Source organism: Rattus rattus, chromosome 2, assembly GCF_011064425.1.
Source record: "Rattus rattus isolate New Zealand chromosome 2, Rrattus_CSIRO_v1, whole genome shotgun sequence".
In the NCBI taxonomy this organism is placed as follows: domain Eukaryota; kingdom Metazoa; phylum Chordata; class Mammalia; order Rodentia; family Muridae; genus Rattus; species Rattus rattus.
In genome coordinates, this window is record NC_046155.1 from 96,607,365 (window position 1) to 96,678,696 (window position 71,332).

General features: G+C 48.1%; 1 protein-coding gene and 1 pseudogene across 6 annotated transcripts; one reads left to right on the forward strand and one right to left on the reverse strand.

Annotated features, from left to right (window-relative positions):
- The first annotated feature begins 18,480 nt into the window (after positions 1-18,480).
- LOC116893950 lies at positions 18,481-18,724 on the forward strand (annotated as a pseudogene).
- Positions 18,725-27,971: 9,247 nt separating this feature from the next.
- Tsku (tsukushi, small leucine rich proteoglycan) lies at positions 27,972-39,139 on the reverse strand. 6 transcript variants are annotated; one of them, XM_032892990.1, is made up of 3 exons: positions 38,999-39,139; positions 37,775-38,053; positions 27,977-30,408 (listed from the first exon to the last, which is right to left on the reverse strand). In XM_032892990.1, the coding sequence occupies exon 3, from the start codon at positions 30,398-30,400 to the stop codon at positions 29,339-29,341; it is 1,062 nt and encodes a 353-aa protein (XP_032748881.1). In that variant the 5' UTR covers positions 30,401-30,408; positions 37,775-38,053; positions 38,999-39,139; the 3' UTR covers positions 27,977-29,338. The 6 variants fall into 6 exon arrangements, with proteins under 6 accessions (XP_032748877.1, XP_032748881.1, XP_032748880.1 ...); XM_032892989.1 differs by having other exon boundaries at positions 38,916-39,139; XM_032892991.1 differs by lacking the exon at positions 38,999-39,139 and adding an exon at positions 38,817-38,834.
- Between the last annotated feature and the right edge of the window lie 32,193 nt (positions 39,140-71,332).

Here is a 71,332-nt window from a genome sequence, read left to right on the forward strand (position 1 = left end):
TAGACATCCCTGGGAACCTTAGGCCCAGGTCCCTGAAGACAGCTCCTGGGCAAGGCCTGGATGGCAGAACAGGTTGCTTTACATCTCCTGACAGCTGCTCTTGAAGCCTGATTCTGGAATCGGTTGTGAAAATCCCTCTCTGACACTTCAGAGGGTACTGGGGGCCACAATATTTGGAGAGACTGAGAAATTCAAGACGACAATAGCTGAGCATTGTGACACATTCTTATAATCCCAGCACTTGGGAGGCTGAGGCAGAAGGGTCAAGAGTTCAAGGCCAGCCTTGGCTACTTATCTAGTTCCATGCTGACCTGGGCTACAGGAGACCCTGTTCCAGAAAAATAAACCTAATATACGGCAATGGAATATAGTAAATTTCTTTTGTTTTTAATTTCTCTTTTTATTAAGTAAGTCATGTGTACTCCTGATTAAAGTAAACATAGATTAGGACAAAGAAAAATATTTTGACCTCTTATTTTAGTCTGTGAGTTAGACATACATGTATACCTATAAATACATATGAATGTCTACCATCCTTCTGTCTACTTGTTGGATCCCTAGCACAACACACAGACACACACACACACACACACACACACACACACACACACACACCACCACCCACCACCACCACCACTCTATACTACACACTCCCCAACCTCAGACACCATGAAGAAACTGAGTGAAATCTTTGCTAGAATGTGCAAGCTAAGTTATTCTTTTATTTGAGGGAGAACCAAGGGGCAGAAGTTCCTGACCCTAGCCCCAACTCACAGGCTCTGGGAGCCCAGGTAAAACTCAGGTTTGCAGTCTTGACCCCAGTAGGATTCTGAGTCGGTAGGTCTGGGTAAGACTCAGGCTTTGCAGCAAGCACCCAGGTGACACTAACATAGGTGTCAGGGCGCCTCACCCAAGGAGACAGCGTAGAGAAGAGTGGTAGAGCACTATTGATCCTCTGGAGTCGCAGGGAGCAGACCACAAGCAAATCCACTCAGAGGGCTGGGGGCTTGTCAGACATCTGCCCCGCGGCTGAAATAGAAACCATTTCTCCTGCGTGTGTTTGGACTGTGCTGACAAATTATGTTTATTCAGAAAGTTCTTTGGAAGATAAATGAGTATCAGAGAGGAAATCCTTCCTTTTCCCTTTTGCTTCACACATGGGGCTGTGTGAAGCCCCGATTTCTGTGGCCATTTCTTCTGGGCTGTTCCTGAGGAAACGGTCATTGATAAATAACAGCTGAGTTGGGGTTGGCACTTCCAGCCGTGTGGTTCCTCTGCACTGTCATTTGAATGTTTGTAACCCCTGGAGACTTCATGTTGAAAAATTCCCATATATCAGGGTCTCCTAGTGGCCTTGATGAGTGGATTAGGCCAAACGCGTCTCTTCAGATGCCACTTGGGAGGCCGAGGGGGGCCACCTGTGTGCCTCTGAGCCTGGAACCGGGCTTGGTGTAGACTCTCAGATGGAGATGAACACCTACAGGAGCCCAGGCGCGACGCTTTCCCACAGTGCTTCAGGCTCTGACTGGGACTCATGCACTAAAAGTTGTGGGTCTTGTTTTGGTGCGTGTGCGTGTGTGTGTGTGTGTGTGTGCATGTGTGTGTGTGTGTGTGTGTGCATTTGGTGTGTTGGGGGGCTGGGGGGGTGTGGGTCAAAGGACAGTGATAATTGGCTTCCTCAATCACTCTTCATGTTACTTTTCTGAGGCAGGGTTTCACATGGAACCTGGCTGGAAGTCACTGAGATTAAAGGCACACAGGGCCAAGCCTGGCTTTTAGACATGGGTTCAGGGGATATAATTCAAGTCCTCATACTTTTAGGCCGTTTACTGACTGAACTGTCTCCCCAGTCCCAGTGATTCAGTTTTTTAGCTCTCAGCCAGTGCTAGGAACCGAAGCCAGAGCAGTGTGAAACAGAAACAGGTAGGAGGGAGGGTAATTACTAGGAGAGGCAGTGAGGCATCTGCAGTGATGTCAGAATGACTAAACTTGTTAAGAAACAGTGAAGCACAAGTACATTAAATCCACAGAAGCAGTTCCCAGGGCCTGCAGCTGAAGAGGCCATCACGTTACCTCAGACCATATACCATGGAGTTCGCAGGCTTCCAGGAAAGGAAGCGTATCAGCAGTGCTTCTGCTGGGAAAAAGGACGGCACTTCGCCAATTTTAATTAAGGGTCCAAGGTCGGATCAGTGTGTAGACCTTCCCTAGTTAGGTGTAAGAGTGTGCTCTAGGTTCACAGACTGGAGAAGGAAGCCTTCCTCAGATGCACGGCTTGGCTGACTCTCAAGGTGCTGATGGGCACCTTGCCCACTGGACCCTGTTAGAGAGCATCACTGATCTGGGTGATATCATGACGAGGTATGGAACTTGGTAATTAGTGACATCAAGTAATGACATCTCTAGTAATATCACTAGTAATTAGTAATTAGTGATATCATGACTGGGTATAGGACTTAGTAACTTCTTTACAATTCTGTCTTCGTTCTTCTCCTGTTTGAAAAGAAAAATCCCAGTATATTCAAAAGATTCTCAAAGTTGTTTCCCACTGTCTTTAGCAAACTGAGTCACTCAGCAGGCTGTTCTGTCTGTTGGTGATGGTGGTGTGTTTGGAGACAGGGTCTCAGGTGGCCCAGGCAGGCCTTGAAGTCCTGGTCCTCCATACCTACCTCTTGAGTTCCAGGGTTACAGGCGTGCACTCCTATTCCTGGCTTCAGTAGGCTTTCATTGAGTAACTACTGTGTGTTCCTGCGCCAGCGCAACATAGCCTTAATCTTACCTTTCCTCTTCTGGACTTTTGGCCTTTTCAGATCATCTATATCCCGCCTGAGATAAATTCCCTAAGCCCTTTCTTCTAGGCCAGATCTCCTAATGCAATTTATTTCTGGCTTCTGTCCCATCTGGGCCAGGGCACAAGAATCAAGAGAAATTGTGCAACTAGAACCCAGAGAAGCAGCGTATGCCTGGGCCCACAGGCCTATATCCCTGTGCAGCCATATGCCTAGAGTGCCCTCTCACTCTTCAATTCCTATCCCAAGACCACCTCCTCCATAAGGCAGTCCTGTGGGCTGGACTGACTCCATTTCTCCCTACCACTTTGCCCCGACTGTTAAGAGCTGCACCCCCTAACCCCCAAGACCTATGCCCAGGCTGACTTAACTCTTTGAACCTTAGCCAAGAAAGGGGGAAGGAAAGGAGAAGAATGGAGGATTGAGGGAAGGGAAGGCTATATAACAATACCCTCTCTGTCTGTCTCTGTCTCTCTGTATCTTGGTCTCTGTCTGTCTCTGTCTCTGTCTCTGTATGTCTCTCTCTCTCTCTCTCTCTCTCTCTCTCTCTCTCTCTCTCTCTCTCTCTCTCTTTCTCTCTCTGCTTTCTGACATGGGTCTCCTTTTTTCCTGAGTCCTTTCCTACCCCCGCCCCTGCTCTGAAGGGCGGAGCCTCCGCACCCTGCACTTGAGGAACTTGAAGTCTCAGGAGGACAAGTGACTTGCACAATGTTGCCTTTGGAGTCCCACCAGGACCGGTTTCCTTCCTTCTACCTTCTCTTCCTCAGCTCCTCCCCACTAGCTTATCTCCACAATGGCCATGAGAGCAGAGTTGGGGTCCCCAGGAGTAGGAGCATGATGAGTGTGTGGGTGGCTGTGTACAGTCTCCTCTGGTCGGCAGGTGAGGAGTTAGGTGATTGTGGTTCCAGAGGACTCCACAGCAAGGCTCTGCTGAGATCAGTGGTCTCCTTTCTGCCCCCTGTTCACAAAAGACTTCGTGTCTCACAAGTAGCACAGTGCTAGGCCAGAGCAACCTCACCATAATCATCCTCTGAAATAGAATCTGAGCCTGCTGGATGACCAGGAGTAAGCCAGCAGGGTGTTCTAACCCTCAAGTCTAGATCTGGGAAACAAGAGGCTTGGAGTTCCCCTGTAGGAACTAGGGCCTGAGACGGGAATGCTATCTCCCAGTGCTCAGGTGGGGAGAGGGTCTCATTGGTCAGTAAATAGACCAACAAACACAATAAGAATGGGTGAAGAGAGCTGGAAGCAGGAGCTGGGGTTGTCAGTAGAACGGCTGAGTAATTTACCAGGAGCGAGGACAGCTCCAAGAAGAACTGCCTTAATAGGAAGTGAGTTTCCTGTTCCCCTCGATATACAAGAAGGGACCCGAAGGACACTGTGGGGGATAGCAGAGATGATGGTAGGACCAGACTGAGTGTCCTGGAAGGTCCAGCTCTGGAAGTGTTAAGTTCACTCTATGCCCAGCATAGTATTTTGCTTACAATAGCAGAGTAGCGATGAGGGAATCTCAGGAAAGTTCCAGAGGACCCGAGCACATTCTTTACAGAGGGTGAGACTCCCCATCTCTGTTCTACAGTTTCCTGATGGTAAGATGGGATGATGACTCTACCTACCCAGATGTCCGAGAACAAGGTTACAAAGTGCTCACAAAACAGAAAACTCATAGAGACGGCACAGATTAGCTTTTAAGACAACCTCTTTTGGTGTCCTCACCAACCCAGTGCATATCTATCATGACAAATATGGAAGGTCAGTGGGGACAGTTTTAGCTTGACATGCTGCTCAGAGCTAGCCACTGTTAACATTTTGGCACATCTTCCTTTAGTCATTTCTTAATGCAGATTTTATCAACTAATGTGCTGCTGTGTGCCCTGTGCTCTCTCTCTCTCTCTCTCTCTCTCTCTCTCTCTCTCTCTCTCTCTCTCTCTTTCTCTCTCTCTCTCTCTCTCTCCCCTCCCCCTGTCCCTCCGTCTCCCTGTGTCATCCCCCCCCAGTGTTTTGTCACAGAAACAGAAACAAGGTCTGGGTGTGTGGTCCAGACTAGTTTGGAATTTGCAATCATCCCACATCTACCTCTGAGTGTTGGGGTTATAGACATGAGCTACCATGCCTGTCTTGTATCCTGCTTTTGTTTCCACTGAAAATACAAACATTTTTACATTATTCTTACATGTTCTTCTGCGGGTTTAAGCTTTTAGAACACCTGTTGGGGCTAATGAGATGGCTCAGTGGGTGAAGATGCTTGCTACCCGTGTCCTAAGTTCAATCCACGGGACCCACGTGGTGGATGGAGAGAATGGAATCTCGCTAATTGTCCTCTCACCTCCATGTGTGTGTCATAGCATACACAACTGCATGCACACCACACACACACACACACACACACACACACACACACACACACACACAAATGTAACTTTAAAAAAATTCAAAGTCATTGTCAGTTACATTCTGACTTCAAGCCCAGCCTGGGGTGTACAGACCTTGTGTCAAAAACAGCAACAGCAAAACAAAAACCAATGGGCTAGAGAGATGGTTCAGTCGTGAAAAGCCAGGCTCACTAACAAACTGACAAAAACTGAAACAAACAAAGCCCAGCCCATGTATCCTAAGTGTCCAGCTCATAGCACTTCCATAAATAGTGTAACCAGCCCCTAGATCATCCTCATTGCCATCTTGGCTCACAGTCTCTGAGACTCCAGCCCCTCCTTACATGGCTGTGCCCGTGGTAAGGCAGAATATCATGATAGCCATCCAAAGTGAAAGAAAGTTGCTCACCTCTCAGCAGTAAGGAAGCAAACAGAAATTAAGAAAGGGACAATGGTCCTAGTATACTACTGTGTGCCCTTTAAGGGCACACCCTCCTCTTGGTGACCTAATTTCTTTTGAAGAATCTACACCTCTTCCGAACACCACAGGATGGTGAATGAACCTTCAACACAGAACATTTTGAGGAGAATAATTCAGGTCCAAATTTAAATAGTTTCGAAAGGTCTAGGTACAAATTTTAAAAATAGGCCATTTGGTGGTTAGCTTTAATTCTTAATTTGGCACAACTTATTACCTGGGTGGAGAGTTTTAATGAACATTATGTTGGTCTGTGAGTATGTCTATGGGGATGGTCTTAATTAGGTAACGGAAGTGGCAGGCTAGAGAGATGGCTCAGAGCTTAAGAGCACTGACTGTTCTTCCAGAGGTCCTGAGTTCAATTCCCAGCAACCACATGGTGGCTCACAGCCATGTGTAATGAAATCTGATGCCCTCTTCTGGTGTGTCTGAAGAGAGCTACAGTGTACTCACATACATATAATAAATAAATAAATCTTTAAAAGAAAAAGGGGACTGAGGTGGGAAGACCGAGCCCACTGTGAGTGGCACCATTCCCTAGGCAAGGAGTCCTGAATAGATTGTATAGACAACTGAATAGAGAAAGTAAGCTGAGCATGAGCAAACAAAGGAAGCACATTTCTTCCTTTGTGCTTTAGACTGTGGGTGTGCTGTGACTAGATGTCTGAAGTTTCTACTTTGACTTTCCCACAGTGATGGACTAGAACATGGAATTATGAGCTGGAATAAATACCTCTCCCCACTAAGTTGCTATTTGTTGGGGTGTTTTTATCATGACAACAGGAATAAAACCAGAGCAGGCTGTTCATTTGATATGAAGTTTAAAATGCTGTTTTTGCCTAACCCTTAATCTTTATCTTAATCTTAAAGTTTTATTCCATATTTTTTCTAAATGCTGTGTTATTGTATAAGGTGTGAGATTTGTATCCAGGGGAGTTGTTCATGTCTGGTTTTGCCTGTAGGAGGCTTTATTGTTATGAATAGGCAGTGTCCTATCTGTATTGCTCTTCACATTACTTTTTCCCCCATCTTTATTAAATTGGGTATTTCTTATTTACATTTCAAATGTTATTTCCTTTTCCGGTTTCCATGGCAGCATACCCTAGCCCCTCCTACTCCCTTCTATATGGGTGTTCCCCTTCCAATCATCCCCCCATTAAGAATCTCCCCCCAAGAATTCTGTTCACTGGAGGTCCAGCCTTGGCAGGACCAAGGACTTCCCCTTCCACTGGTGCTCTTACCAGGCTATTCATTGCTACCTATGAGGTTGGAGCCCAGGGTCAGTCCCTGTATAGTCTTTGGGTAGTGGCTTAGTCCTGGAAGCTCTGGTTGGTTGGCATTGTTGTTCATATGGGGTCTCGAGCCCCTTCAAGCTCTTTCAGTCCCTTCTCTGATTCCTTCAACAGGGGTCCCGTTCTCAGTGTTTTGCTGCTGGCATTCGCCTATGTATTTGCCATATTCTGGCAGTGTCTCTCAGGAGAGATCTACATCCGGTTCCTGTTGGCCTGCACTTCTTTGCTTCATCCATCTTATCTAGTTTGGTGGCTGTATATGTATGGGCCACATGTGGGGCAGGCTCTGAACGGGCATTCCTTCAGCTTCTGTTCTAAACTTTGCCTCCCTATCCCTCCCAAGGGTATTCTTGTTCCCCTTTTAAAGAAGGAGTGAAGCGTCTGCATTTTGGTCATCCTTCTTGAGTTTCATGTGTTCTGTGCATCTAGAGTAATTCAAGCTTTTGGGCTAATAAACACTTATCAATGAGTGCATAGCATGTGTGTTTTTCTGTGATTGGGTTACCTCACTCAGGATGATATTTTCCAGTTCCATCCATTTGCCTATGAATTTCATAGAGTCATTATTTTTGATAGCAGAGTAGTATTCCATTGTGTAGATGCACCACATTTTCTGTATCCATTCCTCTGTTGAAGGGCATCTGCGTTCTTTCCAGCTTCTGGCTATTATAAATAAGGCTGCTATGAACATAGTGGAGCATGTGTCTTTGTCATATGTTTGGGCATCTTTTGGGTATATGCCCAGGAGAGATATAACTCAGTCCTCAGGCAGTTCAATGTCCAATTTTCTGAGGAACCTCCAGACTGGTTTCCAGAATGGTTGTACCAGTCTGCAACCCCCCCAACAATGGAGGAGTGTTCCTCTTTCTCCACATCCTCACCAGCATCTGCTGTCACCTGAGTTTTTTATCTTAGCCATTCTGACTGGTGTGAGGTGGAATCTCAGGGTTGTTTTGATTTGCATTTCCCTTATGACTAAAGATGTTGAACATTTCTTTAGGTGCTTCACAGCCATTCGGCATTCCTCAGCTGAGAATTCTTTGTTTTGCTCTGAACCCCATTTTTTTTTCTTTTTTTCGGAGCTGGGGACCGAACCCAGGGCCTTGTGCTTGCTAGGCAAGCGCTCTACCACTGAGCTAAATCCCCAACCCCTGAACCCCATTTTTAATAAGGTTATTTGTCTCCCTGCAGTCTAACTTCATGAGTTGTTTGTATATTTTGGATATGAGCCCTCTATCAGTTGTAGGATTGGTAAAGGTCTTTTCCAGTCTGTTGGTTGCCGTTTTGTCCTAACAACAGTGACCTTTGCCTTACAGAAGCTTTGTAGTTTTATGATATCCCATTTGTCAATTCTTGATCGTAGAGCATAAGCCATTGGTGTTTCAGTCAGGAAATTTTCTCCACTGTTCATGTGTTCGAGATTCTTTCCCACTTTTTCTTCTATTAGTTTGAGTGTATCTGGTTTGATGTGGAGGTCCTTGATCCCCTTGGACGTAAGCTTTGTACAGGGTGATAAGAATGGATCGATCTGCATTCTTCTACATGTTGACCTCCAGTTGAACCAGCACCATTTGCTGAAAATGCTATCTTTTTTCCCTTGCATGGTTTTGGCTCCTTTGTCAAAAATCAAGTGGCCATAGGTGTGTGGGTTCATTTCTGGGTCTTCAATTCTATTCCACTGGTCTATCTGCCATACAGTTTTTATCACTATTGCTCTGTAATACTGCTTGAGTTCAGGAATAGTGACTCCCCTGGAAGTCCTTTTATTATTGAGGGTAGTTTTAGCTATCCTGGGTTTTTCATTATTCCAGATGAATTTGCAAATTGTTCTGTCTAACTCTATGAAGAATTGGATTGGAATTTTGATGGGGATTGCATTGAATCTGTAGATCGCTTTTGGTAAAATAGCCATTTTTACTGTATTAATCCTGCCAATCCATGAGCATGGGAGATCTTTCCATCTTCTGAGATCATCTTCAATTTCTTTCTTCAGAGGCTTGAAGTTCTTACCATACAGGTCTTTCACTTGCTTGGTTAAAGTCACACTGAGGTATTTTATATTATTTGGGTCTATTATGAAGGGTGTCGTTTCCCTAATTTCTTTCTCGGCTTGTTTCTTTTTGTGTAGAGGAAGGCTACTGATTTATTTGAGTTAATCTTATACCCAGCCACTTTGCTGAAGTTGTTTATCAGCTTTAGTAGTTCTCTGGTGGAACTTTTGGGATCACTTAAATATACTATCATATCATCTGCAAATAGTGGTATTTTGACGTCTTCCCTTTCGATCTGTATCCCCTTGATCTCCTTTTGTTGTCTGATTGCTCTGGCTAGAACTTCAAGAACTATATTGAATAAGTAGGGAGAGAGTGGGCAACCTTGTCTAGTCCCTGATTTTAGTGGGATTGCTTCAAGTTTCTCTACATTTAGTTTAATGTTAGCAACTGGTTTGCTGTATATGGCTTTTACTATGTTTAGGTATGGGCCTTGAATTCCTATTCTTTCCAGAACTTTTATCATGAAGGGGTGTTGAATTTTGTCAAATGCTTTCTCAGCATCTAATGAAATGATCATGTGGACTCTCAACTCCCAGCCTCCCCCTGCCAGCTCAGGGAATTCTAAGTAAGACTGAATCTGGACCATATTTACAGGATTTGGCATTTCTAGTTAACATTTAATGCTTAGTTAAATAAAGCTTGTGAAGAGCTAGAGAGATGGCTCAGAGATTAAGAGCATTAATTGCTCTTCCAGATGTCCTGAGTTCCATTCCCCAGCAACCACATAGCGGCTCACAACCATCTGCAAAGGGATCCCATGCACTCTTCTGCTGTGTGTCTGAAGACAGCGGGAGTACTCATATAAATAGAACAAATAAATCTTTGAAAAATAAAAAAAGAAACGATCATGTGGTTTTTATCTTTCAGTTTGTTTATATAGTGGATTACATTGATAGTTTTCCGTATATTAAACCATCCCTGCATACCTGGGATGAAGCCTACTTGATCATAATGGATGATTGTTTTGATGTGCTCGGTTTGCAAGAATTTTATTGAGTATTTTTGCGTCGATATTCATAAGGGAAATTGGCCTGAAGTTCTCTTTCTTTGTTGGGTCTTTGTGTGGTTTAGGTATAAAAGTAATTGTGGCTTCATAGAAGGAATTCGGTAGCGCTCCATCTGTTTCAATTTTGTGGAATAGTTTGGATAGTATTGGTATGAGGTCTTCTATGAAGGGCTGATAGAATTCTGCACTGAACCCATCTGGACCTGAGCTTTTTTTGGTTGGGAGACTTTTAATGACTGCTTCTATTTCTTTAGGAGTTATGGGGTTGTTTAAATGGTTTATCTGTTCCTGATTTAACTTCAGTACCTGGTATCTGTCTAGGTAATTGTCCATTTCCTGCAAATTTTCAAGTTTTGTTGAATATAATCTTTTGTAGTAGGATCTGATGATTTTTTTAATTTCCTCTGATTCTGTAGTTATGTCTCCCTTTTCATTTCTGATTTTGTTAATTTGGACAGTCTCTGTATCCTCTGGTTTAGTCTGGTTAAGGGTTTATCTATCTTGTTGATTTTCTCAGAGAACCAGCTTTTGGTTCTGTTGATTCTTTCTATGGTCCTTTTTGCTTCTACTTGGTTGATTTCAGCTCTGAGTTTGATTATTTCCTGCCCTACTCCTCCTGGGTGTATTTGCTTCTTTTTGTTCTAGAGCTTTTAGGTGTGCTGTCAAGCTGCTGATATACGCTCTCTCCTGTTTCTTTCTGCAGGCACTGCGAGCTATGAGTTTTCATCTTAGCACAGCTTTCATTGTGTCTCATAAGTTTGGGTATGTTGTACCTTCATTTTCATTGAATTCTAAGAAATCTTTAATTTCTTTCTTTATTTCTTCCTTGACCAGGTTATCATTGAGTAGAGCATTGTTCAAATTCCATGTATATGTAGGCATTCTTCCCTTATTGTTGTTGAAGACAAGATTTAGCCTGTTGTGGTCTGATAGGACGCATGGGATTATTTCTATCTTTCTGTATCTGTTGAGGCCTGTTTTATGACCAATTATATGGTCAATTTTCGAGAAAGTATCATGATGTGGTGAGAAGAATGTATATCCTTTTGTTTTAGGATAGAATGTTCTATAAATATCTGTTAAATCCATTTGGTTCATGACTTCTGTTAGTCTGTCAATGTCTCTGTTTAATTTCTGTTTCCATGATCTGTCCATTGATAAGAGTGGGTTGTTGAAATCTCCTACTATTATTGTGTGAGGTGCAATGTGTGCTTTGAGCTTTAGTAAGGTTTCTTTTATGTATGTAGGTGCCCTTGCATTTGGAGCATAGATATTTAGGATTGAGAGTTCACCTTGGTGGATTTTTCCTTTGATGAATATGAAGTGTCCTTCCTTATTTTTTTTGATGACTTTTGGTTGAAAATCGATTTTATTTGATATTAGAATGGCTACTCCAGCTTGCTTCTTCAGACCATTTGCTTGGAAAGTTGTTTTCCAGCCTTTTACTCTGAGGTAGTGTCTGTCTTTGTCTCTGAGGTGTGTTTCCTGTAGGCAACAAAATGCTGGGTCCTCATTACGTATCCAGTTTGTTAATCTGTGTCTTTTTATTGGGGAATTGATCCAATGATGTTGAGAGATATTAAGGAATAGTGATTGTTGCTTCCTGTTATCTTCGTATTTGGAGGTGAGATTATGTTTGTGTGCTTTTCTTCTCCTTGTTTTGTTGCCAAGACATTTAGTTTCTTGTTTTGTCTAGGGTGTAGCTTGCCTCCTTATGTTGGGCTTTAACATTTCTTATCCTTTGTAGGGCTGGATTTGTGGAAAGATATTGTGTAAATCTGGTTTTGTCATGGAATATCTTGGTTTCTCCATCTGTGATAATTGAGAGTTTTCCTGAATACAGTAACCTGGGCTGGCATTTTTGTTCTCTTAGGTTCTGTATGACATCTGTCCAGGATCTTCTGGCTTTCATAGTCTCTGGTAAGAAGTCTGGTGTAATTCTGATAGGTCTGCCTTTATATGTCACTTGACCTTTTTCTTTACTGTTTTGAATATTCTTTCTTTGTTTTGTGCATTTGGCGTTTTGACTATTATGTTACCGGAGAAGTTTCTTTTCTGGTCCAATCTATTTGGAGTTCTGTAGGCTTCTTGTATGTCTATGGGCATCTGTTTAGGTTAGTGAAGTTTTCTTCTATGATTTTGTTGAAGATATTTACTGGTCCTTTGAGTTGGGAGTCTTCACTCTCTTCTATACCTATTATCCTTAGGTTTGATCTTCTCATTGTGTCCTGTATTTCCTGGATATTTTGGGCCAGTATTTTTTTCCGTTTTACATTATCTTTGACAGTTGTGTTGACGATTTCTATGGATTCTTCTGCTCCTGAGATTCTCTCTTCTATCTCTTGTATTCGGTTGGTGATGCTTGTATCTAAGGCTCTTGGTCTCCTCCTTTGGTTTTCTATATCCAGGGTTGTCTCCCTTTGTACTTTCTATATTGTTTCTATTTCCATTTTTAATTCCTTCACCTATTCAATTGTGTTTTCCTGTAATTCTTTTACAGATTTTTGTGTTTCCTCTCTAAAGGCTTCTACTTGTTTACTCGTGTTTTCCTGCATTTCTCTAAGGGAGTTCTTTATGTCTTTCTTGAAGTCCTCCATCATCATGATCAAATGTGATTTTAAATCTAGATCTTGCTTTTCTGGTGTGTTCGGAAATGCAGTGTTTGCTTTGGTTGGAGAATTGGGCTCTGATGATACCATGTAATCTTGGTTTCTGTTGCTTGGGTTCCTGCGCTTGCCTCTTGCCATCAGGTTGTCTCTGGTGTTACTTTGTTCTGCTATTTCTGACAGTGGCTTGATCGTCCTATAGGCTTGTGTGTCAGGAGTGCTGTAGACCTGTTTTTCTGTTTTCTTTCAGCCAGTTATGGGAACAGAGTGTTCTGCTTTCAGGCGTGTAGTCGTTCCTGTCCACTGGCTCTCAGCTGTCCCTGTGGGCGGGAATCAGAAGGGCCTGCCCCTACTTCTCCTAGGTCCCTGTCCACAGGGGGACCAGATGGCTCTAGGTGTTTTCCTCTAGAGTCAGAAATGTGGGCAGAGAGTAGTTTCCTGTGGTTTCCCAGGCGTGTCTGCCCCTCTGAAGGTCTAACTCTCCCTCCCATGGGATTTGGGTTCAGGGAGCTGTGTGACCGGGTCTCTTCAGATCCGGGCGCAGTCTGGACCGCAGGGCTCCTGCATCTTGAGTGCCCCTATCTTCCTGTTCCCAGAGGCTCTATACAGTTTCCTCTTGGGCCAGGGATGTGGGCAAAGGTGGGCAGTACTGGCGGTCTCTCCTGCCCTACAGTCTCTGGAGTGCCCACACGTCTGGGCGATCAGCTCCCTCTCCCATGGGGTTTGGGAGCAGGGAGCTATGGGCCAGGATCATCGAGGTTTGGGCACCAGCTAGAAACCGGAAGTGTCTGGTCCCAGAGGAATTTTGCCTTTGTGTGTCCTGAGTCCACCAGGCAGGTCACTTGGAGCAGAAAAGTTGGTCTTACCTCTGGTCTCAGGCCTGAAGTCGCTCCTTGGGGCTGGGTTTCAGCTCTCCCTATGATGGCTTTTTAATTCTTAGAGGAAACATTGTGAGCAATCTCAGCTGAGGAAGATCTGTTGCACCACAGCGACACTTCCAGCTCCTCGACAGTCTCTTCCCGTTACTTTAATGTACTGATGAGTCTTTGGATCATGGCTAATGCTTTTGTAAATAATGAAAACAAATACTCTTGAGAGTAGGTTTATTATTCATCTGTGAAGGTTTCATAAAAAGTGGTGCTTTTTTGTTTGTTTGTTTTTGTTTTGTTTTTATTTTTGTTGTGGAAAGATGGCTCTTACTAAGTCGCATAAACTGCTTCAAACACTTGGGCTTCCAACACTGCCCACCTTATCCTTCCCAGTAATTGAGTAAACTGGTGCAGGCACTGTGTTTCGCTCAAGATGAATGTTTATTTTTTTTGTTTGTTTGTTTGTTTGTTTGTTGAAAATGGGGCAGGAGATAGAGAAAGGAAGCCCATGCATACCGTGCACATGTGTGGAAATTAGAGCACAGCTCTCAGGAGTTGGTTTTTCCCTGCCACAACTTCAGGTCATCGGGCTTGCCAACAAGTGCCTCCACCCAAGCCATCTCATGCCCTAGGGAAGCATTTTTGGAAGTGGAAGCACTGCTGCCATTTAGTTTCCGGTTAGGGAACTTCCCTTTAGCAGTGCTGTGTGTCCTCTCGCTATCTGGATCTGGAACAGCCTCCTCTCATCTCCCTTTAGGAGTCCAGGAAAAACACTGCGGCTGGGACTTCCACAGTGTGAGAACTTGCATTTCGTTACTGGGGACAAGTGTCGGAGCCAGCTGCAGGGGAACCCTGATTCCCAGGAACCCTCTGAGACCCCATTTCTTTCCTTCTTCCCAGTCTTCCCACCCACCACATCAGCAGGCTAAGTTCAGGGACCAGACTTCCGCTGTCTGCTCTCCTCTCTCTTAGTGTGTGGGTCATGACCCTTTCACAGGGGTCATCAAGACCGTCAGAAAACACAGATATTTACATTTAAAAACTGGCAAAATTACAGTTATGAAGTAGCAATGAAAATGATTTTATGGTTGGGGTCACCATAACATGAGGAACTATATTAAAGGGTCATAGCATTAGGAAGTTGAGAACCACTGCCCTAAATCAATTTAACTCCCCCTCTCTGACCATGGCGACCTCATCCAAAGGGAGCCAACAGTGCTAACAATGCTGCTTCTTCACAAAGCTTTTGGGAAAATCAAAACCTACTGTAGAAGTGCAAATACTTTGCAGTAGACATGTCAATGCCACATGTTTTCTCTTATAAATGGAAATAAGATTTAAAGTGATGTGTATGTGTGTGTATGTGTGTGTGTGAGTGTGTCTATGTGTGTGTGAGTGTGTGTATGTGTGTGTGTATGTGTTTATATACTACACGTATACTACATCTATATATCTACAGGTCATAAAATTAGAAAAGGGTTGTGAGAGAAGAGGAAGGGCTCTGAAGTGAGATGGGAAGTCTTAAGAAAGCAGAAGGGGGACTGACTCTGAGAAGGAAGGAAATCAGCTGGAGGGCAGGGGAAGAACACGGGTGGGCAGTGAGGGAGGGGAAAGGAAAGCGAAGTGTGATGACACGTATGTAATGAAGACGCTGCGACCAAACACGCTGCCTTGTATGCTTACCTAACACATTAATAGAAAAGGAAGAGAGAAAGACAGGAAGGAAGGAAGAAAAGAAAAGGAAAGAAGGAGAGAAATGAAACAAAACAGGGCCAGTGATAGCGATCCACACTTTTAATCCCAACTCTCGGAAGATAGACATTGGATCTCTGTGAGTTCAAGGTCAGGCTGGTCTACGTAGTGAATTCCAGGCCAACCAGGACAACACAGAGACAGTTTCAAAAGAGAGAAGGCGGGAAGGGGTGTAGGGGGAGCAGGGAGGAAGGGAAAGAAAGAGCAAAAGAAGTAACAGGCACACTGCTAACTAGGGTGACTTTTACTTTTTTCGCTTAGTTTCTCCCTGCATTTTGGACGCATGGCATTTGTTTCCTTAGTGCTCCTAATTGTCAGCACCCAACCCTAATGGGTCAGGATGGGGAATGGCTCTGTGTGTAGGAACACAGAGGACAGGCAATCAAAAGAACTGAAGTGCCAGGGTCTCACCAATGTTCCTTATGAAGATGCTCCCAGTGTTGAAGGAGCAGTTGACCCTATGCTGAGGGCTGTACCTAGCTACCTTGGTAACGCTTTGCAAAGAGACTCTGGGTTTGGTGTTAAGGTTGTATCAGTACCTGGGCAGCTTACTGACTGATTTCCATCCTTTAATTTGAGCCAAGTCCTTGAACAACCCCCTTCCTCTACAGGTGGCAAACAGCCTTGCTCTTTAAACCCAGATTTTATCACTTATCAGTTATGGGACCTGGCCAAACTGTTTTCTCTCTCTGCTCCTGTTTCTTATCTACGACTGTTCCTCTGATAAAGCAAGAGCGAAGCCATCGCAGGGCTGGATTCTCCAGACTCCCTTTTGTTGATGAGGATTTTGCTGTTTGTTCCTTTGTTTGTTTTTTGGTTTTGTTTGTCTTTTGTTTAACTCCAAAACAGTCCAAACCTTTACATTCGTTCTCATCGACACCTTTACCACCAAGTTGCCATCGTCAGTTGATGGCAATGACTTCCTCTCTGGCCCCTCTGGCCAGCTCCGAACTCATAACGCAGTGATCTCTGTGGCATCCAGTCCTCCTTCGGATGGCTGAGCTGTCTCCTCTCTGTGGGGCGGAGTGCACACCCCCACAGTGGAGCCTCCTGGGCAGCCAAGGCCTCTGTTCTTGCTCTGTTGGCTTTACACTGTGCCCCTTACTCATGTGTAAGGCATTTGAGTTTCCTTCTCTGGGAAGTGTCCCTGTGGGTCTTGCCTGCCCTCCATTCAGACCTCAGTTCAGATGTAAGAATGCTCCTGATTCACTCCTATGGACGCTGGTTTATTGCTTCTGTACCTTTCTGGCAGTATTTACTATGGTCTTATTTACATGTCCAGGCAATGGACTATGGGCTGTCCCTTCCCCACCAGATGCTAACCTCTAGAACATCAGATACTTTAAGTCACTGATCTCTCCTCAGTACCCATCCCTGGACTTGGACACAGAAAACTCTAAAAACAAACAAAAACAAACAAACAAACAAAACAACAACAACAAAACACACACACATACACATACACAACAAAACACCGTTAGAGAACATGGATTAATATTTTTGGATTCTGTGAAGAAGAGAGTAAGAAAGTTCTTGTAGCAAAGGGGACTATGTGAATATAACGGAGTCCCTGGTAACCGTGAAAGCCTCTGCTTATCGGATAAGTGCTTCTGCATCTGCCCTCAGCTCCGGATTTGGGGCATCCTCCAACTCACCTGATACCTCCATCAGCAGGAGTCCAGGAAGAAAGCAGAAAAGAGGAGCGCCACCTGCCGGGCATTGACTCCACGACAAGCTCTTAGTCCCGCCCCCTCAGACCGCCGAATTGAATGAAGTTCCCCACCCAACTACGCAGTCACTTTGCTCCTTTTCATTGCTGACCTCATGCTTCTTCAAGACTTGGGATGCTATGGGCACGGACTGAGTTTAGCCTATCCCCGAGTACCCTAAGACTAGCTGTAGGCCTCTGCCAGATGCAAGGCTTTGAAGGCAAGATGGGGAAGGCGTCCAAGCCCACTGAGAGCTGAGAGCCCCCTCCCCCCTCCCCACAACCCTCCCCTCCTTCCTTAATCCATTTGTCACTCTTAGAATCCTGTCACCTTTGACCTGGAGTTTTATTTTTCTTGTCATCTCTCACAGGTCCACTAGAGAAAGGGTTTACCCCTCATGAGTTAGCCTCCTGCGTGTCCTTTTGGCCAGCCTGCTGGTTACATCATCTTGGTTTCTCTAACTCTTCTCTCATTTTTCCTTTCCTTTCCTTTCCTTTCCTTTCCTTTCCTTTCCTTTCCTTTCCTTTCCTTTCCTTTCCTTTCCTTCCTTTCTTCCCTTTTCCTTCCTTCCCTTCTCTTCTCTTCTCTTCCCTCTCCTCTCCTCTCCTCTCCTCTCCTCTCCTCTCCTCTCCTTTCCTTTCCTTTCCTGTGTCAACACAAATCACTTTGAGAGAGAACAGAGGGCAGTTGGACGGGAGCTGGTAACACACATCCCTGCCCTGCTTTCAAAGGCTGTGTAAGATTTTTGTAAACTCCGGCCTCAGCTATGCAATAGACTCATCTGGATCTGCTTGTTTTAAGACCTGAACCCCACCCATTCCCACACCATCCCCCACCCGTGTGAAAGTTTAAAAATTATGTAATCCAGAAGATAAACTATGAGGCGCTTGGGAAAATACGGTGGTTTCCGGGTCTTCCTGGTGCTCTGGGATCATCCTTTGCACCCCCGCTGCTGACAAACCCAAGCTGGGGCATAGACCTCCTAGAAGGAGCAAAGATAGCCTAACCTGAGGCTCTTCCCTTGCCTAGCAGAGGACTGAAATGATGAGCCCTATCTTGTCAGGGCGGGGGTGGGTGTAGGGGATGGGGTGGGGGAGAAGGCAAGGGTCCTGAAGACAGACATAGGAGGGACTTGTCTCCCAGGAACAGGTTTCCCTACAGCTTGAGGGAGGGACCCCTCAGAGCCCATGAGGCCATGGGTGGGATCACTGAGGGCACACTCATCACCAGTAAGAAGAGAGGGCAGAGGTGGGTGTAGGTCAAGGGGCTAGAAAGCCATAGGTGGCGTTCATTGGAGTCAACTGCCCTAGGCCAACTCCAGACTGTGGGGCAACCTTGCTGCCTGAGGCTCTGGCATACGCCTTGGAGAAAAAGAGGGCACAAAAGGGCTTCCCACTGGCAGGGAACAGAAACAAACACTCGAAATCTCAAAAACGTGTTTCTTTCATTTATTTTTATTTATCTTTGTGAGTATGAGATGATCTTTTTTTTTAAAAGGTAGATTTATGGACAAGCGCAGAGACTCTTCTGGAACCTCCTGCAGGATCGCCTCGATGGCTGCCCAGGGAGAGCCGCAGGTCCAGTTCAAGCTCATCCTGTTGGGCGACTGCAGCACCGTTCGATGGTCGTGAAGTGCCACTTGACAGGCGAGTTTGAGAAGTAAGCAGCCGCCCTTGGGCATGGAGGTGCATCAGCCCGTTTTCCATATCAAGTTCAACGTGTGGGACGCAGCCATCCAGGAGAAGTTCGGGGGGCCTGCGCAATGGCTACTACATCCAAGCCCAGTGTACCATTTGACGTGACGTCAAGAATTACTTAGAGGGCTGGAGAGATGGCTCAGCGGTTAAGAGCACTGACTGCTCTTCCAGAGGTCCTGAGTTCAAATCCCAGCAACCACATGGTGGCTCACAACCATCTGTAATGAGATCCGATGCCCTCTTCTGGTGTGTCTGAAGACAGCTACAGTGTACTCATGCATAAAGTAAATAAATTTTTTTAAAGTTACTTACAAGAAAGTACCTAACTAGCACAGAGATTTGGTACAAGTGTGTGAAAACATCCCCATTGTATTGTGTGGCAACAAAGTGGATACTAAAGACAGGAAAGTGAAGGCAAAACCTTTTGTCTTCCACCAAAAGAAGAATCTTCAGGGCTATGACGTTTCTGCCAAAAGTAACTACAACTTTGAAAAGCCTTTCCCCTGGCTTCCCAGACAGCTCACTGGAGATCCTAACTTGGAGTTGGTTACCATGCCTGCTCTTGCCCCACCTGAGGTGGTCACGGACCCAGCTTTGTGAGCACGGTACGAGCGTGATTTAGAGGTTGCTCAGATGACTGCGCTCCCGGAGGAGGACGATGACTGGGAGAACGTGAAGCTGGAGCCCTGCGTCAGAAGTCCGGTTTTATAGCCACTGTGCCATGGTGTCAGGGCAGTGCGTGCGCCACCTCGCTTAGCTAAGCAGGTCGCGCAGGCCACTGGGAGGCTGAAGGAGATGGATGGGCCTTGGAGTGAATGTGGCAGTTACACACCTTTGGTTTTTTTGGACTTGTATATTTAACTGTTTGGAACAGAGTTGTTTCCTTTCTGAATTTCACAGATAAGACTGCTGCAGTGGCCTCCCAATATTCAGTGGTGAAATCTTGTTTGTTACTGTCGCCCCCATTCTTTTCCTTTAGAATCAGAATAAAGTTGTGTTTCAGATCATCTAAACAAGTGAATCATCCCTTGTTTACAAGCATCTCAAAGCCGCTAACACGAGGGAGCTTGTGCCACAGTATAGTTTAAAAATGCTTTTGCTTATAACCTGAGGTCTGTCCAGTTATGTTCTCCTCGTGTCTACCTTCATAAACATTTGGACTGTCCTGTGGTTCAGTTAGGATGTCTGCCCTACCTGCATTTAGCCAGGTAGTTTAGTCTAAGAGAAGACCTTGTGTAAAACATTAGATGTTTAAGGATTGCAGTTGACAGTTCCTGTAACCTAGGCCTTCAGAAGTTAGAACCGCGGTTGGTGGAAGCTTGAGGCTTTTCTGAGACGTGAGTACTCCGTTTCATTTCCATGTCTAATGTTGGGTCTCTGAGCTGTCCTTTGCTTTCAAATGGTGGCTCCTCTGTTGAGTGGTAGTCTCAGGAGGCAGGGGCAGGAGGATCTCTTGAGTTTGTGGCCAACCAACTACAGAGCAAGTTCCAGGACTGACAGACGTGTCTCAAAGTTCATGGTAGGCTGTTACAGTGTTAGAGCAGCTGAGCTGTCTCCCAGAGGGCTTATAGGTGGTGCAGGAAAGGAAATGTTAGCACTGCCACTGCAGAGTAGGGCGGGATTCTCTCGTGTGAAAGTGTTGGTTGAAACTTTATCTTAGGTGTGTGATCCCAGCAGAACTGTGCTGTACGCAGATGTATTTACAGTAAGCCCTTCCGTGTGCTCTGCTGGCCCAGGCTACCAAAGTTCCTAGAAGGGTGGATACCTTTACATGGCTGGTTTTTTTTCCATTCAAAGAAGGTAGAGTCCCTTAAACACAATGGGAAAGGTGAAAGGAACTGGAGCTGTGCTCTAACCTCAGCAGACTGATTTCAAGACTCAGTGTGATGTACATGCTATGCTACAATCAGGCTAAGACTCTCTCCACTGACTGGGACGAGACCTGGTTTAGATGTCTTGAACTAATACAATGTGTGTATTAATAAGGTATAGAATGTAGAACTGCATAGCTTTCTGACTTTTGTTACAGTTAAATGTGGGAGCTGCTTACGTGTGTTTAACCAGAGATTTGCATTATTTATTAGAAGAACTTAAATATATATCATTCCTGCTTTGTCTCAAAAAAGATTTATTCATTTTCTGTGTGTCTTGCTTGCATGTATGTACCTGTACCACATGCATGCTTGGTGACCATGAAGGACAGAAGGGCACAGTATAGACTGGAAATGGAGTTCTGGGCGTTTGTGAACCACCATGTAGGTCCTATGAATCCCAGGTCCTCTGCAAAAGCAACAAGTGCTCTTAACCACGGAGCCATCTCTCTGACCTCTCTTTCTTCCATTGTTTAGATTTTTTTTTATTTATGTGTTATGTGTATATATGCACATGTGCAAGTACCATGAGGACCGGAAGAAGACATAGGATGCCCTGGAGCTGGAGTTATAGGCAGTCGTGCAGCATCTGACGTGGGTGCTGGGGACCAATCTCAGGTCCTCTGTAAGAGCAGGAAGCACTCCTAACTGTGGAATCGTTTCTCCAGCCCTGCAAAAACTGCCTTCTGCCCTGAGCTTGAAATACAACTTGAAAGAGTTTACCCAGGAAGCTACTTAACCACTCTAGACCTAACCGCCAGTGACTGACTTATTTGTTAATTCACCAGATATGTATGACACCTATGTATCAGGCCCTAGCCTGGGCATTAAGGACCCTTTAGGGCAATGGCTCTCAACCTGCCTAATGCTATAACCCTTTAATAGTGTTCCTCATGTTGTGGTGACTCCCAACCATAAATTATCTTGTTGCTACTTCATTACTGTAATTTTGCTGCTATTATACATAGTAATATGAATATCCATGTTTTTGAGTGGTCTTAGGCGAGCCCTGTGAAAGGGTCATTTGACCCCTAATGGGCCATTCCCCAAAGGTTGAGAATCACCGCTTTAGGGAGCAGCAGTATATCTGTTACTGTTGCTGTCCTCAGTATATCTGACAAATCCACTCAATGACTGCATACCTTTAATCCCAGCACTTGGGAGGCAGGGGCAGGTGGATCACTGTGAGTTTGAGGCCAGCCTGGTCTACAGAGAGAATTCCAGGAGGGGGTGATGTGGATGCTGGAGCAGGGGAAATGGGAACTGATCAAGCTGAGGGATGAAGACAGCGAGGCACTCACTCCCTGTACTCCAGGCCCTCCAGTAGCCATCTTCTTTCACACATCAGCTAAGGGAAGGTCGGTCTAGAGCCCCTGCTGAACATACTCAGGACCCAGATCCCTGCCAAGTCTGTCTACAACCCCTTTCTCCAGCCTCATGGGCCACTCTCATGGTTTTTGGAGTGTGGGACAAGCTGAGGGAATTCCGGTATCTGTGTGATGAGAGAATATTTACAGCTTGAGCCAAGTGCGACTTTCCTCACATCTGTGGGAAGAACAGAAGCTTCCTCTCTGCCTGGGGCCCCTGGGAATGCCGCCAGGTTCCCACAAGCTCCCCCTACTCTATTCTCACTTGCTCCTTGCTCCTCAGGAAGTCCCTGGGCATGAGAAAGCCTCTAGGGGAAGGTAACCACCCAAACAGAACAGCAGACTTGGGTCAGCCTGGCAGGGAGAGGGGACTGGCAGGGACAGGCAGGGAGAGGAGAGCCAGGAAGGGGAAAGGGCCAGGGGCTCTGTCTGGGAGTTGGGGTGGGAAGAGCTGAGCCCACAGGGGCATTGTGATACAAGCAAACAAGTAGAAGTGAGCTTCTGGCCGCATTGGCTCCTGGGACACTTTAAACCACCAGCCAGGTAGGGCTCTTGAAAATAGCAGTATTTCAAGAGTATTTCTTTTTCATCTAGAATTTTCTTTGAGTCTTCAACCACCCTTTTCCCATGGCTACATTAACAGGAGGGCAGGAATGTGGCAGCAGGCTGGGGGCCTGTGGGGGCTGTGAATTGTGCCAATTCAGCACGAGTTGAATCGGCCTAGAACAACAGCCGTGTTATCAGCTTTTGATTCCGCAGCGGGGCAGGGCTCAGTTGATTGGCTGGTCAGCTTTTGCTGGCATTGGCATGAAGGAAGTCAGCTAGGGTCTTCAACTTACTGGGAGAGAGTTTCTCTTTCTCTTCATGTAGTTTTGGAGGCTTCCCACATGTTCTCAGTAAACTTTGTACAGGGCTAGTCAGAGTTCCCAAGGCAGCAAGCCAGATCCTTTGAAGACTTAGGTCTTACAAAAGCTGAGGTGGAAAAGTCTATGTGTGTATGAATATCCGTTGTGAAGAGTTTGCCTAGCATATGCAATGCTCTGGGTTCTATTTCCTTGAACCACAAAAATTTAAAATTTAAAATAAACAAGGAAATAAAACAAGATAGGTTTAACATGGGCCATCTTCTACATTATCCTGTATTTAAAGTAACCTTTCTGTTCTGGGCATGGTATCATATGCCTGCCTGTATATACTTGCAGCCCTCAGGAGGCTGAAGTGAACTCCAGGCCAGAATGAGTAAGTTATAGGGTCAGACCCTGTTTCAAAAGATAAAATATGGGCTGTCAGGATGGCTCTGAGAGTAAAGGTGCTTGTTGCCAAAGTTGGCAGCCCGAGCCTATCCTCAGGAACCATATAGTGGATGAACAGAATGAACTCTTGCAAACTGTCCTCTGATGTACATCCATATAAACATAAACATACATAGAAATGTAATTTTTTGAAAAAGATGAAACAAAATAAAAATACACTGTTCTAATCAAAGTCATAGGGGTGTGAAGGCCAGGCTGTGAATACCGGAAGCCGGGGGTTCCTGGGGCCACTAGTCTGATGGGGATATCTCATTGACAGTCCAGGGGCAGTACAGGGAGGGGTGTGATCCTGTCTTCCTGCCATCTTCTTTGTGGGCCTTGTCATCTTGCCTCTAGTGTTCTAGTCTTCACCTTACAAAGCTTTTCTAGGGTGACACACCTTGGCAGTGGGTCAGGTGCCTCTTTGGCTCCATGAAACAGTGCATGTCCTACTTGTAGGCTCACCCGGACATACTGAGTCCTTGCCCATCATGGAGGAGCCTCAGACAACTGTCATCACTTAAATCAAAGAGCAATGGTGGTTTTCGGGCAGAAGATGAGGCTGTTCAGAAAGAAAAGGGACAGGGTTTCCCTCAAGTCTAATGGGTCAGTTGTAGCCCCCGAGCCCAACCAGGGAAGTCCCTAAGTGTGATACTGTTTCCTGTGGGTATCTCCCCGCTGGGAGCTGGCACTCCCAAGAAAAAACAAAAAAGGAAAAGAAGCAAGAAGAAGAGGAGAAAGAGGAAGAGAAGGAGGGGGAGAGAGAAGAGGAGGGGGAAAGAGGGAGGCTTGTGAATTTGGCCAAGGCAGAGGGTGGTTCAAAATAAAAGATGGCTATTTCATGAATGTAGCACGTAACTGTCCTGTAAGCACCATGTCAAATGTTTGCTGGCATCGATTTCCCTGGGAGGGGCCACTATAGCCTTTTTTTTAAAAAAAGAGACTATGGCTAAAAATGAGGGTGAGTGATTTCCCCTGGACTCAGCAGTGCCAGATTTTGAGGCCAGATGCCCTCTTTCTGGAACTGTTATTGGGGTGCCCCAAGTGAAGTTATTGGTCACTCTTCACTAGGAAATCCAGCTTTTCTTTTCTCAAAGGGGGGCTTTCCACCCTAATCCTAGCAGGAGAGTCAAGCCCTCATTCATCCCCCGGCTTAGTTATCACCAGCCACTAAGAATCAATTAATTAGAAATTATTCTTAGCTTGATCTTTCAGGCCTCCAACCAATATTTCTTCTTCTGTGTCTCCCTGTATCAGTGCACATGAATGTGATGTATGTAGTATATATGTACATATGATATATGTAGTAGATATACGAACATGTACATACACCAATATGACATATACTGATTTTCCCAGTTTGCCCAATGAGTGTGTGACATAAAATGACAAAGTGTCGGTAATTAGAGAACAAACACAGGAGGAAATCCCAACCAAGCTCGGCAAATGCAATAATCCCCCAAAATGCAATCTGTAGTACTTAAATAAACAAAAGGTAAGATAAGGAAAAGAGAAAAGCCAACAGGGGTGTGTGGCTCAGCTCAAGGGCCATGTTTCTGTAGGTGCATTGAGGGTGGACATTAAGTGCTGAGCACAGAGCGCAGTATTGATTGTTACCTGGGACACCAGGCAGCAGTGTACGGTCGACATGACCGGCGTTGGGCACCTTTCCTTTGTGGATACTAGCCATGAGTCATTATTGATAGGATAAACATTTGCTCCCCGGTAAATGTTAGCCAAGAAGGAATGCTGACCCTCCATGGGCTGGCCTCTGGGTTAGCCTCCGATGACCTCTGCTGTCACAGACCTCACCTTTGGAAGGAGCTAGGTGTGTGTGGACTTCACATGCAGGGACAACGCCTCTGCCTTTCACATCCATGTGGGCTTGTCTAAGTAAGTGGCTCATGAGTTGGTCTGATGGTACTTGCATGGGAGTTTCTGCCTCGATGCTACTCTTTCTGAGTGCCCCTTGGTCCTGGAGGTATGGAGGAAGCAGGGGACTGGAGTGTGGCTACACCAAGAGGGGAACTCCTGTTTCTGAAGATCCCAGTGGGCTTTCTGAAGCAGAGTGTTCTGTTGTCTTCACCACACTAGGCAAGCCTTAACTTTCTCTACTAATGAGATGGCCAGAGCCCAGGATGGTGGCTTCATGGAGGGCGGCACCTTAGAAGGAGCCCGTGCTTGCCTTCCGGCTACTCTTGCCATCCTGAAATTTTAAACACTTCTGAAGAGCAGACTCAAGTTCTTGCACATTGCGTCCCAGGTTGTGTAGCCAGGTCTGAAGCACAGAGTGCTGCCCCCTGCTGTAGGACCTAGGTCTGTGCCTCAAGAGGCTCACACCTGTGAAAAGGGACCAAGAGAAAAAAATCTAAAACATCTGTCGCTTTGACCTCAGCTTTTTCTGCTTGAGGGTCTATACAACATGGCCTGATAGGATCTACTTGGAGTGGCATAATCCCCCCAATTTGCAACAGAAAACAGCTTCAATCTAATGGCTTTTTGGCGTTTTCTGAGCACCCTTCTGCTTTTGAATTCTCAGAGGCCTCACTCCTGAGCAGTGACAGGCAAGATGATGATGGTAACTGGTAAATGAAGGTAGGCTGATTTCCTCGTTTATATGGTGTGATGGTTTGAATATGCTTGGCCCAGGCAGTGACACTATTAGGTGTTGCCTTGTTGGAGTAGGTGTGGCCTTGTTGGTGGAAGTGTGTCATTGTGGGGTGGGCTTTGAGAAAGCCTCCTCTTAGCTACCTGGAAGCCAGTCTTCTCCTAGGGTCCTTCAGATGAAGGTGTAGAGCTCTTATCTCCTCTTGTACCACGATTGCCTGGACACTGCCATGCTCCCACCTTGATGGTAATGGACTGAACCTCTGAACCTGTAAGCCAGCCCCAGTTAAATGTTGTTTTTATGAGTTGCCTTGGTCAAGGTGTCTGTTCACAGCAGTAAAACTCTAAGGCGTATGGTGACCAAAATACTGGGCACAATTGTAAGGAAGAGAGGAAAGGTGCTTCTGGGACACCTTATTTTGTGACTGCCATAGTCTTTGACTTCACTTCCTGTTCTTGTGGACAGAGGTATCTTCACCCTCATTTTTCAGGCTCAGGGAACTGACACAATCGGTTTGTGATGAGTTCAGGATTTTCTGTGTGATGAACCCTTTGAATCCAAATCAGAATCTTTGTACGAAGTTGGAGACTGTTTGCTCTAACACACTCATCCTAAGTGCCAGGATCTCTGGGGGTAGGGAAAGACCCTGTGAATGTATGTGGACAGCAGAAGCTGAGAATAGCACTTAAAGCCTTCCTCCACCAGTCCATTTAACATGTGCTGTGGCCACCAGGTGGCGCTGTGGGACAGATGCCTCTCCAGAAGCACTTCCCGTGAGACTTTAGGCCTAAGGCAAGCAATGGGCTATGTTGGCAGTTTCTGAACATCTCATGTCACAGGATGAGGCTGCAATCTGATGTCTGTGCCCTCACTTTCACTCCAGGAGCTCAAGCCCTGTTTCATTTCTTTAACCTTTGTTACTGATTTTGAGATAGGGTCTAATGTAACACAAGCTCACCTCCAGCCTTGCAACCCCGGACCCTCATGTAAGCCATGGTGGTCCTGCTTCTGCCTCAGGAATCCTGCATCACTGGTGAGCACCAGCACCAGTCGCTTCAGCCTGAATGCGGAGATCTATTTTTCCACTCTTAGGCTTTGTCCCTGTTTTTAAGATTCCTATGTGTGGACAGAACTTCTTAGCGAGATCTTGTCTCCAAACAACAGAATTCCTTCCACAAGCAGGGCTTTTGGAGGGCTCAGGCCTATTGTGTAAGAGTATAATACTTCCCCAACTCCTCCATTTGAAGCCTATCCTGCCTGATCTACAGGGCTGCCTACTCCCCACCTCACTGACCGGGATCCTCCCAGCTTGACTCTTTCTGTATTGATCATGTACCCTGGGCTCAGAGTTTCTAGTTGATAAATCTCCCATGGTGGCCTTATTAACAAGAATGCCAGCTCCCTGGATAGATGCCCATTGTTGGAATGTTCTGGATTCTGTGCCATCAACCCTTCACCCATGACCCTTCCTGAGTGCCACCTCCTTGTTCTGGTCTGCTTGTCATGAGAGAGACAAGTCCCCCACTAGGTTTTCACTGGCTCCGAGTTTTTCTTTACCTAGGGACCCTGTTGTGTCCCCCTGGCAGAGACCCCAGCTCAGCACGTAGCCTGGTGCTGAGCAGGTATCAGCAGCAGGCTGTTGTTGGTGTCGATGAAGGTGTTGGATACCTCTCTAGACTGCCCAGTCAGACAAGCCAACCTGGCCTTCAGGAAGCTGGAAGTGAGCTGTCACCAAAGGGTGCTGTCACTGGAGGTGTGCAAACAGGAGTGACTGTTCCACAAGAGCTCAATGCCATGATGGGCAAAGCTGACCAACAGGAGTTAGAGGAAGACTCTGGGAAACTCCTAAGACACATTAGGAACTGGTTGTCCAGGTGAGAAAGAGCTGAGGGGCTCAGGCAAGGCAAGGACAGAGTCCTATGGCTCTACCCTGAGCTGAGGCAGGGGTGTGCAAGGCCTTAGCAAGTTCACCTCTAAAGCTGGACAGATGGCGGGTGGAGGTGGGGTGGCATGGATAGGGGTGAAGGAAGTAGTAGATGGGGTATAGGAAGAGGGTTGGTCCACCCAACTGGCTGCCTCCCATATGTTGTCATACACCCCCAATTCTGGAAGGCTTTTGGCCTTCTCAGGGAGAATAACCTGCCCAAGATGGGGTCTGATTTACCTTTGTGACCCCAATCCCAGTCCAATGATTGTCAGCAAATGCTAGTCCAGTGAAGGAAAGAACTCTTACATGTGTTTATTAAACTAAGGACCAGTCACAGGGTGGGCTGGGCTGGGCTAGTATGAGAAGACAGAGCTCTCACTGACTTTTGAGCATCCCAGGGACCAGCCCCAATGCCCACATGGTCACTGATAGCCAACTGGCTTCTTCCCAAGATACCCAGCCCACACCCAGAACAGAGTCTTACAAAAGCGAAGAAATACATTTATCTTCCTTTCCATCCCCTGGCCAGCAGAGGTGGGGGTTAAACAGTTCATTTTAAAAAAGACAACGACTCATAAAATGAAAACAGAAGAAAGAATCCAGAGCTGGAGAGCTGAGATGTGGCCCTGGGGGGAGCACAATGTGCATGGGAGACCCTTTCTGCCACACTCCTTGGAGGGGGAAGTGGGTCTCTGGGCTCCGGCCCATGGACACCAAGCCCACGAGTCCCTTGAAGCTCAGGGCCACATGGCCACAACTGCATTGACTTCTTAGAAAAGCATCTTAAGACTGTGTCCCTGGGGAGAATGTGTATGTTTCCAGTCTTGATGTTGGGGGTCATCCCAGAGTAAGGAACTGACAGGCTTGAGACTGAGGTGCTCCAAGCTTCCTGAGGCTCTGAAAGGGGGACTGACTACGCTCACACCATAAGCTGGCCACTGGACCTAGAGTCCCCACCTCTGTGACCTTGTTGTTGCTACTGCTGGGCACAATGGGAAACAGCACAGACAATGTTAACAGGGTACCCAGCAGGGGAAGGGAGGGTGACAGAGCTCTCAACCTCAACAGGAGGCTGGGCTCCTCTCCAATACCCCAGGTTTGCTGTTCTCAGTCCCATATTACCGTCTGCCCCACAAGGAAAGTGGGTTTGATTTTCTTTCTAGGTTCTTTTATCTTTAAGATTCCAGGATTCCACGAGAAAAAGAAGTAGGCCTCCTGGGCCCAGAGCAAAGAAGGCGTGACTACAGACACTGGGCTCAAAGAGACCTTTAGCCCAACAGACCTTAGTCAGCCTTTGCAGTGGTGGTGCTCCCCTACGGTCCTTACATCATGGGTCAGGTCAGTCCGGGCAAAAGGGAAGGCACTTAGAGATAACTGGGGCAGGGCTCAGGAAGGGACCAAAGTCTGGTTTGGCATCGAAGGCCCTTTGCTCATAGCTCAGGGAAGTGAGCCGCTGAGACAAGCGGGCAGATTCTGTTATTGGGTATAGGCCCTAGGTATGAAAACTATCCTTGGCCCACATCTTCGCTGAGATGGCTGCCACTTAGGCCTGTAGACACTCCACAGGCATTGGCACATTAAAATATTAGTGGGGACCTGAGCAAGCCCAGGACAGCAGTCTGTCAAGTGGCCTCAGGCCACACCATTCGTCACAAGATGTCTGGGCCCCTGGCAGATTCCTGGATGTCTCCACAGTGCAGGACTACCTTAGGGCTGGAACCGGGTTGGCGGTGGTAGGCACCCTCCCGTACCAGACGCCGGCACTGCACATCTTGGCCTACACTGACACTCTGTAAAGCAGGGAGGTGATGTAGCAGCGTCTCAGGCAGGGGCACCAGGCTGGAGCCCGACAGGTCTAGTTCTTGCAACAAACCCAGGCCTGAAAACACCTCGGCTCCTGCCCACTTGAGCTTGGGGTTACCAGACAAGTCCAGGACCTGAAGGCCTGGGAGCTCCCGGAAGCCGTGGGGTGGTAGCTGGAGGATACCCTGTAGGCTTGCCAGTGAAAGGTGGGTGAGGCCCGCCAGCCCCATGAAGGCGCCTGGGTTGATGGTAGCCAGAGGGTTCCCATCCAGGCTCAGGTAACGCAGGGGTAGGTCTCGGAGATCGGGCACGGCTCGGAGCCGGTTCCAGGACAGGTTCAGGCTCTGAATGGTAGGTGCAGGCAGGCTGGCCCTGGCTGGATAGGGGAGCAGGCGGTGGATAAGATTGTGGGATAGGTCCACGTGCAGTGCCCGGCCCTGGCTGTGGGTGGTGAAGGCAGATATTGAGACCTCTCGTAGTCGATTATGGCTCAGGTTGATATCACTCAAGGGGGAGCTGGTGAAAACCTCTGCTGGCAGGGCTGCCAGGCCATTGTGACTGAGGTCCAGTGACTCCAGGTAGCGAAGGCGGGAGAAGGCAGTGGGCGTGATGCTGGTGAGGAGGTTGTGACTGAGATCCAGGCCAGCCAGTGTGGTATAGCCTGGCCCTCCCAGGACTGACTCATTCACGGTTTCTAGCCGGTTGGAAGACAGGTCCAGGTGGGCTGTGTCCAGAGGGATGGGCACAGGCACAATGTGGGGGCCCAGGCTGCTGCAGTCCACTCGGATCAGGCTGAAACTGTCAAAGAGGCCAAACGTCTCTTCCTCACACTGGCAGCCAGGGAAACATGGCCGAGTTGTCTGCACTCTGCCCAGGGCCAGCAGTAGCAGGAACAGGGTGCACAACATGGTGACACCTGGAAAGAAAGCTACAGGTGAGGGGTGGATGCAGACACTCATATCCTGCCCTATACGGACCCTGCTGGAACTTGTCACAGCCCCTAGCCTCCCCGAACACTTGTAACCCCTAGTCCCTAATCTTCTTTGCCCTCAGTCCCCACATCTGTATGGTTAAGGGTTGGGCCAGGTGGGTGGGTCTCCCACTAGGAGCATCAGATGCAAGTGGCATGCTCTGACCGAAGTAAAGGGACCTGGACATCTTACTGTGAAATCTGTTAGACCAGACAGTCTCTTGGCTGTTTTTACCATAACTGCTGATCTGAGGCTCAGAGGCTGCCGGAGACCCAGGTATGCTAGAGAGAGGACTTCACAGGGCAAGTGTGGAGTTGGGGGTTTCATTCGCCTTCGCTGAAAAGAAACCACATGGACACTACATATGTCTGACACCATGTATGCTGTCACATCTAAGGGTCACATGGCTGCAGGGTTGGCTGCCTCGGAAAATTATCTCCTCAACCCTCACAGCCACTAAGAGAGACCTGAGCTTTGAAAGGTTGGGGACAGGCATGAACACAACTAAGCACCGTGGTACTGGGTAGCCAGGATCCTTGGCTGACGGCTCTTACCCCCTCTACCTTAGCTGGTTCTCCACAGTAGCATCTTCCTTTCCACGTGAGGCCCAGTGTCCAGACTCCCAAAGATGCTTGCGAGACATGCGCCATCCTTACCTGTGCCTTACATAACATAAGCTATCACAGCCAGGTCACCTCTCTGATCCCCCTCTTTTTAACTGTGAAAGGTGGTTGGCTTGTTACCCCATTGTACAGACAAAGAAACAGAGGCCCAGAGAGAACAAGTGCCTCACCATCAAACTAGCACAAAACAGAGCAGAATTAGACCCAGGCTTGCTCAGTTCTTCCTGCCTCCAGCAGGCCTGGTGGGAAGTAGGGCAGAATCCAGGAAGGGTTTTCCTCATAGGCAGATGCTACAACTCAAGCCACTCACCTTGACCTCAGTTCCTTCTGTGAAATTACAACAGAAGCCACTATATATGTCTGACACCATGTATGCTGTCACATCTAAGGGTCACATGGGTCCCTAACCAGGCACACTCAAGGCTTGCATTCACGTGCTGGGTGGTATTTGCAGAGAACCAGAGAGCATATACTGAGAACAACTAAGTGCCCCCCTACCCTGCTAGGTGGCCACTCAGGAGACACAAGGCTCTTCATCTGGGTGGCCTGTCCTCCGGCCTGTTTCCCTCTCATGGGCCTCCAGAGAAAGAAATAGGGGTAAAATGGGAGGGGCAAGGACCTGCCCACCTTCTAGGCTGGGGGTGGGGAGCAGCTGGGTAGCATTTCAGGCCCTGCATGAAACTTTAAAGGGGCAGCCACTTGATCTGCACTCCAGCTCCATGCTGGGCCAGGGAGAAGTGGGGCTGGGCTATTCTCCCCTACCCCCAACCCTAGGGCTCTTCTTGCCCACTCCTTTCTTTTGTAGAGACCAATTTGAGGATTAAACCCAGCCCAGGTGCATCCTGGTCCCAGCAAGGCAGGACAGAGTGTTCCAATGTTTGCACTAAGAGGAAAATATTAAGTTGCTCCAGGCCCCCTTTGTTCCCCAGGGAGCTCTTCCAGAGCTCATTACCCCCACCCCTGCCCCACCCTCTAGCTAAGCTGATCAGCTCCAACCCACTCGGCCTGGGGTTTAAATAAACACCACAAAGGGCCCCAAAATCACCCTTTGGCTCCCAGAGGTGATTATACAATGCATTCACAAAATGCCAAGTGGCTTCTCCTGAACTCTAGCTTATGAAACCGATGGGGCAAATACAGCCCAGATGTTGCTCTCCTCTGGGCCCCAGCCCTGTACTCTGCACAGGGTGGCAACGTCTGTCCTGCCATCCTCACGCAAGTTAACAAAGCCCTGCACCCTACATCTGTGAAGAGCCTCCCTCCCACAGCCTTCCCTGAAGAATCTGGACCTCGGCAGTGGTCCTCACGAGGAGATAAAGGAGACAGGAGTGCAGTGGAGGCCCGCCTAGACAACGCGGGTGGTAAATGCACTCGGCCAGAACCTTGCTCCTCTGTGCCATGAACGTCTCCCGGACCCCTGCTGTCATACTTGGACCTGGGGAACTCTAGTGGGAAACAGGAAGTGACACAAGCCCCTCTCCTATAGACCTCAGGTTTGCCCAATGAGACCAACTGTCTCATCCCCCATTAAAGGATCTGAAGGCACGACAGGGGAGATGAAATGGAGCGGCCAGACCTTGGAAGAGCTGCTGTAAGGACTAGACATGTCCCCCTATGGAGGGTGTGCCCAGTGTAGCCAGGACACTGACAGATAAACAGCATGGGCTGTCTCTCTAGGATAGATGTCAGAGTGCCCCATCATGCTTCACTACCCTCCAGGACACTGATAAGAAAACACTGGGGCAACTCTGTGTTGGGACAAGTCCCAGGGGAGAGTCAAGCCATAGGTCTCTGTCACTGTTCTGCCCTAGACTGTTGTGACCACCAGCTAAGTCCCACCCCTCTGGGAGCCTCTGTTTCCCACCTTCACAATATAGGGTTTAGCGCCGACCCCAGAGTTACAGTTTTAAAGCTGAACCAAATACTAAGCACGAAGCACATGACTAAGCCTTGGTGGGTGTGAGTGTGTGAGATTGTTAGGGCCCCCCTTCCCACCCACAGCAACATCTCAGACACAGGAAGCTTAAGTTCTTGTGACTTTTCACAGTTTTATGTCCAGGAGTTTGAGTTTCTCATCTGTGTTACAGTATTAATGTTGCTCAGCTTCCATTCAGGGACCTCTACCCCGGGAGAAAGGGCAGCGCAGACAAGCGGGCAGCGCAGACATACGGACCGTGCTGATAGGCAGCCATCAAGGATGTCTGGGGAGAAGAGAGATCTCTAGGTCAAGAGATCTTTTCTACAAAGCCTGACCTGCAGATGAAAGACATCAGAGGATCAACAGAACACAAGGCAAGATACTTCACATGGCTCTGGTGTGGTAGACAGCAGGTCCTGTGAGGCCAGCCATGAGCTATTTTAGGGCCCACGATGTCAAGTCCACGGTGACTCTAAAGAAAAGTAGGCTGCTGGCCCGTGAAGCCAAGCATGGACGAAGTCAATGCTACAAACCTGACAGCTCCAAGGGGCTCCCGACATCGCATCCCTGAGCCATGAGACAGAGCTGGTGACATCACTGCCCTGGGGGATTGTAAAACTACTGCGATTACTCCAGAAAGGCCTCTGAAAGTTGGAGATGCCCTTCTCCCCTCCCTGTCTGAATCCCCTTAAGGACTGGACCCTCTTTGTCTTCCCGGTAGCAGCTTTCCTGCAGTCAGTCAGCTGTTTTTCACACTGTCCACAAACAGAGAGAATTCCAGGCTCCTGGGCTGCAGAGTCCTTGGAGATGACCGGTGAGGTGACGGGAGGCCCAGAGGGGCATTAAGGGAAACGCAACAGCAGAGCAAGGCCTGGTAGCTGAGACCCACCACCTCACATGGTCCTTGCATCACACACATCTACCCGCCTGCCCCTGCCTGGTAGAACAAAGCACCCTCTGTCTCCACAGGTTCCCACCACCCCTCCCTCCAGGCCTCTCACACCTCAAGCTACCAATAGGCCTCCTTCAGAGGGTACTGAGAGAATTTACATTTCCAACATAAGATGCCAGCAGCTTGGGACAGAGTACCTCCTTCTTAACCTAGGTATCCTTCCCCGACTGAGGTCAAAGTCAGACCTGGTGGCAGGGAGGAAGCAACAGAGACCCCATAAGAAAGCCACAGGGGTTGGCTGCCAGACGGACCTGGCTAGGAAGGACCTTGCTGGGAATCCAGCCCTACCACTAGAATCTCAGCGTTCTCTGCAGGAACAAGAAGTGAGGGCTGTGGACCATGTTGTGATGGAGCAGTCTGCTCAGTAAGTGCTTAGTCCCCGGTGGCTTTCCTAAATCTCCTGGAGGTGGTAACTTATCCTTCCTATCTCTTCCCAGCCAGATTCCTATCTGCAGAGTCAGACTCCAGCAGGTTCACCATAGTTTGCTCTGACCTCTCGGACGCACTGTTGGTATCTGCCGATGACCGTCCAACCACCTGCATCTTCTGTGGACACCTCTCTGGGGCTGGGTTAGAGGTTGGAGTCCAGGCTCCTCCTGGGCCTGGTTGCCAAGCCCCTGGTTCAGCGCCACAGCATTTCTGACCCATAGAACTTTCTAGCTTTTTTCCTGCTCCACTAGTCCTTATTATCCCAGCTTATTATCCCTGTTGCACAGGCAAACATCAGCATGCTATTTGGTCGGGTAATAGAGGAACCAGGAACCAGACCCAGACACTCTAGCTTCTAACCCACAATTGGCCTCGACGGGCAGTGCGGATGGCTGCTTAGAGTTGGTAATGCTAGGCTGTAATGACTTGTTTACCTATCTGTCCTTTGTGGGCAGAGAGGGGGAGTTAGGGTTTTTAATCTTTAACCCTGGATCAGGTACTTTATTAATATATACCAGGTATTGCTGGCTGGGGGTCGCTGGCGCATGCCTTTAATCCCAGCACTTGAGAGCGAGTGGTGGGAGGATCTCAGTGAGTTTGGGGCCAGCCTGGTTCACATAGTGAGTTCCAGGGCAGCTGGGGTTATATAGTTTGCAAACAAACAAACAAACATGCCTAAAAGACGTATCAGGCACATAGAAGGCAACAGTGTCACCAAAGGACACTTCAACCTGTCCCATGCATCCTCAGCAATTATGTTTGCTCACCCTGTGAAACCAGGAGGTTAGAAGGCATTGCACCTGTCTTAAGGCTGGCTAAAGGGTCTGGAGAGGTTCAGTGACTTGTCCAGAGAGTCACTCGGCCACTGACGAGACAAAGGCAGGACCCAGGTATTCTGAATCCAGCATCTGGCCTCCTGCATGGTATGAGTGGGGCCTGGAACTTCAACACACTCCCACCCAAAGAGTGCCACCCACAGGGTGATAGACAAGGTCCCAAATGCTATTTTCTCCCTCCAGTTGATCTTTGGGGGAAATTGTCAAGTTCCCACTGATCTGAAGCAGCACAGTGAGACTACAGGGAGAGGCTGCATAGGACAAAAGAAAGAGGATCTGAAGACTGGGTACCAACCTTACAGGATTTCATGTGACTGTGAGGCCCCGGTCTGGGTCTTGTAACATGGAGAGCAGCCTGGTGCTGCTCCCAGCAGGACCCTGTACGGATTCCTTAGAGAAAGCAAGGACTCAGCCTAAGCTGGCCCCAGACTGTCTGCGTGAGTGTTCAGTCTTTCCTCTGTGGGTGACAGCAGGGCCAGAAAAGAGATGCTAAGACACACGGGATGGAGGAGAACCCAGAAGTTATCCCTGGAGGTCTTGGATTCTCTCAGTGTCCCATTCAGGGTCCTGACCGAGTTCCCCTGGTTTCTGGGAAGGCGACAGAAGCCAGAGGAAGCTGAAACGGTGGATGTCACCTGTGGCCAAATGAGAAGCTGGCATCAAATCAGCAGTCACTCCTGGACAGATAGGTCACTGTCCTCTTCCTCAAACTGGGCAGCCACCTCACCCTGAGTAGGTCACACTCAGGAGAACTCTGTAGTCCTCTGACCTCCGCCTCTACACACTGTCATAGCTCTAAACAAGTGCCACGCTGGGCACCAGAGGACGGCTTCCAACTGAAGATCAAGCCCCCACCATGGTGCCCCATCTAAAACCGATTCCGCAAAGAGAGCCTCTGAGGCCGGATGCCTGTCACTCCCCAGGGACCTCTTTCTTTGCACAGGCTATTTCTTTTGACAAAGATGGTAAAGCCCCCCCTTTGTCTTCCACAAATTCCCACTTGTCTGATTCAAAAGCTACCTGTTCTGTGAGGCCTTCCCAGACCAACCTGGCTTTCAACTCCCGAAGGAGCACTGGGCTATGGCTGTCTAAGAATGTACCCAGTTCCTCTCTAGTGTGGGTACTCGAATGGCAGGGGCAGAAACTAGAGGAGTAAAATGACAGGGACAGAGAGGCCTCCTTCTGCTTGGGTGCTTCCTGGAACTCAGGGTTTGGCTAAATGGTAAAACCAGGTTTAAGACTGGGGTTCATGCTATTTCTGCCTCCGCTTGCATTCACACAGTGTATGTAAGCAGACACCCTGAAACCACATTATTTATTAGTGTAAATAATAATTTCTTATGCCATTTACCAGTGTATTTATAACACACCGGTGAAACAGGAGTCAAAATCTCCCTTGGAAGGAGCCTGGGAATCAGACAGGTGACATGACACACACCAGGTGACAGAGGCAGGAGGCTAGGGAACGAGGGAGCACAACTCCCAGATGTCCTAATCGGAAGACATGCAGCACCCTGTCTCCAGACAGGCCTCCCAGACTCTAGAACCATCCAAAGGCCAGAGGAAAGAATGACCAACCACCACCACCATCATCACCACCATCAGCCCTGTCACCCCCGCATGGTTCTGCTGTCTCCAGCAGCTTTCTGCACATGGGCTCAACCTCAGATATCAAACTGATGCTCAGTGTTTCACCTCTGTCTTCCCTCCCAGCCTTTGGGTAACTCCTACTCCTTAACACCCAACCTTGCACCCTCTGCCTTTCCAGAGCACACAGACCCCCCGAAGCCTGTACTGTGGGAGGCCTTTCCAGTCTCTGCAACCCCTTGGGAAATTCCAAACCCCTGAGTACAGTCACCTGCTCTGCCAGGTCTGCTCCTATGGAACCTGTTTCTCTTAGCACTTGCGTTGGCAGGGGACTTCCAGGGTGGGACCAGCTGTCTTCAGGAAGTATTCTCAATACCCAGGCTCGGAGCCCGGAGAAGGGATGGTGAACCCAATCAAGTACATTGTCTCTGCGTTGAGCCAGAAGTTACAATTAAAAAGAAAACTAGTGTGGATTCAATCTCTTGCCCAGTCTATTGTTTAAAAGATAGCAAGACTAGCTTTTGCCTTTACACGGGTCCGTGGAACAATGTAGGTGGAAGCCCTGTGGACTCAAGAACGCCAGCCTTCCTAGGAGCAAATAAATGCCTGGGAACACAATTGTTTCTAGACTCAGCTATCTCTGGTAATCAGGAGAATCAAGAGAGTACAGAGATCGTCCACACTCTCTCTTTCATAAGGAAGGACTAGAAAAGAAAAGTAAAGTGGCCCTCTGTTGCCTTTCCCAAGTTTGTCGTCCCCCCACCTCCACCCCAAGGGTAATAACTGACCAAAGTTCTTAGTTAAAGATTGGGGTGGAGGGTTGGGAAAAAAAATGTTTGATTTATCTTTGACACTCAGGATCAAAAGCTCGGACAGGATGGAGCCCCTCCCACTCTGGGGGCTTTGCAAGTCTAGACTTATCCGAAAAGCTAGCATGGAGCAAGAAAGGATCAAAGATTGAGTCACCTCTGGGCCCGGCCAAGTGTGGGCGGGAGCCGCTTTCAGCTAAGCTCGCCACGCTGGTCACCACCACTTGTGCGCTCCGCTCCCGCGGGATAGAGTTCTTCTCACTTCATCCACAACAGTGACCGAATCTCAACGGGTTTCAGCCACACACCCATATCCTACGTGGGCCATTGGCGTGCCTTTCGAAACTAGTGTGTGAAAGGCCTCTTCTCATCACAGCCCAACCAGGGACAGGGGCCACAAGCAGGCCGGATGCAGGCAAACCGTGGCCTTTCTAACCTACAGGATCGGAAGGTTCGTCCCCTCACACTGGGGTCCGGTTAAATGCAGAGTGGAACTCAAAGCCAATCAAGTCTCTCCACCAAGCAGACATATCTCAATCCACACTCTGTCCCAGGGGCGCAGAGAAGACTACTGCCAGCAGTGCGCTACTCCGGGGTCTCCAGCCTCAGGCCAGAGCCCAGACAAGCGGTGTCCCCTCCCCCTCCCACTGGGGTCCTGTAAGGGTGTCCTGCACACTCCGCCCAGTCCTGGCCCGGGCCAGTCGCTAGGCACTGCTGACCACCCCCAACCCACCGAATCCATCCCGTCCCCTCGCGGCTCAAAGGACCTCCGGAGGTGAGAGACAGAAGGGCTGCCAACAGGCGTTGCCGGAGGAACCCAGAGAAAAGTTTGAAGCCAAGTAGGGGGAAAACGAAGGACAGCCGGGGAGCAGAGAGTCTGGGCAGCTTAGGCTCTCAGTACGCACATACCCCACGGATACTCAACCCAGACACGTCGACAAGCCTAGACCACGTATGCGGACACTAGGAGCGCCCACCGGTCCCCACAACCAAACGCAAGGCTGCAAAACGGGGACACTGGGGCGAGATAGCCATGCAAAGCCACGCACACACAAAGGCACAGGCAGATGCTAGCTTCCGAACCCAAATCTACAAAAGACCCACTACGGTGAGATGCACGTGTTCTTACAAAGACCCTGGAGGCGCCGGCCCACGCCCACGGCCCCCAAGCAGAGCCTTTGTCTTCCGAAAGCCCTCACCCCTGCTCCCCGGACCCTGCGCCGCTGTGGCTCGGTGTCCCGGAAAAGTTGAGGGGCCTCGGCAGGACCCGGACCCGCCCCTCGCACCGGCCTGCTCACAGGATGGGGCGGTGAGGTTGAAGTCCCGGGCTCCAAACCTCCAAACCGGCGCCGATCTCGCTGCGCTTCGGGACAGCACCCACCTGGCAGGTCGGCAGCTGTCGCCTCGGCACGCTCACCTAGGCGACCCGGCGTTGGCCCGTGGGCCGGCGCTTTTCTCGGCGCCCGCACGTCCCGCCCCACGTCCCCGCCCGCCGCCGGGCTCCCCTTGCTCGGCACCCAGTGGCTGCACCGGCTCCGGGCCAGGAAGCTCAGGGAGCGTCGTTAAAGTGCAAGTCTAGGGGGGCGTTTTAGCAGCCCTGCCCCCGCCCGCTGGCCGAGCACGGGTTCCACCCTAGGGAGCGTCTAAAAAGTGTGCGGTTCCCTCCCACTCCACAAGGCCTCTCTCCCAGCTTCCTGCGTCCCGGATCCCTGCCCCCTCTGCCTTCCTTCAGTTGTGTGTCCTAGTAATCTCAGCAGATGGCCGCTAGGTTGGGGAACATCTGAGGTCGCGGAGTGTGTGTGTGTGTGTGTGTGTGTGTGTGTGTGTGTGTGTGTGTGTGTGTGTGTGTGTGTGTGTGTGTGTGTGGGTGTAGAGGGAAGCAGAATTAGTTGGTAAGAATGAGCAGATGAGGGTTTTCTCTCAAATTCTCCTCCACCCCACTAAAAAGAAGTTTAAAAAAAGGTCTAGAGCCATTAATGGGTGTGTTTGACAAAAAGAGGGAGAGACAGAGAACAGAAAAGAGAGAGAGCTTAAGCAGAAAAGCTGGCAGACACCGAGTGAGGGAGAAAGCAACAGACATAACAGACTTATTTTTTTTCTTTCCTGGAGGGAAAGTCAACTTCTGGCTGGATTTCCAAGAAGGGAAACTGCTCTGTAGTAGCGGCTTAAGTCTTCCATCCTCTCCAACCGAAATTATTTTGTGTGTGTGTGTGTGTGTGTGTGTGTGTGTGTGTGTGTGTGTGTTTGAAAAAATACAGGATTAAAAAGAGAAATTACCTGCTGTAGGTACTTCTGCCCACATACCCCAGGCAATGCCCACCTCCAGAGGGAGGCCCTCTCCAGTGAAGGGTTAGAGGGAGTTTGGTATTGGCTCTGGACCTCCCAGGAACTTGCCCCTTTGGAAAGGGCCTCTGGGTGGGGAAACCCAGCAATGTTCCCCTGCTATGGCCCAGGCTTGTTGCATCCAGTCTTCCTTTCTCTCTTCCTTATTATTTAAAAACAAAAATCTTTGCTTGGGCTTGTGTGTGTCTGCCTGAGAAAAAGGGAGTTCCCAGTCAGCAAAGTCAAGCTCACACTCGGAAGACAGTGGTTGTTCAGACTCTTGCCTTCACGGAGTGGCCCTGGGGACTTACCTGGGCTGGGCCCTGCTAGTTAAGGAGAGGGGACAATGGTAAGTCCTTGTCTATGAGCTTGCCTGTTGTCTTAGTACCAGGAGGCAGAGGCAGGATAAATGTCAGTGTGAAGGCAGCCTAGCTCTACAGATAGAATGTTTCAAAAAAGCCAAAAGAGGGAAAGAAAAACGGATTCCATCATCCTTGGGAATAGGAGGTCTTTGGGGGATCTTTTCACTGTGGCCCCCTCTGAAATCATATCCAAGTGGGCAGGGTCACTCTTACAGTTGGGCTGCTAGAATTTACTGCTGCAGTACCAATTCCCTTGGAGCCTTCTGGGAAGAGTCTGAGCTCTTCTCCCTATGGAGTGGGAATGCAAGAGGGATGATGTAGGGTGGTGAATTCTTTCACCGTTAGATCAAAGTAGGGGGAGCAGGTTTACTGAACACACTGGGAGAATTCAGGGAGGTTGGTCTTCAGAAAGAATCACTGTCTGCAGCTACCATCTATTAAAAAAAAATCTATTTTTCATTGTTCCGGGTGTGAGGAATGTACCTATGTTTGTAGAGGTCAGAGGACAGCTTGTGAGGTGTTAGTCTCTCCTTCACTCCTTCCACAGTGTGGGTTCTGGGGATGGAAGTCAGGTCACCAGATTTAAAGGAAAATTCTTTTACTCACTGTGTCACCTCACTAGCCCACTACCCACTTCAATTAGGACGAGCCATCATGCAGTTCCCACCATGCAGTTCCCACCATGCAGTTCCCACCATGTAGTTCCCACCATGCAGTTCCCACCATGCAGTTCCCACCATGCAGCTCCCACCATACAAATGATAATGGTTCTTTCTGACTGGTCAGTATTCGAGTCCTAGAGGACTTAGAGAGAGCAGTTCTGTGGTGTCCCATTGAGGTTAATTTTGACTGGCTATGTTCACTCTATGGGAAAGAAGTCTGGTTTAGGGCTCTAATGTTCTTGTTGATCATTAGTGGTCTTGATGGCTGGTTTCTGAGATGTGACATACTGGGCAAGATAATGAGTTTCAGGGCTTTATGAAAGCTTTATCTGAAGAAATGGTCTCTACATGGGACCTTAAATGGGCTTGAGACATCTCTGTTCAGCAGTGATAGGAGACCTTAGGAGTGCTGTTGAGAGGAGAGTTAGGTAGGACTGTTGAGTTTCTTGTATTAAATTACTAAGGAGGAGCCTCGTAGCCCTCTCCGCCTTTCCGGCTGGTTGTGTGTATACAGCATACAAGTGACACTTTATTTTAAGGGCCTCACCGATTCCTTGGTTGTTGTTTTTTGTTTGTTCATTTTGTTGTTTGTTTGAGTGAAAACTGACCATAGAGAGAAAGGGAGACCGAAGTGAAAGAGTACATGTTCAAGCGCTGTTGTGCCCTCTGTACTCTTTAGTCTCAGTGGGAAAGGCTTTTTAGACAGCCCCTAGAGGTAACTGCTCATGTTCCTGTGAATAGCCTCTCCCTTTGCCTCTCCCTCCATATGTAACTTTTATTAAACTCATTGTCTCACTGTGGTGAATAGGATTAGGAATATTGACTAGGAATAGCCCCACAGACTCTTGTCTTTGAACGCTTGGCCTGTAGGGAGTGTGGCTTTGTTGGAGTAGGTGTGGCCTTATTGGAGGAAGTGTGTCACTGTGGAGGCGGGCTTTAAGGACTCCTATGCTCAAGTTATGCCCAGTGTGGTACAGTCTCCCTTCACTGCCACTGAACTCCTTCTCCACGTCCGCCTATACGCTGCCACGTTTCCTGCCATGATAATAATGGACTAAACCTCTAAAACTGTGAGCCAGCCCCAATTAAATGTATATGAGTTCCTGTGGTCATGGTGACTCTTCACAACACTAAGACACTCCTAAAAATAATAATAATAATAATAATAATAATAATAATAATAATAAAAAGGAAAGGGGACTAGCTGGGAAGAAGGAGATCAGTAGGAATGCCCCATGGGAATTTGTTCTCCCTAAGAGAATATAGGGGCTTGGTACAACAGCATATAGAGTCCAGAGTCTTGTCGATGACTCTAAGGTCTTTCACTACCCAGTATATGTTATCAGGGCTTCTAACTCCAAATATGGGCATGTCACAAGGGAAGTTACAGGGACAGAGTACACTGGTGACCAAATGCTTATAGATAAAAGGAACAAACATCCTTGGACTTCCAGCTTGGGGGAGAGGTGCCTGAGAAAGGAGTTGGAATTTTCAAGAAAATGTTTTGTAGAGATTGTGCACAACGATCATCCAGAGAGTGAGACACAAACCTCAGGGGGATTTTTGGGGAAATAGGAGTCTAATGATGTGCCTGGCTAAGAGGGGCCAGGAAAGCTAGTGGCAATGTTGAGCCCCTCCCTAAGGGTGCAGTAGGCATTTCAATAATACTGAATGTGTAAAAGATAAAAATTTCTAAGGAACATTCTAGAGGGGGTATGTGGTGGCTTAGCTCTGCAAGAATCACCCACTAATTTCAATAAAGTGTATCAAAAAGGAAGCTATTTAGAAGTGGCTTCCATATTAATTAAATTAATTTTAGTTCCTGCCACATTCAGGGTCACCCAAGGCTCTTCCATAGAGAGAGAAAAAAATCTGAGAGTCTATGTACATACAGTCTGTTAGTCAAGCCAGTCCTCCTCCCTTGGAGTCCAAGAATAGACCCAGTGGTACCCTCCATGCCCCTGGCCATAGTATCTCCAGGACTGTGGGTATTGAGGTAACCCTTCCTTTTCAGAGAGAGGCAATCCTGGATCCAATGTCCCTTCTTTTTTGCAAAGTGGACAAAGGCCAGTTTTGACCATCTTGACTGAAGTGTCCTGGCTGACGCAATGAGAATACTCACAGAGCAGGGGAGGGGGTATTACTTGAACTTGGTCTCCCCATGCAGAACAGAAGGGATGTAGATGAAGCTTTAAACTGTTCGTGTTGGGATGGAGGCACCTAGTGCTGCCCTGGCATAGGCTTGAAACTTCCTCCCAGTTATCGAATACCTTTGAAGCCAAGTGGGGAAAGAACTTCAGATCCCTGCCCAGCTTTTGGAGGTTCTGTCTGATACCTGAGGTGGACTAACTATGAAATGGGTTGAGAAGTGACAAGGCCTTCAGGACACTCTGGGTCCCAGGGTAGGAATTATACATGGCCTCAGCCAGTCTGAAGTTAGACAGGGCAGTCTGGTATAATCAGCAGGCTTTATCACTACTGGTTAATCAGTGTAAACATGTAGCTATGACCCTCCTTACCTGGATTCTTCTCCTAAGGCGCCTCCCAGGGTCTGTTTGGGGGAAGTGCATCTTCCATGGGAGAGGGGGGGCTCCCATAGGATTCGGATGAGGGTCTCATTAGCCCATCATTCAGGCGCTGACCAAGCGCAGGTCTTTTCCTCATGTGAACCGCAGTATATGAGTACACATAGTCTGCTGACTTTAGTCAGAGGAGATGGAGGAGATAGAGAAGATCTTGCTTTAATGCATGTAGAGAGGTCTTGGCTGAAAGAGACCACTTTGGTTTCTGTCTGGCCAAGGTCAGGTATGAGGAGGGGACACAGACCTTGACAGTGCAGGCTATGTCATAGAGGAACTGTAGGCTTCCTGAAGCATCAGCAGAACACATTAGGTCTATAGAGTTCTTTCTTGAAAGGGTGTGTGAAAGGGTGAGGATGTCAGAGCCCTGGTTATGGGAGAACTGTTGAACCCCTTTGGGAAAATGGACTGAGGGAGTGGTTGATAGGATGAGGTGGGATGAAGGAGGGCTATCCAGGATGTTCTGGGCTTCTGAGGACCCTGGCAATCTCTCTAAACACACGTGGCCGGACATTTTGCAGATTTAGGTCTGGAGAAAAGAACATGAAAGCTTGGATATATATAGGATACCTCTGACCACCTAGAACATTATGTCAGAAGTGGCTGAGAAAAGAGAGTGTTGTGGTGAAATGAAGGGTCACATTTGCAGGTCTCCCAGTGTGCACTGCAGCCAAGTTACATCACAAAGGAACACAGGATGCTTCCTTCCTTCCTTCCTTCCTTTCTTTCTTTCTTTCTTTCTTTCTTTCTTTCTTTCTTTCTTTCTTTCTTTCTTTCTTTCTCTTTTAGGATCTAGGGATTACATCCACCTCAGTTCTTTATAATACATCCCAATGCTGAATGTGATGGAATAGAAGGTGCCTGCCTCATGTTGAGACCAGGGTGGATGACCCTGAGGCACACCTCTGGAGGAAAGGGTCCAACAGAATTGTAAGAAAACTGATGCTACTATTCTCAAATTGCGGAGGGGAGGGGCATGTATCTTTAGAATGTACTTTCTGATGAAGTGTCTGAATTAGTTGCTTTTCTAGTACTATGACAAAACACCATGACCAAGACAACTTATAAAATTTTTTTTTAATCTGGGCTCACAGTTCGGAATGTTAAAGTCCATGATCATCATGACGGGGAGCACGGCATCAGACATGGCACTGGGGCAGTAGCCGGACACTTACATCCTGATCTGCAAACAGAAGAGAGAGGAGAGAGGAGAAGGGAAGAGGGAGGGAGAGAGAGGGGGAAGGGGGAGAGAGAGGGAGATGAAGAGGGAGGGGAAGGGGGGAGAAGGGGAGAGGGAGAGGGAGAGGGAGAGGGAGAGGGAGAGGGAGAGGGAGAGGGAGGGAGAGGGAGGGAGAGGGAGAGGGAGGGAGAGGGAGAGGGAGAGGGAGAGGGAGAGGGAAAGAGTTAACTGGGAATGATACGGGCTTTTAGAACCTAAAAGGCTACCCCTAGCAACTCTACCAACTGGAGACCAAACATCCAAATATGTGAGCCTCTGGGGTTCCATTTCTTTCAAACCATCATGCTGTCTGTCAAGAACTGGAGGTGAAACTTTAATAAAAAGGGTATCATTTTTAAAAGACTCCCTTGGTGTAGGAGCCAACAGTTAACAGGCAAGAACACTAGGCAGGTTCAGAATGGGAGACTTACCCATCTGGTAACTCCTGATGTTCTCAGAGAGATGAAATCAAGTCTCAGGAAAGCTGGCCAGGAGAGAAGGGAAGACCACACTGCAGGATGTGGGAGAGCATCTCCTGTGATGAGCACAGCTTAGTGGATGCTGCTGTGCAGTCTGCACCAGGAACGGCCTGAACAAAGAGAGAGAAAACCATCCTCTCTCACAGGCTGCTCCAGACCTTCAGATCTCATCAAAGAGTTGCCTTGGCTAGAGCGGCAGTCGCCAAGAGAGGAGGGTCTTTCCATCAAATGTTCTGTTAGAGAGCCCCAGTCCCTGACCTCTGTGGGAACAAGTGTGAGAAGAGAGAGGCCTTTAGACTCCACAGGAGAGAGAGTCCTGGGATAGAAAGAGAAAGTTCGCAGGAGAGACTGGGTTCCTCAGAGCATGGTGCCAAATAAAAAGAGAAATTTCCCAGAGGAGACTGAATTTCTCTCTCATGTCAATAGACATGAGTAGGGAAGATCTCTATTTACACGTAGGTCAGAATCCTTCCAGTGTCCTGAAACTTCTTAACAGCTCCTCAACCTTCCTAATGCTGCAACCCCTTAATACAGTTCATCATATCGTGATGACCCCCATCCAGAACATTATTTTGGTTGCTACTTTGTAACTGTAATTTTGCTGTTATGAATCATAGTGTAAATTGGATTTACATGATAAGTGTCTGTGGATTGAGAACCATTGTTCTATATAACTACCAGAAGGGACTACCAAGTGGGGCCAGGTTGGTGAAAGTATTCGGAGTAGGAAACGGTAGGATAGTGGAGCACAGTGCAGTGGCTCAGGAGGCCAGGGCAGTGACAGAACCACCTGCTGGGTGGCTGTGGAAGTGGGGGTTATGCTCTAGCATTGCCCTCGTCATTAGGATGACCCACCCTGTAGTTCCTGTCACATAAAGGAGGGAGGTCCTGGATGGTTGATGTGCCATCCTGGGCAGAGGCTGGGTTTACACAGCAGCAGCTTTGGTCCCAGGTCACAGTTAATTTTGATTCTCATGGTTTGGGTGCAACAGTTTCCCTTGGGGAGACACTAACTGGAGGCATAGGCTTTAGAAGTTCCCTGCTAGGGACCTCTCCTTTTCTGCAGTGTCTGGACCACGACTTTCTCTCCATATTTCCCTCTCCCTTATGAAGGTTCACTCTCTGATGGAAGAGTCACCCTTTCACAGGCTTCGGGTCTATTACAGAGGAGAGACTGGCAGGAGCCTAGGCAGGTCCCCCAGCCTCTGAGATGCAGTTTCTGCCACTGTAAAAGAGGCCGATGCATGGGGTGAACAAGGTAATATGTCAACCGTTGGATTGCTCAGTTGTATGGGTATCCTTTTTACTGCCCAGGATAACTATCTGACTCCAGCTGGTCTAGCCTGCACTCAACACTTCTCTCTGCTCTCTAGTACATATCTAATGCTATTGTGCGCTGTGTAAACTTTATCTTTGCATTATTCAAATGCTGATTTCTCTCTCCTCATGTCTTGCTGCAATCCAGACATGGTATTATAGCGCTTATTCTAAGAATCTCTTGTCTTGAATTTGTGTAATCAGTGCTCATCATTTATTCTCTGCCTTGTCAATAAAAGCCGGAAAAGCCAGTAGCTAGGCAATAGAAAGATAGGGTGGAACTTCCATCAGCCAGGGGAGGAGGGAAAGAGAGGAAGAAGAAAGTCAGCTCTGAGGAGGGCAAGAGGAGAGACATCCTCAGAAAACACATTTGAAGGACAATACTAAAATCCAAGCATCTTTAGGAGGGAGCCAGATTAGCTTAGATGACATCAGTAGAATTATAATGCCTAGTTATTTCACTTTAAGTTGAAAATAAATCTTGGTCTCTCTGTGTCCTTATTGGAGAACTAGCTAGGATAAAGAAAACAGCCACTGTATTAATGCATTGAATACATTTATATTAAAATCACTGATACATTTGGTGCCCAATGTAGCACCCATTGTCTAGTTTTTTTCTCTATGCTCCTCCCCCCGCCCCCCCAGCTCCCAAATGATTGGGACTGAGACTACTAGATTTATTCAATCAAACTTTACAGCACAAAACCTGGGAAGTTGTTGACCTATTCTAATCCTCTAGCCTAACCTGGCTACCTCCTGTTACCCTTGACATACTTGTCTTTTAGCAATGATCTTGCTCTCTCAGCTTCAGGTATATTCTCCTAGGATGTCTCTTCTTACCCTCCTCCTGTCTCATCCTCCTCTTGACTGAATCTACCTTACTCTTTTTTTTTCTCCCCCCTTTTCCAGGGCTGGTGGAAATCCTGCCCTATTCTCCTTTTTGCTCAGCCATTGGCTGATTGGCTTTTATTGACAAGGCAGAGAATAAATGTTAAGCATTGTTTGCACAAACTATACACAGGAAGTTCTTAGCATAAGCATTACAGTGCCGGGTTTGCAACAAGGCATGAGGGCAAAGAAATGAGCATTTTAATAACACAATGACAAACTTTACACAGTGCACAACATCATTCCTACACTGCAGAGAGATTGTTTTGAAGCAATCAAAACACTGCCCTCACCCTCCTTCTGGCCTAAGGATTTCCATCCTCCTCTTCCCAGCTGTTGGGTAGGTGTGAGGAGTGTTCAGCTTTCATTCAGTTTCTATCACCCGTCCTGTGCAGGCTGGGGCCTCAGGACTCTGAAGTGCTTGTCTTAACAACAACAACAACAACACAACAACAACAACAACAACAACAACAAATCCCTTTACCCCTTCCTGGGAGCCCATCAGCTTCTGGGCTTTCCCTTTCATTACCACCCTTGATTTTCCCTACCCAGCCAGGGAAGCCCTTGGGATGAGGCATCTGCTGCTCTACCTGCCTCCCAATCCCATCCCTGTGTCTACTGTTGACAGACTCTCCTCACCCCCACCCCCACCCCACCTTCTGAATGTTGTTTCTGCTGCAGCAAGTAGGATCTTCCTAAACTACAAATTTGCAAAATGGCCATGACTCTTGCCTGCTTAAAATCTCTCAATGGCAAAAGCTTAATTTCCAAAATGCACCCATGGCCTACATGACAAGCCCCTTTCCCTCCTTTCTTTGGCCATCTTTTGCCTACATCTCAAGGTTAAATTGCTGGCATACAAGGGGGAGGGAGGTGAAGGCAAGAAGTGCCCTGGGAGGGGGCCCCAATGGAGAAGTTAGAGAAAGGATTAGGGTAGCTGAGGGGGTTTGCAACCCCATAGGAAGAACAACAATATCAACCAAACAGACTCCCCAGAGCTCCCAGGGACCAAGCCACCAACCACAGTGTACACATGGAGGGACCCATGGCCCCAGCTGCATATGTAGCAGAGGATGGCCTTGCCAGGCATCAATGGGAAGAGAAGCCCTGGTCCTGTGAAAGCTCAATGCCCCAGTGTAAAGGAATGTCAGGGCAGGAGGGAGTGGATGGGTAGGTAGGGGAGCACCCTCATGGAGGCAGGGAGTTGGGGGATGGGACAGGGGGTTTCCAGAGAGGAAACTAGGAAGGGAAATGTGGTGGTTTGCATATCTTTGGCCCAGGGAGTGGCACTATTAGAAGGTGTGGCCTTGTTGGAGGATGTGTGTCACTGTGGGGGTGGGCTTGGAGACCCTCCTCCTAGCTGCCTGAGGATGCTCAGTCTGTTCCTGGCTTCCTTCAGAAGAAGATGTAGAACTCTCAACTTCTCCTGCACCATGTCTGCCTGGATACTGCCATGCTCCCACCTTGATGACAATGGACTGAATCTCTGAACCTGTAAGCCAGCCCCAATTAGATGTTGTCCTTATAAGAATTGCCTTGGTCATGGTGTCTGTTCACAGCAATAGAACCCTAACTAAAACAGGGAATAACATTTGAAATGTAGATAAAGAAAATATCCAATTAAAAAGAAAAAATAATTAGATTAAATATAAGTAGAAAAATCTCAGATTAAAAAAAAAAAAAGTGCCCTGGGAATCCTCTACTCTGTCCAGAATCTCCTTCCTCCAGAAAGCCCCCTGGAAATGTTGGACCCCTTGTTAGTTTCTGCAGGGTTTTGTAGTTAAACAGCCATTTTCACAATTTTCTTCCCACTCCTCCTGGACATCCTGCCTATGTGATACCCCAAGAACAATGCTAGGTAATTTTGTGGGTTTCTCATCTTTTAGCTCACATTGGTCTTCATCTCCTGTATACACACACACACACACACACACACACACACACACACACACACACACACACACACACACACACAGAGACACACACACACACACACACACAGACACACACACACACACACACACACACACACACGTACACACACACACACACACACATACACACATACACACATACACACACACACACACACACACACAACACACACACACACACACACACACACACCACACACACACACACACACACACACACACACACACACACACACACACACACACACACACACACACACACACACCACAGTGTGCATGTGGAAGTCAGAGGACAAGTTTGTATTTGTGGGAGTCTGGTCTCTTCTTCTGCCATGTGGGATCTGTGTATCACACAGCTTCCTTACCTGCCAAGCCACCCTCTGGTCCATCTTGTTTTTTTTTTTTGTTTTTTTTTTTTTTTGTTTTGGGGGTTATTTTGGTTTATTTCTGTTGTTGTTTTGTGTTGAAGACCCTCTAGTGATTCCGATGTCAGTCCTTAGAACCGACTTGGGAACTAAGGGACTTGAAAAGATGCTGTATGGTGGACAAAGTTCTTCCACACAATCCCCATCTGTAAACCCTGGGGTGACGTTTCTAGGTGATCAACAAACTCCTCCCCTTTACAGATGTGGAAACTGAGACTCTCACAGCTCTCACCCGTGGTCACACCACTGAAGCCTCATGCTGGCGTGGTGAAAATTCCAGTCATCCTACTGTAGACTCCCGGGTGGGCCATGCTGACATCTCAGCAGTCACTGTGTGATGAACACTCCTCCCCTCCTGCCAAACCAAATGTGTCCCTAAATATTTCTCTCCCACTCCCCCACCTCCGTACTTTCCCCTGTCTGGAAGGATTTCTCAGCCCAATCTGCCAGCTGCAGGCCTTGCTATCTTCAAAGCTGCCACCTCCCTCGCAAAGACATTTCCATTCCCTGCTCTTTCTCTTCCCTGAAGTTGGAAAGGCTCCTGAGTGCAGCCTGCCTTCAGCCCCTGCTTGCTTCATGCTCAGGCTACTGCAGCTTCCCAGTTTGACCATTCCAGGTATTCTTTCTATAGAGGAGCCCTTTGCCCAGCTCATCTCTGACCTTCGTAGGCAAACCTCTTTCAGGAAGTGCTCCCTGCATCTCTAATCTTCCGCCATGGAGAGCCCTTCCTCTGCTGCCAGGGGATGCCAAGGATACCTCTATGTGAACACAATCGTAAGGTATGGACTCTGGGCCAACTAGTCAAGTTGAATCTCAGCCTCAGAGTGGGCAAGTTCCCCCAGCAGGCCCTCCCTGCCTTATGTTTCTTTCCTGTAACACGGGGAAATAATGGCTTCTACTTGAGAAGTTGTGGTAAGGATTAAGGAATTAATTCAGGTCGAATGTGTGGTTTGGGGCCTGCACATGGGGAATATTGATTCTTTCCCTGTGGCTTATTAATTCATTTGATGGTCCTGGGAAAATGCTTGTCAAACTGGACAGGAAAGAGGATTCTGGGAAGATGACAGAAGTGGAAGCATTGGGATTCTCTCTCCCAAGTGCCACAAGAATTGAGTTGGTGGGTTCTGTCTGCTGTGGCTGTGGTAGAAATCTGGAATCTGTTGAATGCTGAGGCCTTTCAGGGGAAGACTTGGTTCATGAACTGTTTGATTTCAGTCCACTGTAACTGCTAACCCAAGCAGCAGCTACCTGTATCCGTCTTGTGTAGGCAACTGTGCAAGTGTGTGCCTGGAGTGAACTATACACACAGCTAAAGAAGGATGTAGTTCTCAGTACAGGCTCAGTCCTGACCTTTGACTCTGTCACTTCTGAGGAAGAGACACAAAGACACTGCGATCCTTTGTTGGTATGTCTCCCCAAATAGTGCAAGACTCTGCCTCCATGAAGCAGCTACCAGGGACTTAACTGGTATCTTTCCTTCTCTTTAATTTTTTCCCCTTTGTCCCCACTGGGAGCCACAAATTAAAGATCATTTATTCTAAAGGAACAGTGTATATAGAGGACACTACAAAGTGACCACACACAGCCAGGGAAGGCACATACCTTAGGCTGATCCTTGTAACAACTTTGTTATGTTTTGTTTGTTTTATTTTTGTTTTGTTGAAACAAAGTCTTGCTATTCCCGTTGAGGCTGCCCTAGGACTGTGTAACACAATGATCGGACACTTACATTCCACTGCCTCTCCCTTTTCAGAACTGGGAGTGCAGGCGTGTACCACAATGTCCAGCAGGACAGCTGTCAGTCAAGAGAACACCCAAGCAACTATCCACCCCAAACGCTGCAGGGGACAACCTTCATTTCAAGACCTACTAAATTACTAGTTTAAAACATCAAGTTTTCAACAGAATACTACAAGGTTACCAAACATCAAAGCATGCCCTATTTGAAGAAAAAAAGGGGGCAGGGGGAGACTGCTGGGTAGGTGTCTTTGTAGGTAAAATGTAAGACTGGAAACCTGCAATCCCTGTAACCCATATGAAAGTGGAAGGAGAGGCTGGTGGCACAGAGTAGTCTTCTGAGTGTCACCTGTGTCATGGCATGTGCACACATCCCATATGCCATCCACATGTACAGTAATACTAATACTAATGATACTAATAGGTAAGTTATCAGAGGTCAGGCATGACGGTGCATGCATTTAATCCCAGCACCCAGGAGGCCAAGACAGAGGTAGAGGTAGATGGATGGATGGATCTCTGTAAGTTGGAGGCCAGCCTGGTCTACATAGTGAGTTCAAGGACAGCCAGGGCTATGAAGAGAGACCCTGCCTCAAAAAAAGGAAAGGAAAATATTAAATGGAAACTGGAAACTGTGAAAGACCTGACAGCCGACCTATTCTAGAATAGAATATTTGCTTTAAAAAAAGCAAGGGAAAGTGAAGAAAATGATCACGAGTTAAATGGAAATAACCAAGAAAAGATGTAAAAACCTCACAGCGAACTTAGAGCTGAAAAGTACAATAACGGAGATGGAAACCACTCCGGGGATGCAGGAAATAAAAGAAAGAAAGCAACACGGAAGTCGGGATGATGGAAATACATCTGAGGAACAGCATCAAACCATTAGAGAAGCGTAGACGGAGCCATCAGCCAGCGAATCGATGCATCATGAAATCTGAGGAGAAGAGACATGGATACAGAGAATGTTTGGAAAAGAAATGTTTAGGTACTTTGCAAATTTGATTAAAAACACGGAGATAAACATCTGTAATTCCAGCAAACTCAAAGCAGGTCCAAGGAGGACCTTAAGAGGGGCCTACGTGGAGATATTATAGTTAAATTATCAAAAGCCAGATTCAGAATCTTTGAAATCTTGACAAAAGCAGCCTACAGACCCATCATCAAGGGGATCACAGTAGGAAATGCAGCAGGAGCTCGGAAACTTCCGGATGCCTGAGGCAGTAGGACAGAGCCAATCAGCAGGCTGGATGCAGTAGACAGAGCCAATCAGAATGCTGAGGGAAAAAACTGTCAACCAAAAATCCGGTGTCTCACCAACTTTTAAAAATGAGGCCGAATTAAGACATTTCCATCCTGTCCTCCAAGAAACATTGAAGGGAGCTGCCTACTGTGAAAGAAAGGAGTGCGGACAACAGCTCCAGCTGTAGGCGGAAGTTCCTGATCAAGATAAACGCACAGACGGTTATAAACGCTAGCGTTGCTGTAAGGTGGTTTGCCAGCTTCTTGTTTTCTGTGTGTTTTGTTTAGTTTTTAAGGTACACACCGAGTAAATGTGTAATTCTGTGATTTTAATAACGGAAAGGGATAAGAAAGGACTATTAAGGGACAGTGTGTGTGTGTGTGTGTGTGTGTGTGTGTGTGTGTGTGTGGCTAAGTTGCTATAAATTCAAATTAGAGCATTATACCTCTAAGACGTTAAACATAATCCCATAGCTCATAAAGAAGATAGCTGTTAGAACAGAAATGAAAGTAAATGAGGGAGGGATTTAAATATTTTACTGCCAAAAAGTCAGCCAGACACAGAAGAAAATGCACTGCAGGAAATAGAACTACAGGGCACATGTAAGACATATGACCAAATGCTAGAGTAAAGCCCTCCACATCAGAAGTCACCCTTCTCTGTGGGGGATACGCTTCAAGAACCCCAAAACTGAAGATGGTGCTGAGCCTTATGCATGCCGTGGTTTTCCTAGTTTTAAGCACCTATGGAAAAGCTTAATTTATAAGTTAGGCAGAATGAGAGGGTAACAGAGCAGTGAGGTCGTGGTGGTGCGTGCCTTTATTCCCGGCACTAGGGAGGCAGAGGCGGGTGAATCTCTGTGAGGTCAAGGCCAGCCTAGTCTACATAGTGAGTTCTAGGATGGCCAGAGCTACACAGAGAAACCCTGTCTCGGAAACAAAACAAAACAAAGAGGTTAACGGAAATGGTTAATAAAATGGTGCTATGAGGCTGGAGAGATGGCTCAGTGGTTAGAGCACTGACTGATCTTCCAGAGGTCCTGAGTTCAATTCCCCAGCAAAACAAAACCTTCTGTAATGGGAATGCTCTTCTGATGTGTTGGAGACAGCTACAGTGAAACATTAAATAAATTAAATCTTTTAAAATGGTGCTATGGAGGTCCTTATATCAAAGTGCTATGATAATATGTGAGTATTCTGTCTGCCTGTCTGTCCCTCTCTCTCTGACACAGGCAGGCATTAGACAAAGATTGTGTTATATAATGGATATGATCGGTTATATAAGGAATAAAGATTATATTACAGGATGGAGAAGCTGGACAAAGGGGATATTTGAGTCCTGGGCAGGGTAGAGTGGAACAAAGTAGACAGAGTGAAATTTCATCTTGCTACTCTGAACAATTTAAATCTTTTGAGTTATTTCTGGAATTTTCCACACCTTAATTGACCGTGGGAAGTTGAAATTGTAGGAAAGAAAACTCTGGACAAGGGAGACTACTGTGACTACTTGTATACTTATTATTTTTCGGGACAGGGTTTCTATATATACCCCGGTTGTCTTGGAGCTCACTCTGTAGACCAAGCTGGCCTTGAACTGCCTGCCCCTTGCCTCCCATGTGCACCACCATATCCAACTTCATTTATTTACTAAGGTAGGGTCTCAGTTGTAGCTCAGACTGGCTTGGAACTTGCAAACCCTCTGCCTCAGCCTCTCCAGTGCTAGAATTACAGCTATGAACCACCATAGTAAATGTGTAAAACACACGATCCAACTACAGCTCTTTCTTGATTAATGATTAGGTTATCAAACAATAAACCCACTTTACGCTGGAAACAGCTTATTAGAACTTAGCACACCTAATCTCGGAGACATCCTAGCTTAGTACCCTCACCTGCTGGAGGAGACTAGCTGTGCTTGTGACTGGCTGAAGGAGCTGCCTGACATGGCAGAAGAGCCAGTTTCTGCTGATTACAGATTGATTTTACATTATGCTGTGTTAATGTCACGTTAAAGATGATTAAGTCAAACCTATGGTTATGTTTCAGGTATAGGAGGCACAAAGGAAGCCATTGGGGACCACTGATATGTGTTTCCCAGGAGAGATTAACTTGAGGTTCAAAGACACAAATAGATCTACAGTGAAAGAATGGGGAAAAGATCTTTCAGGCAATTACCAACCAAACTCGTCGGGCAGCTGCACCAGTGTTATGCAACTAGACTTGAACTGTAAACATCACTGTGGAGTCCTCCACAGTCCCAGGGACAGACCTAACAGACAGAGTCAGGGAAAGAATGAAGAAATAAATGACAGACAGATGGACAGACAGACTAACAGATGAAAAGCTGAGTTCACCGGATCTGAGCTCTGGAGAGAAACCTCACCCCAAGGGTGTAGCTTCGGTTTGACAAGATGAAAAGGTACAGATGGGACAAAGTAAGGGCTGCACAACCTCATTCTATCACTGAAGCCGACAGGGAGGGTTAAAGCTGGGCTCCGTGGTGCTCATCTTTAATCCCAGCATTCAGGAGGCAAAGGCAGTTGGATCTCTGTAAGTTCGAGGTTAGCCTGGTCTACATAGTAAGACCCTATCGCAACAAACAAAAAACCCTACATAAAAGCCATTATGAGCATCTTACCACGCTGAAACTCTGTAACAAACAGATAGGGAAACGGAGATTACAGAGCCTAGGAACACACTATGGCTGTAGAGGCTTGGAGGGCCCAAAGGTGGTTTGGGGACTTAGAGCACCTTGCCTGCTCTCTGGACAGGTCACAGGGCTCTTGTAAAGCAGTAGATATAATCTGTTAAAATTCCAACCTATGTGTTCCCCAGTCTGGTGGTGGCTGGAGGTCAGAGGCTGTTTTCCAAGTAGCTCTCACAACTGGTCCCTTTCCAGAGGTCTGGATACAAACCTGAGCCCTTCCCTCCCTCTCCCCCTCCCCTCCCCTTCCCCCTCTCACTCCTTCCCCTCTTCTTCCCTTCCATGTCCCTCCCTGAGTCCTACATCCAGGAGCTGAGCTCAAGTACACTTCAGACAACAGATAATGCTCCCACCACTGTGGATCAACCTGGGAACTGGAAGCCCTGAAGATTCACTTACAGTGAGACACTTTAGCCCCATTCACAGCCCATTTTAATTCCAGAGACTGAGGCCCAGGAAGAGGGATGACTTCTATACTGTTTCTGTATTCAGCATTCCCACCGCCTCTCTCATCTCTCCTGCTGTCTTTATTCTCTGTCCACCTCTCCGTCCACCCCACGTGTTTCTCAGATGGTCCTCTGACACATGATCTAGGCTGATCTGGGAGTTCACGGTCAAGTTGGACTCACCATGAAGACAGATCACAGATCCGGATGAGTTTGTCTGTCTGCCAGCAATAGAGACTGAGCACAGCTTCCAGAGCAGTCAGAGAAGTTGTTATGGGGCAGGGGGGAAGGAATCCTCTTGGACCCAGAGGAGATGGCAAGGGGTGCTTAGCAAAGGAACAAGGTGACCTAAGAGGGGGAAAACCTGCAAGGGAAAAGGTGGAGCAAACAATGTTTCAGCGTGGGTGGTTAAGGTACAGGGAATGAGGGGCTGCAGTGAGGTTAGCCCTGAGAGAAGAGGGGGAAGCCCTGGAGAGTCTCACCTACCTCCAGTTAGCCTGTTGGTCACCCCCCAAAGGCCTGGCAGTGCTCTTGCCTTACCTGCCTCCCTCCACGTGCATGTGGGCACTCACTCTCCCCCTCTGAGCTCTACCACTTCATTCTCTCCTCTGAGCCTAGCAGTTCTTGCTAGGAACCCACCTCTTCCTATGCACCCCTGTCCTGTTTTCCTGCTGAGGACCCCAGTATCTCCTTCCATGGTATATAAAGGCACCAAGTCTTCAACATGGACCCAAAATCCCTGGCTTTGCCACTGCTGACTCTGACACTAACTGCTGTGAGTACCATACCGGCAGGGAGATTTCTAGCCACCGGAACCCCTCTGACCGTTGTTTCATTGGCCCCTCTAGATTGCCCGTGTGTGGAAAGACGTCCATTTTCACTGTGGTCCAGAAATCTCACCACATTAGCTATCCCAGATTGCCAGTGAAGCCTGGGGCCCTTGTTATCTCCTTCGGAGTGATAACTCTGTTATCAGAGAGTTGCGTGCAAAGGGCTGCGTATTCTTATTACACAGCTTAAGAAAATAAAGTATTGAAATAAGCTTATTACTTTCCGTCCCAGTACAAACAGAACTCTGAAATGCTGCCATCTCACAAGGTCCATCTCCATGCACAGCAGAGTCAGTGGTAGGTAAGAGCGAATGGGTTTTATCAAGATATTTCTTTTTCAGGTTTTTAAATGATAGTTCACAGTAAGAAGCACATAATACCACCACTGGACATGAACACGCGCGTGCCCACCTGTATTACACTCTGATAGTTTCTTTTCTGCCCCATTTTGTTAGGAATATCAGTGGTGTAGGGACTGGAGCTGAAGCCGTTAAGAGCACTGACTTTTCTTCCAGAGGACCTGGGTTCAATTCCCAGTACTCACCTGGCAGCTCACAACCATCTCTCACACAGACATATATGCAAGCAAAACACCAATGCACACAAAAACTAAAATAAAGAAAAAGGGAGAACTAGCAATGGTGGTCACAACTGTGAATTGATTTCACCTCCCATTGACCATTATAATGGGAGATGTGGAAAGAGCTGTTTTAGTTTTTCTCATGTTAAAACAAGACAAGACATAAGGAAAAGAATTTCTTCTCAGCCTCCCCGCTCAGCTAACTAAATGGAATTCATCACCTTCCATACTTCTCTAGAAGTGCACAGACAGACCTCTGGTCCTTCCAAGCTACTGAGGATGTCATACTGGCCCTTCCTGTGTGAGCAGAGGGAAGTAGCCCCGCCTCCCTCTCAGTCCTGCCAGCTCAGTGACTCTGTGCTCTGCTCTGCCTGTTGCCAGCCCCAGCACCACAGAGCACAAGGCTTTGCATGAAGTATAGACACAGTACATGCTCACAGAAGGATAGACTTTAGACTCCAGGAATGTTAAGACCATGCGCAGAACCACTGTGCCAACCAGACATGCTATCACACTCCCGTCATACGACATTCTGGAGGCTGAACCCTGAGGATATTGGGTTGGAGGCTTACTGGAATTATATAACAAGACTTAATGAACCAACAGTGAACAAACAAACAGAACTAACCTGAGGTCCAGAGGGGATGATAATTACATGGCGGGAACATAGACTACTCTAACCAGAGTGAGCATGGGACCACCAATCATGGAAGCATGGTGATTGGATACCCAGAAGGTGGACATGGAGGGCCAGAGACTATGTCAGTGGCAATGCCTCCTGGCTGGGATTTCTCTGACTCTCAAGGCTGCTTTATGAACTTCTTGATAAGAAGCACTGCTTTGCTGGTCTGGTGGTTATTCGGGAGCGATTAGGACTATTGGGACTGATTGATGGCACAGACTGTGTTCCCTCTGTGCCTGACCTGACTCCCTTTGTAATCAAATGGCTGACCAGCATTGATGTTGGGACCTATTTTTCTGGGGGGCCTAGAAGACAAAGTCCCTGCTCTGGCCTGGGTGTGCATGGTGACGTCTGGGCCAAAACCAATGATACATCAAGAGGGATTCTCAAAGCAGGACAAATTGCATCAGAAACCTGGATTTTACAGATGGGGAAACAGGCTCAGAGAGGGCAGGAGTCCAAGTTCACAGACCATGCTGTGGCAGAGGTCCAGGGAGAATCTACTTTCTTTTTAGGCTCCTTCCTAAACCCCACAGGTCACTCGGCTCACAAGTAGAAGGGCTGGTACTTGTACCCTAGCCTCTGACTGAGGCCCCTGTCCTTACTGTTACTCTGTACTATCCCCTTATGTCTCTCCTCTGCCTCATGTTCTGGGACATGGCCAGAGCAGGAGACTGAGGGTCCACCAAATATGGGAGGGAGTGGAGGAGGGTAAGCCTTGCTCTTCAATGGGCACATGGCAGACCTGGCATCCCCAGGTCAAGGGAGTTGATTGCAAACTTTCTGTAAGATAAAGACAATCATTACTTTGGAAGCTAATGGAAGGGGCTCCCTGGCATCATCTTGGAAATTGGCAGCATTGTGCACACATGGCAGCTTCTCTGTGAATTCTCAGAGGCAAGGTGTAGTAAACCCTGGTGATTAACAGGGATGGCCTCGCCTGCCAGTTGCCTCCAGGGCTGAGACAGGAAGGTAGTGAGCAGGCGGCAAGGAACTTTGAGTCAGGCATTGCAGAGTCACAGTTGCTGGTGTTGACTCTAGGTGCTCACAGCAAGGCTCACAGTGAGCTGTCTGGTGTCATAGGTGGGAAGCCGAGGCGGCATGGGACATAGGGACACAATGGAATGGACAGAGTGTCAAATCCCGTGAGAGCAAGACGCAGACTTATGCCGTGGGCAGTTGGACCTGAGAGCCCTTTGGTAGCCTCCATGTTTGCACACGTGTCTCATCTCTGCTGAGGGGCCCAGTGGGTTGGCCATCCTTTTGTTAGGCTGTGCTGGGTCCTCTGAGTGGGTCCTGGTCCCAGGTAAACATCTATTGGAATCTTCCCAGCGCTTCATCCAGTCTCCATTCCTCCATATTCCCCAGGATCACCACAAAAAGTCCCAGCTGCCTGCCTCCACATCGAGTGCCTACTTCCAGGCCCAGACAGTGACCGCCCAGGCTGGGTGAGATTCGGATGCTGTGGTGCCTTCCACTCTCTCTGCCTTGCTCTGTTTCCAACGTGCAGAATGCCCTCTCCCTTGAGCCCTGGGGATTGAAATCTAGTGTCTCCAGGAGCTGGGAGCACAAGCAAGTTCTGTTCTTAGAACAGTGGTGGAGGTTAGGGGGTGGGGAACATCAAGAAAAGAGGTAGCTTGGGGAGGGAGAGAATGAGAGGTAGTGGAGAGGAGCGAGGAGAAGAAAAAAAGGGCAGGACAAGGGCAGTCTTTCATCTGCATATGTGCCCAAGCACCCAGTATTCCAGAATCAGGATCCTGCTGGTTAGAGAGAATTTCATCAGAATGAGCCTGCCAGGATCAGCTTGACAAGAGGGATGCTTCAGTCCACAACAGGCAGTGAGCTGCCAGGGTTGGTTAGTGAGCTGCTGGTGGCCAAGGCCTCAGAGCCCAGAATCCTATTTCGGAGCTTCAGGAGAGGAACTGCCACTCAGGAAAGGAGAAAGGGCACTTGTCTACATCTGCCCCAGCGATCACTGTCGCTGGTTGCTGTGAGAATGTCAGGTGTGCTGCTTTCCGGGAGATCAAGCTGAGGCCCACCCAAGGCCCATTTGGTGACCCCAGGAGGTGGCATTCCTACCTCTGTTTTACAAATGGAGGCTTTGGAAGGAAGAGATTATTCAGCTGGAGGTAGAAGTGATAGTGAAGTTAGTTTTATGCCATCAGCACCTATGATGGGGGCCCTGGGAGATGGGAAGTGTTGACTTAGCTGGGGCTCCCAGCAGACATGACATAATTCTGACCTTAGTCCTCACTGGCCCTCACTTAGTCCCTTCTTTAGTAAGCAGGAGGCTGAGACTTGAATCCAGCGTTCCACATCAGAGTCCCTACCTTTAACTGCTTCTCTCAAAAGCGGGGCTGTGGAAGCTGGCCTAACCCTGGAGGGACACCCACCAGCCTGGTTCAGTGCACTCCAGGTTGGGGCACCCCAGACATGGTAGATGACCTGTGCTGATATTTTTTGTTTATCTTCTGGGACACAAGCCAACTGTGAGTCTGTTCAAATAGTAGTTGCTCGATGCTTGCTTGAGGCAATCAGCTAATGTGGAGAAGAGAGAGGAGAGGGTGAAAGGGCAGGGCAGGGACACACACTCGAGCTTCGGGAGCATTGTAGGTCATAGTCAGAATCCTGTGGATAGTGAAAGAATTTCATCAGAATCGGCATCCCGGGAACAATTTCACAAGAGGAATGTTTTGGCCCACAACTGACAGTGAACTTTCTGCCCCAGCCAGAACACCTAGTCTGATGTAAAAAAAGAACCTGGGTCTGGGTCCTGGGGTAGGCCTTCCTGCCTGGCTCAGGGCTAGTTCCCTACAGTCTAAAGAAGCAGCTGCTCCACGGGCCTGGGTCTCTCTGAATGTCCAGGGTAGGGGCTTGGATAGTCTGGTTTTCAGGGTCTTTTCAGGCTTGCATCCTCGCTCTAATGCTAACTCCTTAGTGAAGCTCACTTTTCAAAGACAGGAAGCTCCTGTTGCCACTACTCTTAGAGGACAGATGTTCCAATGGTCTTTACCATTCAAGGACAGCCTGGGGACTACAGGAGAGAAGAGGACTGCTGTTCAAACATGGAGCAAAACAAGCTGCAAAATATCCACAGCTGTCTAAAGCAGACCCTTCTCTTGCCCTGGGCCCAGAGTCTGAGCATCCCAGCAATTTAATGGCTCATGTCTGATGGGCATCTGTCCAAGCGAGCCATGGTACCACACCACCATGCTGCTGCTGAAGTGAATTATGCAGGGTGGTAGAGGGGAAAGTCAAGGTCACGTCCTATTGTAGCGCTGACTTCCGGTGTGTGCATGTGCCTTCTCTTCCCCGAGATTCGGTGTCCTCCGAGGACCACATTGCTGCACTGTGTGAATGAAATCAAGGGCAAAGCTATTATAATGGGGTAGACATTGGGTCCCAGGGAAAGGAAGTGGACAAAAGAGGGATCTAAATGACCCATGGTCAAAGTCTGACTCTGTCGCTCATCATTATAGTTAGAATTGTGCTCCCCACCCGCATTCTCTCTTAAAATCCTAGATTATCTTAGATTGTAAATATCTGGGGCAAGGTACAAGTGACAATGAGGTCAGCAGGCTAGACTCTGATCTCGCACGACTGGTATCTTCACTGGGAAGAGAGATTTGCTTGTGACCCCACATGTCGAACGTCATGTAACTATAAAGATGGCCGTCTACTAACCATGGAGTGAGAACTCAAAAACCAAGCCCCAAAGGCCAGTGATGACACACAGTTAATCCCAACACTGCGGAGGCAGGTGGATCTCGGAGTTTAAGGCCAGCTCATAGAGTGAGTTCCAGAATAGCCAGGGCTACAAAGAGAGAGAAAAACCCTGTCTTTAAAAACAAAAAACAAACAACAAAAAAAAGCAAGCCTGCTAACTCCTTAACCTTGGACTCATAAGAACTGTAAGGTAATGCATTTAACACATTTGTATGGTTTGAGTCCCTAAGAAGAGGTCTGGTGCATAATAGGGCCTTAGCAAATGTCCTTAGCCTATCTAACAAGAAGAGTAGCTGGCTGACTAGGGATATTGCAGAGTCATCCTGTGTCAGCATGGATCCAGGGCACCCTACCCTTGACTCCACCCTCATCTAAAGCCCAGATTGGCAACCAACCCTGTGTTCGCCCAGCCCTGGCCTCGGGACTGGCTTCCAGCCAGGTTGGTTGGGAGCTGGGTACATAGTGGACTTCACCTATGCCCAAGTTCACAGCAAACCTGCCCTGGTTCATAGGCCATCTTGGCATAAGGCACGGTTGCCAGGGAGTGGTAGAGAGGCCACAGAGACAGGAGCTAGGGGACCCCCCACGCTGCAGTCTTGGCTGGGATCAGCACCTAGTGTCGCACTCTTCCCACTACCAGACTGTTTACAAGTCACTCCAAGCCTTGGGGAAGTTACAGGGCATGGGGTAGGGAGACCGTGGGATCCAGGAGTCAAATCCCAGAAGGGCCACTGATGGGCTGTGTAGGCTGTGTGACGCTGAGCCTTCCTTCAGTGGAGACTAGTCGGGCCCAGATGGATAGACGGAGGCTTCTGTAATGGGAAGGTCATCTCCACCCATAGCGCTCCCAAGGCCTTCCATAATGGCATCTATTGTGACCAGTGCACAGCTGACTGCTTAGAACTGTTCTGAGTCAAATTCCTGGAGAGGCAGGAAGTGTGCCTGTGGGCAGGAGAGCTGTCTGGCACATCCAGCGACCAGGGCTTCCTTCCTAAAACATGCCCCCTGCAGCTCTTGGCAGCCTGAGAGCATAGGTAACAGCCCTCAGCTCCTTGGCTCCCTCAGTGAGCTAGTACTTGCTAGCATTTGTTTCCACCCAAACTTGTTGGCATTTTCATGTTTTCAGTGGTCTCCCTGCCCCTTTCCCCGAGTAGAATGATGATCATGTAGCATGAACTTTGCGTAGGTCACTGTTCCATCTCCTGCCCCAGGAGTTGCCGGGTGCTGAGCCCTTGCAAGACTTTGGGCCCTGAACTGTCTATTAGCGGTGATTAGGAAAATGAAGGAAGGACAGACATATGGACACAGAAACGCTGGGGTTGAGTGATCTGGGCTCTCAAATGGAGAAGCCATAGCACCCTAGGCTTAGTTTACTATATACACTTGACCAGGAAGGTAGGGTTGTTGATACAGATATTCGAGGAGACAGAGTTATTGCATACAGATAAACAAGAAGGCAGGGTTATTGCATTCAGATAACCAAAAGGGCGGAGTTATTCCATAAAGATAAACAAGGAGGTGGGGTTTATGATGAGGAGCTGAGGCAGGAGGCAGGTCTAGCTAACCTGATAAGAGCAGTCTGCGGGAGAGCAGTCTTCCGGCTGGAAACATCTTGGTGGGGGCAGACAGCTATGGTGAACATTTTCTGTACACAACGTCAATATTCACACTCGAGGCTTTGCTACTCCCATGGGACCGAGGAATTGGTCCTTGTTATGGCCCTGCATGTGTCAAACAATTCATATTCCGTACAAGTGTTTACTGGCTCCCTACAGTCTGGTACATAGTAGGACTTCAGTCAGTCTTTGGCGGAGGAAGAGCAAGAGAGAGGGAAGAAACTGTAGATCCTTTGTAGTTAGGCTTTATTACGTTTGGGACTGTAGCTTTAAGTCAGAGGCCAGTTCTGTTTTCTAGAGACTTCCATCTGATGCAGGAAAGAGACACAGCGATTGTTAGCATGACCTGCTCCTTGACAGAGGGAAAGAGGCCCCAGGCTGAGGGCATGAGAGCTGGTGGCAGCTGATGGCTTTAAGCTTTAGGAAACAGGGAACCCTGCTGAGAGAACATAGGTTAGCAAGAATTAGAGGGGCCCGGTAAGGGCAGCTTCTCAGCAGAGAACAGTATATGCAAAGGCAGAGGTTGGGAAGCGCTTGTGTGGTGTTTGCAGGCATGTGTTGCTGGTGTTAGAGATGTGTGTTGCTGTGTACAGGGTATGGTACAGGAATGTGCTGGGTTGGGACCTGGTGGGACCCAGCTTTGACATGTACAAATTCAGCCTGTGACTTCTCCGGGCCCTCAGAGGCCTTCCCCTGATTGAGAGTGAGGGCTGTCCAGGGGCAGCCAACCATTACCACGTGTCTTCCCAGACAGAATTTCCCAGGTGAGCTTAGTCTCCTGAGCTGGTGTCTCTGTCTCTTTGTCTCTGAGGCAGGGGTATAGGCCCAGCTCAGCCAGTGTGGCTTCAGTAGCTTCCTGGAGTAGCTACACCTGTCCTGAATCCAGTTTCCTCCTCAGACAGGCAGCTGGAGGCCATCAGGGTTTTGCCAGTCTTGCCTGCCAGAGCTGATGTTTGGGCAACTGGAGGTGAGGCAGGGACAGCATTTGGTATACACTGTCCTCTCACCCCAGCAGGTTTGGGGAAGGATTCTTTCTGTTTTGCTTGGCTGAAGATATAGCTGCTGGTCATTTTCTAGGTTTGTCATTGATGCTCCTGGTGACCTCAGGAATTCTTCTGCTTCCTCCCTGCCCTTCTCACCTGTTAGACAGTTACACCATCACTTCCTTGGCTTCAGGGATGGGAAACTTTCTCCCTTTGTTCTGGACTCCAGGGACATAGAAAACTCAGTCCTGTCCAGTGGGGACTGGAGCTACTCTGTCCCACCACCTGGAACCCACCATCTCTGTCCGCTCCAAATGAAATAAAAGAGCAGCTGCCACCCAGAGCTTCTTCTTAGCCCAGACCTTGTGACCCTACTGAACACTGCCATTGTTTTCCTCAGTGACTGTTGTTGGCAACACTACTAGATAATAGTTCTTATTCCCATTGTGTAGAGGAGAAGACTGAGGCTTGCGCAATCAGATTTTGCTCCAAAATTTACACAGCCGGCATGAAGGATCCTTACCTAAATAGATCTGGGTAAAAGCCACTTCCCGGCTCTGCTGTCCCTCATTCTGTATTTATTGCCATTGCGGCTGGGTTTGGGGGTCTGCTGCATCCCAGGTCTATCCCTGGATAATTGTGCATTATTTAAGTCAGAAGAGACAGAATGGGGCTTTCCATTAACCATTTGACTGTGAGGCCGATCTTGGGGTCAAAGGCCTCATTCCTGGGGGTCCCTGGAAGATTCTGGGGCTTACCATCAGTTTTGGTGAGTGAGGAGATCTCTGCCCAGCACCCTCAGAATATTCTTTTCTTGGAGTTAGCCTGGCAGAACTCTGGCCTGGGATTCCAGACTCCGGCCCTGGCTATAGATGGATAGGCAGTGTGTTCTTGAAAAGGTCTCTTCCCTTTTGGGTTTGTTTGTTTGCTTGTTTTTGAGACAGGCTAGCCTTAAGCTTGCTGTTTAGATAGCCAAGGATAGCCTCAGACTTGTGAGCTTCCTACCTCCACTTCTGGAATGCTGGGTACAAAATATACTGCCACACCTGATTTTATGCGGTACAGGGCATTAAATGAAAGGCTTGGTGCATACTAGGCAAACACTCTATCAGCTGACCGACATCCTCAGCAAGTCTTCTCTGCGAGCTGTCAGATTGCAGGTTTGCAGACATGAGGCTGGGACAAGCACTCAGAGCAACAGTGACTGAGGATGACTCAAGCCCTGTCTTGGTTGGGTCTGGAAGGGAATGTGGTTCTGAATGGTCTGCCTCACCCCCTCCAAGGCCCCTCCTAGATCATGCGGCTGCTCCTCTGGTAGGTCTACCCTGCATCTCAGATCATTTAGAAAAGCAGACAGTGATGCAAGCGGGAGGGACTCATAAGGGCTGAGGTCACTGTGGCTGTCTGCCCGATAGTGTGGCGATGGAGGGTGTCCTTGGACACGCCCACTGCTAGCCAGCCCCAGCTTCCATCCTGTAAAACAGTGATAATGACAGTACCTACTGATGGAGGGTTATTAATGACGGGAATAAAATAGGGACTAATGGGAAGCATGTTTGTAACACACATGGCACCAAGCCTGGGAGGTAGTCAGTGTTCATGGTCATGACAATGTAATGATGGTGTGGTAATGACAAGGAAAGGGAGAAGGATGATGCCATCCGTGACACTTCCGGACTCCACCCTTGTGCATCTTCCTGGGTACCTACCCAAGACATTCCACATGTACAAACACGTCCAGAGAAACCAAGTAGCCAGGGCCTGCCCTCTGAATTGGGAGGGAGCCAGATACTGGTCCTCAAACAGCACCCAGTGGCTGTGCTCTGAGCATGTGGCAGCATCAGCTTGGAAAGAACTAAGAACTGCCCAGGGGAGGCAGTGCTTGGCTGCGGTATGATGGGGGAGTGGGAATTGGCCGAGAGAGTCGAATAGGATTTCTCTTTTCTGTTTTAAAGGCCTTCCTGGCAGGCAAAGTAACAGGAGCAAAAGCAGAGGGGTGTGAAATAACCTGCCAAACGTGGGACGAGACACAATACTGTTACACTGGTGGGAGCGAGGGGCAGCAGGGACATGGGGATGTTTGGGTCAGATCTCGAAGAGGCTAGGGTACTAAATGATTCACGACCCAGCTTGCAGGCCACACCAAGCTCTTTCGTACATTATATAACAGACATCCTAAACAGCTCCTCAACCCGAAGCACTTTTGTGGTGGACGCCTTGGGTGCAGCCCAGATGTCCCCGAACCCCAGGCTGGGTCACTCCTTCCTCGGTTGCTGAGATTTCCGGTGGTAGAGTCTGTGGTTAACGTTCCCCCCTGCCACTGTCTCCCCATCACGAGTGTGGGGGATGGGGGTGGGGTGTTGCCCAGGGCTCTTCCCTCAATTTGGGATAATCACAAGAAACCATTATAGAGGCTGGGGGATGGCTCAATGTGTAAAGTCCTTGCTGTGCCAGGCTGAAAAACAAACAAACAAACAAACAAAAAAACCCAAAAACAACTTAGGGTTGGATCCCCAGTGTAACATCCAGGCCCAGAGGCAGCCATGTGTAAGCCTAGAGCTGAGGAGATAAAGGCAGGTGGGTTGTAACTCACTGGCCAGTCAACCCATCCAAATTAGTGAGTGCCATGTTTGGTGAAAGACCTGAGCTCCAATACTAAATCGGGAGGGGGGGTGCTGCACGATGTCTTAGTAGTGAACTGGTGTTTGCTGCCAAGTCCGACAACCTGAAATCAATCCCTAGGACCCATAAGGTAAAGGAGAGAAACAAAACCTACAACATGTCCTCTGATATGAACATAAGAGACTGGTGAGAGCTCACGAACACATGTGCGCGCTCACACACACACACACACACACACACACACACACACACACACCACCACCACCACCACCACCACCAAACACACAAGCCATGCCAGCTCCAGACCTCTGGGAGGAGCAGGCAAAGGCCTTTGAGGGGTTTACCTGGAAGTCCAGTTTGTTCCTCTGCCCAGTCCTGCTTCTGAGGCAGATCTTGAGAGAACGTCCCCAAAGAACATTCTACCAGCAAGTCTCCCTCTTGATCTCCTTCCTCAAGAGCTCCACCTGTAACAACCATCATGCAGGGGTCTCCATGATGGGTGGCATCTCACTGAGGGGTGATGAGAGACCCTTCTTTCTGAAGGCATCTCTGTCCAGAGTGAGGGGATGCGCTGGCAGGACACATTGGAATCTGGCAGTCAGGGAGGATTTGATAGTTTCAATCTAGGAAAAAAAAAAGATGTGAGCGAGAGGGGGCAGAAGGAGGGGATAGATCTGTAGGGACTCAGAGAACAGGGGGTGGGGGTGGGGACACTAAGTCTGGAAAGGATCTGGGAGCCTTGGAACATCAGGGCAAGGTGGAGCTGTCTGGGATCCTGCCCCAGCCATCCTGCCTGGGATGACAGGAAAGATTCAACAACAGACTCAGCTCAGTGAGCATCATGGCTACCAGAGATCTGGGTGGAGAGGCCCTGGAGGTATGTAGGAGATGGTGTGACCTGGGTGTGTGTGGAGGTGGAATGACAGTAACTGGTGGTCTATAGAACATTCATTTACCCATTGAGTTTATTAGCGATCAGAAAGACCAACGATCTTGGAGAGTAGGGTGGGCTAGTTGTTAACCCTCTGGTTGCTGAACCTTGCGGGGTCGGGTAGAGGGACATTTGCATGTAGCAGCTATTCCCAAGGCAGTAAGTGTCCTTGCACGCCAACTTACCACAAGCCCAGCTGCTCCCTCTGAAATCCTCCCAAGAACCTGCTAGACAGATACCTCAGTCCCTAGTCATAAAGAGGAAGCCAGGGCTCAGTGAGGTTCCCGCCTTGTCCGGAACCAGGCAGTGCCCAAAGACAGAGCTGGAGTCGATCCAGGCTTGTCTGACACATGCTTGTAATTGCTGGAGGGGAAATCGGGATCCAGAATTCTTGGCTCTTTAATCAGAGTCCTTTCTCCTTGCTTGAATGGCCACTTCCTATGATGAACTCCAGAATTTTTTATCACAAGCCAACTTCTTCCAAGAAACAGAGCAGAGAATGACCAGTTTATGGGGACTTAGGGTGGAGTGGGATTATCTTAGCAGGAATTTCCAGGCCTGGGAATCCCTCCAGCTCCTGGTTGAAACCCTGACACATATGGGAAGGACTCTCTAGCAGTGCAGCAGTGGTCTCTTCAGGGGATGGCACCTCCACAGTCAAGAGTGGGCCCCCTAAACCTGCCTCACCTTGGGCCAGTCATTTCCGGCCTGTGCCCTGCAGGGAAATGGTCTATCTTCAAGCATCTTTTTCTCAAAGTGTTTTTGTAGAGCCTGGCTTTTTATGTTGAGCTGCAAAGGACTGTAATCTCCATTCTCTATGGTTTTGTGTTCCATGGCTTCAGTGACCTACTGTCTACCACAATCCAAATATATTAAATGAAAGCAAGGTATGGTGGAACACTCCTATAACCATGGCACTGGGGAGTTCAAGGGCAGGAGGATCACGAGTTCAAGGGCAACCTGAACTACATGAGACCTTGTCTCAAACAAAACAAAACAAACAAACAAACAAACAAACAAACAAAAAACACAAAACCAGTAGTTTTACAGGGAAACTTCCAGAAATAATTTATAAAGTTTAGATTACACACGGTTGTGAATAGCATGATGCTAGCTAGCCTCTCCCGTGATGTCTGTCTGTGCCTCACCCAGAAAGTGAGCTATCCTTCTGCACTTAGTGCACCCTGCATGGACTACCTGCCTGACGGAATCTAACAAGCACCACAGTGAGTGACAGAAAGCCCTGCTATGCCGAGTCAGGGTGTCCATGGTTTGCTCTCCTCACCTTGGACTGGTCCCAACCTTGCTCGTTCACAGGTCCGAGTTAGTCACAGCTGGACAGTGTGTTCAAGCCATCACTTCAACATGGACATGTGAGGTTTAGGGAGGACAAGAACCTGCCCAAGGCCACCCAGTACTCTGGTGTACAGCATGTTCTAGTTTGAGTGTCCCAACCAGCAGCCAAGTGCCTGTCCATGTCTCAATCAATGTGAGTTGTGGCATCGGGCCAGGGGATTGAGGGAATTTGGAAACAGACTTGAGTTCAAGGTCTGGCTCCTTGAACTCTGGACTTGCTGGGAAACTTTGGCAAGTAACCCTTCTCTCGGCTTCCATTTCCTTCATTTTGAAATAATGAGTCCTTCCTTACAAAGTTCTTGGGAGAATATAGAGAAAGCAGCATTGTGGGAGGCACACAGTGGGCCTGAGTTGGTCCAGTTAACGATCGTGTTCATTAATATGAACACATACCCGCTGGCACACTGTGGATACTCAGGAAAGCTTGGCGTCTCTAACTCTGCGTGCAATCACTTCTGCTTCCATGGGTGGCTGCAGGGGACCAGTTCCTTTTTTTGCTGACCACAGCCTGGTAGACAAGAAGAGACAAAATCATGACAGAGAGCTTAGGAAAGAGTACAGAGCTAGCTTCTAAAATCACCTTCTCATGGAGGTTTGAAACAAAACAGAACATGTTTTAAAACTTGTCATAGCTCGAACCTCCCTGATCATACCCAAGACTGTGGCAGGCCCTACGGAAGAAGCCAGAGCCTGCAGCTGGGTATCCCTCCTCTAGTCTCCATGGCCAACACTCTCCCAGATCCTAAGCAGGACTCAGTATGAAAACTAGGATGGCCTTGGTTAAAGTTGAGCAAATGTCAAAAATGTTCTTTTGGTAGCTAGATCCCATCTGGAGCCATGGTAAAACAGAATATTCTAAATCTGGGAAGGTTCTGGTGTCTCAGAGACCTGATGACCCAAGCAGAATTCTCTCTAATTCCAGTCAAGGGCCTTCCTTCGTTTGCTTTTGTTTGGTTGGTTTTGGTTTTTGGTTTCTTCAAGACAGGATTTCTCTGTGTAGCTTTGGAACCGGATCTGTAGACCATGCTGGCCTCAAACTCACAGAAGTCTCCTGCCTTTGTCTCCTGAGAGCTGGGATTAAAGGCATGCACCACCATTGCTGGGCTTGGATCTTCCCTCTTTTGTCCATCAACCACACCACGTGACAGCATCTGTGATGGCTTGCATGGGAATGTTCCCATGGGTTCAGGAGTTTGAATACTTCACTTCTAGTTGGTGGAACCATTTGGGAAGGATTGGGAAGTGTTGCCTTGTTGAAGGAAGGGTGTCACTGGGGTGGACTTTCAGGTTCCAAAATCCATGACCTTTCCAGTTAGTTCTCTCTCTCTATGCCTTGTGGGAGCTCTTAGCTACCATTCTCATGCCAGTCCTGCCTATCTGAAGTCATATTCCCCACCATGATGGTCATGGACTCTAATTCTCTAAATCTGTAAGCAATAAGCTCTTCTGTAAGTTGCCTCGGTCATTGCATTTTGTCACAATAATCGAAAAGTAACTCTCTGTGTGTCACCATGGGTGTGCTGGCTTAGAGGCAGCTCAGAGATGAGCACGGCAGGTCTCATCTGTTGTCCTCTCTGTCTTACTACACTGTCATTGCCCATTTAGCACCCAACCCCTGCATCAACTTGGGCCCAGGGGAGATCATACCTCAGCAACACTGTAAATACAGCAACCACCTCAGAAGTACATTCTAAGACTCCCAGAACACATACATGCGTGCATGCGTGCGCACACACACACACACACACACACACACACACACACACAAATAGTACAAAATACTACATATATGGCAGAGGGAACCTGGGAACAATGCAGGACCTGGGTTGGCCTCTTTGTTCATGACCTTCAGGAGGCTGAAGCTAAGGGAAGCATTGTGGGCTTTTATCTTACCATGTGGTCAGCCATCCACAAACGCAATGGTGGCACTCACTGTGTCAAGCAGGATGCTTAGCTCTTGCTGCTCCCTGAAGCCCTGTTGAGCAAGGGAGTCCCATTTTAATTCCCACTTTCACACCCGAAGAAGGAATCCTTAAAGGCATTACCAGGCTTTCCCAAGTATGCACATAGACT

Excerpts from the sequence above, each read along its gene's own strand:
- Tsku (XM_032892986.1), bottom strand. The coding sequence starts at position 30,400 with ATGTTGTGCACCCTGTTCCTGCTACTGCTGGCCCTGGGCAGAGTGCAG.